Source organism: Anolis sagrei, chromosome 2 (genome assembly GCF_037176765.1).
Source record: "Anolis sagrei isolate rAnoSag1 chromosome 2, rAnoSag1.mat, whole genome shotgun sequence".
NCBI lineage: Eukaryota > Metazoa > Chordata > Lepidosauria > Squamata > Dactyloidae > Anolis > Anolis sagrei.
Window position 1 is genome coordinate 28,203,724 of NC_090022.1, and position 72,089 is coordinate 28,275,812.

Below are 72,089 nucleotides of genomic sequence, written 5' to 3' on the forward strand. Positions count from 1 at the left end.
ATATTCTGCAGTGCAGAGACAGCTTGGGCAGTTATATTTGGTCTAACTCAGGCCAATCCACTATCCAGACTGAACACCAGCACCAATATACCCTTTCTCTGCACATATCAGGACATGGAAAAGGGATGGATCATGGATCTCTCACAACCACTCCAAGCTGGCCATTGAGCTCTATGTGTACTCCTGGCTGTGATAGGCACCTCTATAGAATCAGGAGTGCCTGCATGACCAGCACAAAGGATGGGAGTTTGCTTAACCATGCAGGCATCTCTGTTGATCCACAAACAGGGCAACTACAAAACCACATTCTGTTATCAGCAGAAGTCCCTCTGACAGCCAAGAGCTCACATAGAGCTCTGTGACCAGCTAGGAGTGGTGGCAATGACATGAAGCTGATATGTGTGCTTCCCCAGTGGACCAGATACACTACACAACCATATGAACAACGGCCCTGGATTCAGCACAGACGTGGACATATTTACATTAGGCTAAACTCCCCAGTGCAGACATGTCTCAAGTCTCATAGACTGAGGTTAATATCAGGAGGTGTGATCCATAAATGCATACAGACACGAACATAGACCAGAATTCTGTAAGTGTAAGTATATTACACTTATATTATATAATTTTCGATCATTGCAGAGCTTATCATTCTTTTGTTGTCCCTGCTGCTCTGTGACAATCCCTTCCACGGCTGTTCCATTGCTGGTGGAAAGCAGAGGGAATCAGAGATGCATCTGCCTATGTCCCTGTAGTCAGACATGGACTAACGACAAAATTCCCAACAGGTCTCTTTGCACAATCTCCTTAATTATAAAAGGGATTTGCATGAAACTTCTGATCCCTGAAAGTAAGGATAGGCAGAGTTAATTTTAGAGTTTTCACTGCCCTTCGCATTGGTGACACACTTTTTAGATATGTAGCATTTCATGGCACAGTAATTCAGTTTTACTAGCAAACTGGGTTTAACCAGATCTTATAAGAGATACAAACACATGCATGAATTTTAATAACAAAATGTATGGTAACACAACATATCTTATTTGTATTTTTGAAAAGACTCAGAAGTTTCTTCTTACATTGGCACAACACACCTACACATTGCAGCCAGCACACAGATGTGTTGCGACACACAGTTTTGTAAACTCTGATCTATAGAATGACATTATGACTTGATGTCTCAATACTTACAAAATACATCCACAGGTGTTAATTACTTATGCAGCTAAGAGAAGAGAGGGTTGATGTTTTTCCAATACTGCATATTCTACCAATTACCCAAAAACTAGCTACAGAAACAGAGATATTCTCTGAGAAAAATGACAACAAGATTAGATCTCACTGCCTTGAAGGAAATCACACAAGGACAGACTTTATCAAGGTTTACATCCCCAGCAGATCTCCACATGAACACTCCAGGCTGGATGGGGAGATTTGAAGCCCTCTGCACAAGGACCCTCTCTTCAGCTCTGCTCCAGAAAACAAAACAAACCATATCAAAAGAAATTACTTTCTAGTGTGCAACATCCAGGAAATGTAGAATTGAACAAAACTCTGTGTTGTCTCCTAAGAACACAAAGAAACCTGCATGTGGCAAAGGTTTCAGTGACAAAAAATAAAATAAATTCACTCTAGTTGAGCTAATTGCTTGTTACTACTTGAAACAGACTCTCAGACTGCATGTAGTACTATTTGCTGAGAAGAGCATGTGCAGATTGTGGTGTAATGAAAATCTGCATAATTCACGTTTTAACCAATCCCCATACTGTCTTGCTAGAGAAAAGCTATGCCACACAGATGATCAGTAAAGAATAAGGTGTTTACTCTTTATTATGCAGAACAACAGAGTCATGTGAAAAGTTGCACTGACTCACACAATGTCCTTTGAGAGAGATTCAAATAGTCCATGGGTGTCCATGTGAAGGATCTTCTTCCAGCAGTCCAGAAGCAGAAAATACAAAACTGTATTGGTAAGCTCCCTGCACAAAAAACCTAAACATGTAACTGTTGCCAGAACTCCCAGGCTCAGCTAGCTTCTCGGATGTAGCCCAACCAATCAGCTTCGTGCTTTGCATTTTACAGTTAACACACTCACCAACTGATTGTTACATGCTCCAACACAGATGCCCTCAGCCACATCTTTTCAGAACACGGATTTAGGTGTTTCCAGGTGACAAGCTGAGATTGGGGTCTCACCTATTTATGAGACTGCCGCTGTCCAATAGGGCAATAACCTCTATGTGTGCATTTACACTGTAGAATGAATGCAGTTTATACCACTTTAACTGCCATGGCTCAATGCTATGGAGGACTGGGAGTTGTAGTCTTATATGTTGCTTAGCCTTCTCTGCCAAAGAGTGAGAGTGCCTCACCGAACTACAGCTCCCAGGATCCCATAGCATTGAGCCATGGCCATTAAAGTGACATCTAACTGTATTAATTCTACAGGGTAGGTGCATTCCTAGTCTCTTTCTATGCATTTTTGCTGTGTTTGTGTAGCATGCTTGTGCAAGAGAGTGAGAAGGGGAAAAAGCGATAGAAGGAGATGCTTCCAAGATTTCATGACTAGCTACTTCTCTCACTGTAGCCAACATTTCCAAAAACAACAATTCTTAACTTGCCCATGGGCCCAAAGGGGTCATCGTCCACTGCATCAACTTGTCCAACAGGGTTGTTATGACAGTGAATGAAATAAAGATAGTAAAGCTCTTTGCAGGTTAAACATGCTCTGTAAACAATAATTTGTAGTTACAGTGAGCCTACAGTAGAAGGAGATAAGGCTGAGTGGGGGCCAGTTGCTAAGCAGATGGCTTCAAACTGGCCCAACAGAATGTTTTGCCTCTCGGTAATGTCTCTTCTTGTTGCTGTTGTTGTTGCTGCTGCTGCTACTGTTGTTTTGAAGATTCTGCCTCAGTGAAAACCAACAGCTATGTTTAAATTTGTACTCCTTCAAACCACAAACATAAATGATAAAAGAGTTGGCATGAGTGCAATGGAGAGAGAAGAGTGGCTTGGTTACACATTTGTCATAAGGCAGGAATCGGTGGTGTGATTCAGATGTACCAACTGTCCAGATCTGGCAGGAATAGTCCTGATTAATCCCCTCTTCTCCCACTTTTTCAACTGCTTTTCAAATGTTTGTTACATTTGAAACAAACATTTGTCCTTAACTTCAATCGTTGGAAATTGAGTTCAAAGCACAAAATTCAATTAACTCAGTGTTTCTCAACCTTAGAATCATAGAATCATAGAGTTGGAAGAGACCTCATAGGCCATCCAGTCCAACCCCCTGCCAAGAAGCAGGAAAATTGTGTTAAAAGAACCCCCAACAGATGGCCATCCAGCCTCTCTTTAAAAGCCTCCGAAAAGGGATATGCCACCACACTCCGAGGCAGAGAGTTCCACTGCTAAACAGCTCTCACAGTCAGGAAGTTCTTCCTAATGTTCAGCTGAAATCTCCTTTCTTGTAGTTTGAAGCCATTGTTCCGTATCCTAGTCTCCAGGGCAGCAGAAAACAAGCTTGCTCCCTCCTCCCTATGAATTCCTCTCACATATTTTTACATGGCTATCATGTCTCCTCCCGAGACCTGGGGTTCCAGGTTCAGCGAGAAATCCAAGATAACTGCAAAGCTGTGTCTTCAGGGAGATGTAACCCCATCCAAAACAAGCTGTGACCCTATACCCTGTTTGGCCTTTCAACTGACCAGGAGGACCTCTGTCTTGTCTGAATTCAATTTCACTTTGTTCGCCCCGATTCAGATCATCACAGCTGCCAAGCACTGGTTCAGGACCCGAATAGCTTCCTTAGCAGCAGGTGGGAAGGAGTGATAGAGGTGGACATCAGTGTAGACCAGGATTTGAATCCTTGCTTGGCCATGGAAACCCACTGAGTGACCTTAAGGAAGTCACACTCTCTCAGCCTCAGAGGAAGATAAGAACAAATCCCCTCCAAACATATTTCCCAAGTAATAAATTACAGGGATGCCTTAGGGTCACCATAAGTCAGAAATTACTTGAAGGTGCATAACAACAACATGGACTCCCCTCTGAAATTTCATTGGAGAGAAAGCTGCCCACAAAAGGAAAGAGACTGCTCATTCCCATGCAAAAGTCAAGGATCCATCAAGATCAGCTCAGGACCACCTTATCAATTTTACACATAGTCCTATACAACAGTGTCAGAGGCCTAAGAAAACATTAATGGGGCTCTGCATCAGAAATCACACCAACTTCTACGCTCACGATGGTCAAAAACCTGCCCAGCAGATCCAAAAAGGTCTACTCCTTGCAGATAGGTTGCTCCTGGCAAGGTTACGGAGGGCATGACATCTTGGGTGCCAGCCAAGGAGCTCTTTGCGGGAAGTCAGGTGGGGGCTTGTCAGTCCTGGCCCAAGGGACCTGTTACGTGCTGTACCTCTCTGCCGCATAGCCAGGGAAATACTGTCCCCGGCGTAGGGGTAGAAGGCATCTGCCTGTGAAGCTCCCTCCCCAGCATAAAAGTGGCTGTATGTTCACCGGAGCCATTGCAAGACGTTTGGGCCATGCAACGGCAACCACCCAGCTGGCTAAGAACCCCCCAGCGGTGTTTTCCTTTGGTGTGACACAAAGAGGGAGACGAAGGTCCTGCATTCCCAGCCAAATACCATTGTTTATCTCAGCCTCAGATAAGGGCCAGGCAGCCTTGTGGATTTGCGTTTGTTGTGAGTGACTCACCCTGCATGAAGTAAGCCCTGTGCCAGGATGGAGCCCCCTGCTTATAAATAGTTGACCTTTCCTCTTCTTCAGTCCCAACTGGGCCAAAATCCAGGAAGGAGTGTGCCTCGCACAGCAAAGCCTCGGCTGTTGTTAGGACTCCCATCAGGCGTAGAGGTTAATTTGGACCATAGGTTCATAAAGGTTTGCCCCTGGCACCCTGGCATTCTATGTAGTAGGACGCTTGGATGTATGGTGATTGTTTCACACGTCTGTGATATGAAGCAGCACCTGATTGGGGAATATTAGAGTACCTTTATGAATTGTGCATTTAGATTTGTTCACCACTGAGTTGTGGAGCTGGTCTAAAACTGGATTATTTGAGTCTACACTGCCATATAATCCAGTTTCTGAATATAGATGATCTGCTTTGAATTGGATTATATGAGTCTACACTGATATATATAATCCAGTTCCTGAATCTGGATTAACTGGTTTGAACTGGATCAGATGAGTCTACACTGCCATATAATCCAGTTTCTTAATCCAGATTACCTGCTTTGAATTGGATTATATGAGTCTACCCTGCCATATCATCCAGTTTCTGAAACTAGATAATCTGCTTTGAAGAGGAGTCCCGGAGGCACAATGGGTTAAACCCTTGTGCCAGCAGGACTGAAGACAGACAGGTCATAGGTTCAAATCCGGGGAGAGCGCAGATGAACTTCCTCTGTCAGCTCCAGCTCCCCATGCAGGGATATGAGAGAAACCTCCCACAAGGATGGTAAAACATCAAAACATCCAGGCAAAGTCCTTGCAGATGGCCAATTCTCTCACACCACAAGCAAGGAAGCCTTTACCTTTACTTATGTGTTAGGTTCTTGCCTCGTTATTTCTTAGCTGCCTTTCTACAACCAGCAATGTCCAGAGTGCAGAGACATTTTTCTAACATAAATAATATAGGCAGTCCCTGAGTTACAAACATCCAACTTACAAATGATTCATAGTTAAGAACGGGGGTGAGATAACAGGAAGTTAGAGAAATCAGTCCCTTGGAAGGGAAATCCACTCCTGGAAGAGTTATCATGAGGAAAAGGTGTCTCCATTGAAGTTTTATCACCAATCCTTTTTTCAAAAACAAGCCAAATTTTTCACAGCAAGAGAAAGTAAGCTAAAATCTTCTGAACAACAAAAATAAACAACAAAATGAACACCACAAAGGTATTAATCCTTCCCTATGTTATCCAAAGTATATATATAAATGTTGTTGTGGCCAAGTCTGGTGATCTGGAAAATAAAGTAATGAGAAAGTGTTGGTTTCTAAAATATGTAATTTCTTTATGCTTGTGGATAAACAGTTTTGCTTGCTGTTTCCTTGCCAGTGTTGATGTGGAGATTGTTTGGTTTGCCTACTCTGGAACATGCAACATAAAATTGCCCTTCTTTAGGGCTCCCTTTCAAATCTATGATACTATATGTGTGTGTGTATGAATAATTTATACCTATCTATATCTATGACTGGATGGCTGTTTGTCAGGAGGGCTTTGATTATGTTTTCTTGCCCTGGTGAAGGGAGTTGGACTGGATGGCCTTAAGGCAGCATTTCTCAACCTGTGGATCAGGACCCCTGGGGGGGGGTCGTGAGGGGGTGTAAGAAGAGTTGCCAAAGACCACCAGAAAACAGTATATTTTCTCAGTTCTTGTGGGTTTTTTCGGGCTAAATGGCCATGTTCTAGAGGCATTTCTCCTGACGTTTCACCTGCATCTATGGCAGGCTTCCTCAGAGGTCCACCTCTGAGGAAGCCTGCCATAGATGCAGGCGAAACGTCAGGAGAAATGCCTCTAGAATATGGCCATATAGCCCGAAAAAACCCACAAGAACTGAGTGATTCCGGCCATGAAAGCCTTCGACAGTATATTTTGTTGGTCATGGGGGTTTTGTGTGAGAAGTTTGGCCCAATTCTGTCGTTGGTGGGGTTCAGAATGCTCTTTGATTGTAGGTGAACTATAAATCCCAGTAACTACAACTCCCAAATGTCAAGGTCTATTTCCCCCAAAATGTATTTATTTGGACATATGGAGTATTCGTGGTCCAGATCCATCATTATTTGAGTCCACAGTGCTCTCTGGATGTAGGTGAACTATAACTCCCAAACTCAAGTCAATGCCCACCAAACCCTTCCAGTGTTTTCTGTTGGTCATGGGAATCCTGTGTGCTAAGTTTGGCCCAATTCCATCATTGGTGGGGTTTAGAATGCTCTTTGCTTGTAGGTGAACTATAAATCCCAGCAGCTACAACTCCCAAATGACAAAATCAATTTTTTGAGTGATGGTCACTCCTTGTGGCCAAATTTGGCGGCAATTCGTCAGATGGATTTTTGAGTTATGTTAATCCTGCAAAGGAACATTACATTTTTATTTATATATGTAGATATCTGTCACCTGTAAAATATATGGCTGGAGTTACACCTTAAAATGTACCTGTTCTGACTTATATACAAATTCAACTTAAGAATAAACCTACAGAATTGATCTTGTTCATAACTTGGGGGACTGCCTGTAAAGACATAAACAATAATTGCTGTTTCAGACAGATTTCAAAATAGAGGAACTTCACTCTGACTCTGAAGAACAGCATCTATGCTTTCAGGTGGAAAATTCCAGACTTCATCTCTAGCACTTCTTGTTTACAAATTGCAGGTGACAGATAAAGGGAAATAGCTTTTCCTAACATGCTGGAAAACTGCTGCATGACAAATTATACAACACTAGAATAAATGGGTCAATGATTTACTATATACTGATAGCTCTGTCTTAAATAGAAATAGTAATTTATATTTGTAGTAACGTGCCAAACAGTATCATATTTTCAGTATTTATGCCAGCCTGATAAAGAAAAGATTCTCAGCATCAGGAAAAGCATGACAGGAATCACAGAAACAACAGTACTGTACAAGTAATTAAAGCTGTCTTTAATTAGATAGAGTGCGACCTTGTTGCTAGTGTTACATGCCTTCAAGTTAACTGCAACTTACGGCAATTCCAAAGTAGAGTTTTCTTGGCAAGGTTTATTCAGAGGGAGATCTGCCACTGTTGCTTTCTTAGGACTTTATCACACTGGGCTGCTTGGCTTATCAAATCATGGCTTATCTCTCCTGTTTGCACTGCTTTTTCATTATTAATGTGATCGCTTTTTCTATTGATGGGGGGAACCCAGCAATGGCTTTAACTGGGTTTTAGCACAGCTGGTTAATCACCAGCAGCAATAGATTACACCAATCGAAAGGTTGGCAGTTCGAAGCCTGGGTCAGGGTGAGCACCCAGTCTTCAGAGAAACCTAAGCAGTTCAAAAACAGCTGTGATCCAAGAGTAAAGAAATTAGGCCCTGCTTAAGCGGGCAGGTATTTTACGGCACCATAAAAAGGAAATGCCAGAAAATGCCTGTGATCAAAAAAAGGAGGAAGTCTGTGATCAAGGGCTCTCTGTCATAGAGGATGGAGCGACAGCACCCCCCTGTGGCCAGAATTGAGCACAACCTCCAGGACACCGAAGTTGAGAAAAATGCAGACATATACCTCTGTCTGTTGTCTGTCCTATGTGTTCTGTGATCCACCCTGAGTCCCCTTCGGGGTGAGAAGGACGAAATATAAATCTTGTAAATCAATCAATCAATAGGAGCTCCCAATATTGCTGCTGTTCCAATACTGCCGCTAGTGCAACATGTTACTTCCATTCCATTTGCAATATTCCAACAGTTACATGGCATGATTGGATGTGATTTTCCTCCATTCCCCCTCACTCCCTCACTACAGTTGACAAACTACATTCACAAACTGACTTTTTTGGATTTTGAGTATTCACAAATTTGATTAAAATGTTATCTCTAGATATGTCTAAGTCCTTCAATACAAATCCATTGTCAAGTTCTGCTGAACATTGATTGCAGAGTCATGCTATAGTATCTAGAGATTTCTAGAAAGGTAAATCTCTAAGTTAGAGATTTCCAAACTTTTCATGTTGGCAACACACTTTTTAGACATGCCTCATTTTGCGGCAGGGTAATTCAGGTTTACTAGCAAACTGGAGGTTACACCAACTCCTTATAAAGTAGATGCTCCTAAGGGGTGTTCTCTCAGGTTAAAATAAAAAGCAATTTTATTATTTGTGTTTCCCCCAGACGTCCTCAGAGATTGTGAAAGTAGAGAAAGAAACCAGAAGGAATAAAAAGTAATTGGGACATTTTAAAAGCAGCTAAACTTTTGGGAAAGCAAAGGGTTAATTGGCACGATCTCTATGAAGTGGGGACAGTTGGAGTATATGCACAGTTAGATTTGCATAGGGCATTTCTTAGACAGAATGCAGACTCTGTGGCACTATCTCTATCAAATTTGGGCCATCCAACCCAAAGATGGCCAAATTGCAGGTGCCACTGCATCAGTAACCCTTGTTCTCGGCTACAGCTGGACGCTCCAGAGCTTGGCCTGTAAAGCACACGCAGCGGCAGGAATGTTTCCAGGCAGATTCTTTCCAATCTGGAGTGCAGAAAAGCAGCTGTCAGCACAGCAGTGTCTGCTCAATGTGTAAACATTGGCAGACTCATCTTTTCCATCAAGTGGCCAGCTACCTGCGCACAACTGCATCGAGGCTATTTATAGCATGCTCTTTCCAGCAGTCAGGATCAAGATGAAAGTACCACTGGCACTGTCCACCCCCCCCCTCCCTTCCCCATTAATTTCCAACCGTGTCAAGCCTGACTCGCCCGGTTTCATCTGAGGCCACCCTCCTGCAATCTTTCTTTTGAAGGAGTGAAGTTGCTTGTTCTAAGGAAGACTTCCACTGAACCCACCATGTTATTTTATGTGGACTTCCAGATGCTCACCTATGACTCCTGTATTCCTCATCATTAGATATCATGACTACAGCTGATGGGAGTTGTGATACAATGACCTCTGGAAGACATCTGGAGTTGTGATACAGTGACATATATTTAGTTAAAAAAGAGGGGTTGATTTTAGACGCAAGGCTTGTGGATAATGAGGTCTGACTTTAAAATATCCTTTAACCTTTCTCCCATCTCAGAGGTCAAGGGCTGTTGGATTGCAATTTGCATTATCCCCATGATGGATAATCAAAAGTGATGAGAATTTGTATTATCGAAGGCTTTCATAGCTGGAATCACTGGGTTGTAGGTTTTTTTGGGCTGTATGGCCATGTTCTAGAAGCATTCTCTCCTGACGTTTCACCTGCATCTGTGGCAAGCATCCTCAGAGGTTGTGAGGATGTTTGCCACAGACACAGGCAAAACGTCAGGGGAGAATGCTTCTAGAACATGGCCATACAGCCCAAAAAAAACCTACAACAACCCAGTGATGAGAATTGTCGTTCTAAAACATCTGGGGTCCCAAACTAGGTAAAAAAATAAAGCGCACTGACCACTACATTATAGATAGATAGATAGATAGATAGATAGAGATATATCTGGCTATGTCCATGGATTTTCTGTGCATGGATTCAACAATCCTTTGAAGGCAACCATAAGGTTGATGTGGCCCTCACTGAAAATGAGTTTGGCACTCTTGCATTAGCTTAATGATTTCACAGATGGCAATCCTCATTATCCCTGACCTCCATGCTGGCTGGGGATGATGGGAGATGTGCTCTTATTCACCTCGGGGGTGCCAGGTTGGGGGAAACTCTTTTAGCTGGACCATATTGGTTCCCATATAGTTCCCTTTCCAAATAGCCATATAACCCAAAATGTCAAGGCAGATAATCTACAATATCGGTTTTAAACTGGATTATCTGAGTCTACACTGACATATAATCCAGTTCAATGTGGTTTTTATACAGCTGTGTGGAAGGGGCCATAGCCATTCTTTCCATGGGGTCACCAAGGTGTGATGCTATAGACAGCTTTATGGCATGCCTCATCTTTTACATACTACAGGCAGATCCTAAGTTATGAACAAGATATTATTTTTATATAAGTCGGAAAAGGTAAATTTTGTTGGAGGATGTAAATGTAAAATAAACAGAAGCTTTACCACAGTTTCTGAACCAAAATATACCCTGCAATATAATAATGTGTCACTCAGATTTGTGTTAAGAGTAACAGTAACTTTACTTCAGTTCAAAAGGTCAAACAAAGCAATAATATATACAGCAGTCTCTCTGAATTCTTACAGAGGTCAGAGAAAATAAACGGTCCTTTTAAACAGACTTTAAAATATGCTTCATGCCTTAGAAATGATCAGGCTACAGAAAGTTAGCAGCCATTTCCTTCCTGGCTGTTTCCAGTCAGCGCTCTCTTCACTCTCCATGTAGAGAGCACTGACTGGAAAGTGAAAGTGGTAGTTAAAACTGTGTGTCTCCGCAGCAAGCCAGACACAGCAGCCAATCAGAACTCTGGCCCCTGGCATGCTCGGCTAACATATGCCTTTCCAGTCAACCCATCACACCACAATGCCTTTTTACAAATCCTCACACATTTTAAATGAAACTCTAGTCAAACATATGGAAAAAGAGAAAGAGTGCTTTGGATAGCATAGGGAAGGGTTAACAGCCCTATAGTGTTCATTTTGTTGTTTGTGCCCTCGTTCATAGAATCATAGACTCATAGAATCAAAGAGTTGGAAGAGACCTCATGGGCCATCCAGTCCAACCCCCTGCCAAGAAGCAGGAATATTCATTCAAATCACCCCTGACAGATGGCCATCCAGCCTCTTTTTAAAAGCTTCCAAGGAAGGAGCCTCCACCACGCTTTGGGGCAGAGAGTTCCACTGCTGAATGGCTCTCACAGTCAGGAAGTTCTTCCTCATGTTCAGATGGAATCTCCTCTCTTGTGACCTCACAACCTCTGAGGATGCCTGCCATAGATGCAGGTGAAACCTCAAGAGAGAATGCTTCTAGAACATGGCCATATAGCCCGAAAAACCTACAACAACCCAGCTTCAGTAGAGACTTTCCCCCTCATAACTCTTTCAGGAATTACTTTCTCTTTCTAGGAGTAGATTTCTCTCACTTTCTGTTGTCTTGCCCCTGTTCTTAACTAGGGACCTCTTCACAAGGACCATTTTTGCTCTGTTTTGCCACTCTTAATCGTGACAAGGACGGGGTCTGCCATGCAATATCGCACAATGCAAGGCAGGCCCCGGCCACATTCCTCCCAAAGGCTCTATCTCCTCCACTACGGAGAGGAAAGTATTGTTTGGGTAGCTTCAACAGAGCTACCTGCACTTTCTTCCCTTTTTTTGCCATGTCATGGCATAAAAAGCAGCAGCCATCTGATGAGATATCCCTCCATGTGATATGGGGAGGAGGGAGGGTGCACGGTAACACCCCCTTAGTGTTACCACAGCTTTTTAATGCTCTTTCCATGAAATATGATTGAGCAGAGAGTTCGATCTAAGTCTGAAGAAGGAAATATTCCAATGCAGCTCAAGTGCCCTTTGGACTTGAGTGTCTTATATGGCATTTTAATGAACCATGGCCAGGCTCCAGGGAAAGAAAAACGAAGTGTAGCCTGGAGAAAGAAGCCACGCCGAGGGCTTCCAATCATTCCATGAAGTGGCAACATGTCAGCACTCTGAGATAAAAACCAGGATGAGTTTTCTTCCAACGAATAGCACCAGTAAACTTCCCTCTCTTCCTAAGAAACATTATTTCCACTGCTGCATATTTTTCCCGGGCAGCTTGCCCGATGGGCATTTTAGGCAAGCGTCCCTGTATTATTATCTTCCGATCTATCATAACGTCAGCTTGCTGAACTGTAAGAAATCCCAACCTTCTCAATATGCATGCTTTGAGCCTTGCCCACATTGCACAGAGTAGTTTTTGCCTTATTGGCTCATCACGAAAGACATGAAAGAAAGTTAATCTACATTACTGTAAAAGTAATGTAGATTAACTCCCATGGCTCAATGCTATGCAAACCTGGGAATCAAACTACATACCCTAGGATTCTCAAGGTAGTTGTCATGGCAATTGAAGTGGCATCATAATGCTTTAACTTTGTAGTGTGCAAGAGCCTGAGGTTGCCCAACTCAGCAGTAAGGCCCAGTTCTCAGTTTGCAAGAACAGCAGCTAAGAAGGCAAGTAAGGACAACCAGTTACCAAAGCAACTGGGGGAACGACCCACTGTTTCCACTATCTCCCAATTCTTCCTTTACCCACCACCTGACATTTACCTATGTGGCCTGCTTGGCACACTGCTTCAGGGCCTCCTGTACTGAGCCGCTGTGATTGCCATTAGGACAGAACGTACCGAACACATGCAAATTGGGCACACGAGCTCAAATGTTACCCATAATTTACTTTAGAGATATAGCTAACATCCTTTATCCAGAATTGCAAAATTGTCCACCTAGGTGGCTGAGAGAGTGACCCCTGTGTTTTCAAACAGTTCAATGTACACAAGCTTTCTTTCATGCAGCAAAACTATTTTTAAAATATTGTACAAAACTGCTTTTTGGAGGAAAGAATATTAGAGGCAAAGTTGAAGTACTTTGGCCACATAATGAGAAGATAGGAAAGCTTAGAGAAGACAATGATGCTGGGGAAAAAGGAAGGAAAAGGGAAGAGGGGCCGATCAAGTGCAAGATGGATGGATGGTATCCTTGAAGTGACTGGCTTGACCTTGAAGGAGCTGGGGGTGGTGATGGCCGACAGGGAGCTCTGGCATGGGCTGGTCCATGAGGTCACGAAGAGTCGGAAGCGACTGAATGAATAAACAACAACAACAACAACAACATTACATTCAGGTTATGCATACAGTGTATATATGGGAAAGGAAGGATGACTTGAGACCATTACTAGAATGGTACAGATGTTACTGAACACTATTAGGTACAGTTTCATTGGGTCAAAGAATCGAGGAAGGTCTTATCAGGCAGAAACCAACACTCTTGGGTACTTATACGTCAGGGCATTTGGAATATCCCAAAATGATAATATCCTCACAGGGCTGCTGAATCTCCAACATCTTGCCTATAAAGACCAGGAGATATGTGATCAAGAGTATATCTACACTGCAGAATTAATGCAGTTTGACATCACTTTAACTCAATCCTATGGAACCATGGGAGCTGTAGAGAGATTTACAAGGTCTTTATCCTTCTCTGGCAAGAGAATGCTGGTGCCTCACAAACTCCAACTCCCAGGAGTTAGCATTTCACAGGAGTTAGCATTTCCATTGCTACCCTCCTGTATGACAACTCCCATCTCCAAATGACCTGTCGTACAGTCCACAAAATACTGTCAAGATTCGTGAGAGAAATCTCTGACATGGCAATTGTGCTGCAGCAAATGAAGAGAGAGGCCATTGATGGCGGGGGGGGGGGGGCGCCATTGACTGGTCTGCACTGCAGCGGAGAGTTCCGCAGTTCCTGATTGTCAAACCAGCCAGGCTTTCCGCTTCTTTTTTGGCAGCGCTCGCTCCGTTTGGATCCAGCAGCCAGGGACTCGCTGCGGCCACTCGCAGGAGTCCTGGAAAGGCGGCCAGGCATGGACCCTGGCCCCTGATCAGGGAGATGTAGTTTCCCAAAGGACATTGCCCCACCACTTGCAGTTTGGAAATTCTCTTCGGACTCCTTTTTTGCCCTCACTTATTGACTTTCTGTCTTATTACCTTGGACTGTTTCCCTGCCACACTTTTGGACACGGACCTCAGACCGGGCTTGCCTGGAAGGACAAGCAGCCTCAGCCTACATGCGCCTTCACCAAGAAGACTATGATTCCGACAGAATGAAATGCATTTATTATTGTTGTTGTTTTTAATAAACTTTGCTGGGATGGGGATGGGAAGTCACTCATGAAATGTATGGAGTATGTGAAGCATATAAGATGTATATAGTGGAATATCATATAAAATGTACCCTGACTCCCCTCCCCACCTTTTTCCCTCTGAACTTTGCCCCAAAAAGGAATGTGACCTGAGGTTACTGTTAAGAGGAAATCCTATTTCCTCCAAGAAACCAGTCCATATTTGCATCTGCATGGGTCCGTGCTTGATCCTGTCTCGAGGCTCGTTTTCAGAGCAGACAATGGGCTGAGAGATAGGTCAACAGAAACCCCGGTAAAAGACTGATTAACTCAACTTATGGTGTTTGTGAAGCTCCTTTGTCTACAGGGCCCCCTTGTTTACAGAGTTTTGAGATCCAAATACCATCAACAGCCCCTTTTCATACTTCCTCCAAATCTCATCAACAGACCAGGAAGTTCTTTGTTTCTCCTGTCTGCCACCCCGTTGACAAACACAAAGGCTCGGCAATCAGCTGGTGGACGCCTCCTGGGCATCCCGCCTCCCCTAAGCTGTCAAGCTGAGTCCCGCCTTCTGGCTGCTGATTGGACCGTCTTCGGAGGCGCTAGGAAGGCTCCGATTGGCCCCCTGGAAGCGGCAGCGCTCGCCGATTGGAGGGGAGGAGGGACGTGCGGCCAAGCCTCCTCCCAGCTGTTCCAGGGCCAGCCAATCAGGGCGAAGACAGCTGACGGAAGGCGGGCGGGAGTTTCAAACTGTTTTTCCTTTGTTCTGACAATATAAAAATGCCTGTAACTTCTGTGAATGTATGCTTGTATGTGAACTATCACTGCAATCGCATCCTTTTCAGCTGAATCGCAGAAATAAACGCTTCGGTCACTGGATACCTCTTCAGCCTCTGGTGAGATTAATTCTTAATATTTTGCGCTTTGGATTGGCTTTCGCTGGCTGCTCACCGAGGTCAAAAGACCCCTTTAGCGTTCTTCAGGGATCTTTCCCGCTGGGAGAGCCCCACAAAAGAGCTCGATATCACCCTTTCCTTCGCCCTCCTTCAAACCAGGTCCCAGTCTCTTCTCCAGGTCCATGTTAATAGTCACTAATCCCCAACATGAAAGGTAAGAAACAGGGTCTATTTCTGGCATTGCTACTGATATGTTGTGTGACTTTAGAAAGATTCCCCCAGGCACTGCCAAGCCATCAAATGCTAATTAAGGTGGTCAATTGAAACATTCACACCTAGCTCCAGACAATAGTCCTTTGTCTCACCCTGGTCATTCACAGATATATAAACCCATTTTACTACTTCCAACAGACCTCACTACCTCTGAGGATGCTTGCCATAGATGCAGGTGAAATGTCAGGAGAAAATGCCTCTAGAACATGGCCATATAACCCGGAAAAACCTACAACAACCAAAACAATCGCTATCTTTTCCTATCTAGGTCTTCTTTTTACATTTTGTGACATTTGTTCTGTTTGTTTGTAAGGGACCCTATGACAGTTTACTGTGACATTAAATTAGTCAATAGAGTTGATGACCTTACAGAGTCAACAGTTGCTAAACAACTCTGGAAAAACCTATTTTGGGTGTTTTAGGCATTTTAGGCATTTTAAGAACTATTTTAGTGCTTTTTCACACTTGCAGTGTTATCCTTCCACAGCTTTTATTTATTTATTTATTATTTATTTATTTATTTGGAGTGCTTTTACCCCACCCTCCTCAACCCCCTAGGGGGGACTCAGGGCGGCTTACAAAAGGCACAATTCGATGCCTAACAATTACAACATACAATACACTATACAATACACAAATTTACCACATAATATCATAGTTATAACTAATTAAAACCATCGGACAATATACTAGCAGCAATAAAACATCTTGTGGTCAGTGTTCACCAAATCCAAGTCCGTAAACCTTTTAGCATCGTCATTGTCCTTTCCTACTCTGGTCATTATTGGTTGTCTTTGTCCATCTGCCAGCTACCCAAACGCTTGGTCCCACATCCAGGTTTTTAGCTTCTTCCTGAAGGAGAGGAGGGATGTTGATGTCCTAATTTCCCTGGGGAGAGAATTCCACAGGCGAGGGGCCACCACCGAGAAGACCCTGTCCCTCGTCCCCACCAGTCTCGCTTGTGATAAATTTGTTTTTGGTTTTTTTACTGTTTTTAAAATTGATTTCCTATTTAATTATGTTATTTTTGATCCTAATTTTTAAAATACACTTTATACTATCCAAAGAAGTTTCATTAGTGGACATGGGGTTTTCTAGTAAAGCTGAATGACTGTGTCGTGAAATGATGCATGTCTAAAAAGTGGGTCACCAACAACATGAAATGTTTGGAAAGCTCTGTTATCGGTCCTCTAATGTGCTTCTCTGTTCAGCTTACAACAGAAGTTGGCCATAGAGTTGTGCTGGAAGACTTTGAAATTCCCAGGAAGGTGTTCTCTCGGGTAAAAAAATAAGGTGGGTTGCTGTAAGTTTTCCGGGCTGTATGGCGCAACATGGGGGTTGCATGCTTCTACACTGTAGAATTAATGCAGTTTTAAACCACTTTAACTGCCATGTCTCCATGCTATCCAATTACGGAAGCTGTAGGCATAGAAGGTCTTGAACTTTCTCTGCCAGAGAGTCCTGGTGTCTCATCAAACTATGAATGCCAGGATTCCATGGTATTGAGTTAAAAGTGGTATCAAACTGGATTATTTCTACAGTGTAGATGCACCTACTTATTTATCCTTTTGTACTCCTCTGAAGGAGCTGGGGAGGTGATGGCCGACAGGGAGCTCTGACGTGGGCTGGTCCATGAGGTCACGAAGAGTCGGAAATGACTGAACGAATGAACAACTCCGGAGGAAACACCTTCAGTGCAAAAGTTGGCACTGCAGCATAAATAACAGGAGCCTTAAGCACGATCTACACAGCCCTTTGCCCCAGGAACTGATACCAGATTACCTGCTTTGAACCGGATTATATGAGTCTCCATCCAGGATCAGATCCTGGGATATAGGGCAGTGTAGAAGGAGTCTACACCTCTATATAATCCAGTCCAAAGCAGATAATCTGGATTTTATATGGCAGTGTAGAAGGGGCTTAGGTCTGGGCTGTTTCCCAAGGTCGCCCTTAGGATAAAACACAAGAAGAGCCACATATGCAACACTGCTTTGGACACCTTGAAGGTAAGAGAGGATATACAATCAATGTTCTGCAAGTCATTCAGTTTACTGGGTTACATGTCAGGGAATCTGCCAAGTCACCTCTTAAAACACCTTCAGGGAAAATGCAAATATTCCCAAATAATGGTAAAACACATCTGTAAGAAACATAATAGGTCACAAGTAAAGGGAATGAATAGTTTGCTCAAGTCCACAGGATGGTCAGATTGAGAACCCTTTGCTGGTGCCATGTGGCAAAGAGTTGCTCTGACTCTTCCTGAGTAAACAGGGTCTTCGGTTTTGCTTAACCTGGCGGACATAACATCAGTGGGCTGTTTTTGCCATGCTAATGATTAACCACATTATATTAACAGCGTGATGCAGCCAAAGGCACACTCTGACGACCACATTGCATATTGATTGTTAGCCTCATGATGGATAAAAGTAGTTACGAATTAAATATGGACAAACCAGCCCACAGATCTATGGTGAGAGAAAGCAAAACAAGGCAAGAGATCCAAAGTGAAACAAATGCTGCTCTTAACATTGGAGTAATACTGACACGGCACCCAGAACTGGACCTCACGACATTGGAGAGCTGTCCTTGAGATGGAACACGGAGTGCTTGATCGTCCTGCTTTCAGAAATGCAAAGTTAAACAGGACTGTTATGTTGAAACGTGTTTTCGAGATAATGAAAAGACAGCGTGTGAGGCCCCTTCTACACTGTCAAATAAAGCAGATAATCTGGATCCACTTCTACACTGTCAAATAATCCAGATTTTTAAAGCGGATAATCTGGATTTTATATGGCAGTGTAGATGGGGCTTTTTTCTGTCTTGACCTGGCTTGGGCCAACTTGGGCCCTCCTGGTGTTTTGGACTCCAACTCCCACAATTCCTAACAGCCTCAGGCTTCTTCTTAAGCGGCTGAGGGGGAAAAAGAAGAAGCCTGAGGCTGTTAGGAATTGTGGGAGTTGGAGTCCAAAACACCTGGAAGGCCCAAGTTGGCCCATGTCTGGTCTTGACTCATATATGTGCAAAAGTTGGCACTGTAGCATAAATAACAGGAGCCTTAAGCACGATCTACACAGCCCTTTGCCCCAGGAACTGATACCAGATTACCTGCTTTGAACTGGATTATATGAGTCTCCACAGCCAGATAATATGAGATAAGAAGATAATCCGGGATCAGATCCTGGGATATAGGGCAGTATAGAAGAAGCCAACGGCTCTATATAATCCAGTCCAAAGCAGATAATCTGGATTTTATATGGCAGTGTAGAAGGGGCCTCGGTCTGGGCTGTTTCCCAAGGTCGTCCTTAGGATAAAACACAAGAAGAGCCACATATACAACACTGCTTTGGGCACCTTTAAGGTAAGAGAGGATATACAATCAATGTTCTGCAAGCCATTCAGTTTACTGGGTTACATGTCAGGGAATCTGCCAAGTCACCTCTTAAAACTGTCCCAAGAGTTTACATTAAATTAACTATGTGGAAGTGAGAAGTAAAGGAGGAGTTAACTTGCTGAACTTCTCAGCAAGTTCAGGTAAAAGCAAACCACTACAGCACTGACTGGCTTGCCAGTTCTGACTCATTATCATAGAATCATAACGTTGGAAGAGACCTCATGGGCCATCCAGTCCAACCCCCTGCCAAGAAGCAGGAAAATTGCATCCAAAGCATCCCTGACAGATGGCCATCCAGCCTCTGTTGAAAAGCCTCCAAAGAAGGAGCCCCCATCACACTCCAGGGAAGAGAGTTCCACTGCTGAACAGCTCTCACAGTCAGGAAGTTCTTCCTCATGTTCAGGTTGAATCTCCTATTTTCCTGTAGTTTGAAGCCATTGTTCCGCGTCCTAGTCTCCAGGGCAGCAGAAAACAAGCTTGCTCCCTCCTCCCTATGACTTCCTCTCACGTATTTATACATATCATGTCTCCTCCCAGCCTTCTTTTCTTCAGGCTAAACATGCCCAGCTTTTAAGCCACTCCTCATAGGGCTTGTATTCCAGACCGTTGATCATTTTAGCCGCCCTCCTCTGGACACATTCCAGCTTGTCAATATCTCTCTTGAATTGTGGTGCCCAGAATTGGACACAATATTCCAGGTATGGTCTAACCAAGGCAGAATAGAGGGGTATCATTACTTCCCTGGATCTAGACACTGGACTCCTATTGATGCAGGTCAAAATCCCATTGGCTTTTTAAGCTTCTGCATCACATTGTTGGCTCATGTTTAACTTGAGCCAACTCCAAGATCTTTGGGACTCCAAGATCTTTTTCACACGTATGCCTGTGTTTTCATCTCTGACTTGTTTCAGCATATATTTATGTTGTCTTTAGTACAGTGGTTCTCAACCTTCCTAATGCCGCGACCCCTTAATACAGTTCCTCATGTTGTGGTGACCCCCCAACCATAACATTATTTTCGTTGCTACTTCATAACTGTAATTTTGCTACTGTTATGAATCATAATGTAGATATTTGATATGCAGGATACATTTTCATTCACTGGACCAAATTTGGCACAAATACCTGATACGTTCAAATTTGAATACTAGTGGGGTTGGGCAAGGGATTGATTTTGTCATTTAGGAGTTGTAGTTGCTGGGATTTATAGTTCACCTACAATCAAAGAGCATTCTGAACTCCACCAACGATGGAATTGAACCAAACTTGGCACACCAAACTCCCATGACTAACAGAAAATACTGGAAGGGTTTGGTGGGCATTGACCTTGAGTTCTGGAGTTGTAGTTCACCTACATCCAGGGAGCACTGTGGACACAAACAGTGATAGATCTGGACCAAACTTGGCGCAAATACTCAATATGCCCAAATGCGAACAATGGTGGAGTTTGGGGAAAATAGACTTGACATTTGGGAGTTGTAGTTGCCGACAATCAAAGAGCATTCTGAACCCCACCAATGATAGAATTGGGTAAAACTTCCCACTCAGAACCTGCGACCAACAGAAAATATTGTGATTTCTGATGGTCTTTGGCAACCCTTCTGACACCCCCCTCATTACCCGCCCAGGGGTTCCGACCCCCAGGTTGAGAAACACTGATTTAGTAGATTATTATTATTATCATTGTTATTATTATTATTTGGCTGTTGTAGGTTTTTTCGGGCTATATGGCCATATTCTAGAGGCATTTTCTCCTGACGTTTCACCTGCATCTATGGCAAGCATCCTCAGAGGTAGTCAGGAGAAAATGCCTCTAGAACATGGCCATATAGCCCGAAAAAACCCACAACAACCCAGTGATTCCGGCCATGAAAGCCTTTGACAATACATTATTATTATTATTATTATTATTATTATTATTACTCTTGAGATAAGGTCATTCCTCCATTTTACATGAATCCACAGATGGAACAAGTGAGCTCTTGTTCTTCGCCAGGGTTTGAAACCTCACAGATTCCCAATTCCATGGATGCACAAGTCCTATTATATACAATGGCATGATAAAACTGTATCTCTTATATGCTAATGGAAAAATCGAGATTTTCGAATATTTAGTGGGGGTGGGGAGAGTTATTTTCAAGCCCTGAAGGACTGAATGCTTGGATACACACAGAAGTCCCATGGCATTCCCTTCAAAAGCACCCAGATCCCACTATCCTCGGTTTGAGAATATATTTTTAGAAATTCCAGAAAGCAAACTTTTTGGGCTATATGGCCATGTTCTACAGGCATTCCCTCCTGACGTTTCGCCTGCATCTATGGCAAGTATCCTCAGAGGTAGTGAGATCTGTTGGAAGTAGGAAAATGGGTTTATATATCTGTGGAATGACCAGGGTGGGACAAAGGACTTTTGTCTGTTGGAGCTGGGTGTGAATGTTTCAACTGACCACCTTGAATAGCATTTCATGGCTTGGAAGTGCCTGGGGGAATCTTTTGTTGAGAGGTGATTTGATGTGCCTGATTGTTTACTCTCTGTTGTTTTGCTGTTGTAATTTTTGAGTTTTTTAGTACTATATGCCTGAGAATGCCATATAGCCCGGAGAAACCTACAACAACCCAGTGATTCCGGCCATGAAAGCCTTGGATAATACAAAGTAGAGTAAGTCAAAGGGAAAGTATCAGAGGAGCGGCACTGAGCCCCGCCCGCCTGGAGTGGGCGTGGCTTGCGTTCGGGGGCGTGGCCACCTCACTTTTTCCACCCCCTGAAGAGCAGAAAACTATTAAAGAGAAGGAAAGCGGGCGGCGAATGGGCGGAACCGCAGGAGCAGAACGCCCCGCCCCCTGTCGGAAAGTAAACAGTACCAGAGGGGCGTGGCTTAGGGGAGAGGCGTGGCCTCCCATTCTAAGCCACTCTGAGAAGTAGGAGAAAGGGAAAAGTGGGCGGTGCCAGGAGAATCGAAGCCCCGCCCAATTGGGTGTTGAGTGGCATCCACCCAGAGAGGAAGGAAAAGGCTTGTGTATGGCTTTCATGGCCGGGATCACTCAGTTCTTGTGGGTTTTTTCGGGCTATATGGCCATGTTCTAGAGGCATTTCTCCTGACGTTTCGCCTGCATCTATGGCAAGCTTCCTCAGAGGGTGAGGAACCTCACCCTCTGAGGAAGCTTGCCATAGATGCAGGCGAAACGTCAGGAGAAATGCCTCTAGAACATGGCCATATAGCCCGAAAAAACCCACAAGAACTGAGAAAAGGCTTGTCTTGAGTGGGCGTGGCTTGGCCGCAGTGTTCCAACCCTCGTGAGAGGCAGAACGCCAAGAGAGAGGGAGAAAGTGGGCGTGGCTTAGCAGCCCGCTCGACTCGGGGGTAGGCGTGGCTTAGCAGCGGTGGGCGTGTCCTAACACAGTGAGGGGCGGTGCTAGATGAGCCGAGGCCCCGCCTAAGTGGGCGTGGCTTGTGTCACTTTCCCAACCCCGTGAGTGACAGAAACTCAGAGCGGGAGGAAAAGGCTTCCCGGGGACGCAGGTTTGCCGGCTCTCCGAGTCCGTTTCGCGCTGCTCCTTCGGGTGTTTCCGTCGCTCGGGCCCGATGTCTTCGGTGCAGGTGCTTTACCCGCCGAAGCTCCACCACGGCGTCCTGAGCCCGGCCTTCCCTAAGGCTGACATGACTCCGGGTAAGGATAGCAGAGCAGCACCTCATCCCTAATCAGATTGGGGTCCATCTACACTGTGGAATTAGCGCAGATTAGTATCGCTTTAAGTATATCGACTCAGTACTGTGTCATCTCGGAGAGGTGTAATTTAACAACACTTTTAGCTTCTCCAGACTACACTTTCCACTGATTCCATAACATTGCGCCATGGGAGTTCAAGCGGTACCAAACTGCGTTAATTCTACAGTGTAGATGCACCTGTGGGTCTCCTTTTTGCTTCAAGGCATGCTGGCTACCTTTGCAAAGTGTTTATTTACTGACCCACAGGGAGGAGGGGAGGAATTTCTCTCTCTTGACAAAGTTTAGGAGATTTCCATTGCCTTGCCTGTTGCCAACCTATGGAAAGAGCCGCAGACTTGCCAGCGCAAGTGCTGCCACCCACCGGCAGCCGGTGGTATTGCGCCTCATTCCTCACTCATGCCTTTCAACTTTATAAAGGCAAGAGCGAGGACTGAGGCGCAATGCCGCCTTTAAAGGGACAGAGACCTAGCGTCTGGCCCTTTAAGATTTAAAGGGACAGACTCCAAAGGCCAACCAATCTGTAGAGCAGGCATGGGCAAACTTGGGCCCTCCAGGTGTTTTGGACTCCAACTCCCACAATTCCTAACATCCGGTAGGCTGTTAGGAATTGTGGGAGTTGGAGTCCAAAACACCTGGAGGGCCCAAGTTTGCCCATGCCTGATCTACACTCTAGAATGAATGTAGATTGATACCTGGGTTTTTTTAGTTTCATGAGGCCCCAGTACTCTTTGGTAGAAATGGTTGGAGACCCTGTAAAACTACAATTCCCATTATTCCAGTGGTGTCAAACTGCATTGATTATACAATATATAGATGTACCTTTATTTAGGAAATTATTTTAACTGATTGGTAAGTTTAATTCTAGTGTGTCCCAAAAAGTTTTTGTATATAGGAAAAAAACACATCCTATATATGTGTTGTTGTTATTATTATTATTATTATTATACTTGCAGGTGTACAACACACAGGGAATATTTTGCAATTATATTATTATTATTATTATTATTATTATTTATTTATTTATTTGATACACTTGTATACCGCTAATATCTCAGCCTGTGAGGCGACTCATTGCGGTTTACAACTTGTTAAAATACAATAGTCAATTTAAAAATATAAAATACGATATCAAAATACAAAACATAAACATACATAATATGAACATACTTAGTATCGGGCCACCAATACAAATCGAAAACATCTCATAGTTAAAATCGTAATTCAGTTCGTTATCCTTGGTTGCAAGTCCATGGTCAAAATAACCTTACAACGGAAATTAGTTAAAAACTTGCTCGAACATCCAAGTTTTTAGTTTTTTCCGAAATGCCATTAGCGAGGTGACTGATCTTAGTTCAATAGGGAGGGCATTCCAAAGCCGGGGGGCCACCACAGAAAAGGCCCTATCTCTCGTTCCCGCGAGCCGCACCTGTGAAGCAGGCGGAATGGAGAGAAGGGCTCCTCCTGAAGATCTTAGGGTCCTGGTGGGCTGATAGGCCGAGATACGTTCGGATAGGTATGTAGGGCCAGAACCGTTTAGGGCTTTAAAGGTCAAAACCAGCACTTTGAATTGGGCTCGGTAGCTGATCGGTAGCCAGTGGAGCTGGTACAGCAGAGGAGTTGTGTGCTCCCTGCGCCCTGCTCCTGTTAATACCATGGCTGCCGCCCGTTGGACTAGTTGAAGCTTCCGGGCCGTCTTCAAAGGCAACCCCACGTAGAGAGCGTTGCAGTAATCAAGGCGGGATGTAACCAGAGCGTGGATTACCGTGGCCAAGTCAGACTTCCCAAGGTACGGTCGCAGTTGGCGCACGAGTCTTAACTTGTTATACTTGCAGATGTACAACGCACAGGGAATAATTTGCAAATATATTATTATTATTATTATTATTATTATTCTTGCAGATATTCAATACACAGGGAATATTTTACAATTATATTATTATTATTATACTTGCAGATATACAACACACAGGGAATATTTTGCAATTATATTATTATTATTATTATACTTGCAGATGTACAACGCACAGGGAATATTTTGCAAATATTATATTATTATTATTATTATTATTATTATTATACTTGCAGATGTACAACACACAGGGAATATTTTGCAATTATATTATTATTATTATACTTGCAGATGTACAACGCACAGGGAATATTTTGCAAATATTATATTATTATTATTATTATTATACTTGCAGATGTACAACGCACAGGGAATATTTTGCAATTATATTATTATTATTATACTTGCAGATATACAACACACAAGAAATATTTTGCAAAGTTTTGTAATTAATATTTTGTAAATAAGGCTACCATTTCTCATTTTCGACTTTTGAGATACTTGTATTTTCACTTTATATGTTGCTGTTTTTATATTGCATTTTAAAATATTGTCTCAACTAAGAGAGAAAAGCAAAGTGCAGTTATTGTTGTTGTTGTTTGTATATACATTTTGCACATATTGAGATGAAGAGGGCAGGGGAAAAAGGAGGAAATGGCATATCTTAGGTTCTTTGTAGCTCCAGGGGTTTGGAATGAGGACCCCAGGGATACCAATATACTTGAATGGTCAAGTCCTGTTATATTTGTGTTTGTGTCTCATTGTATGTCATTGTAATGAGTCATTCAATATTTGCATGTGTCTGCTTATATACTGTAATCCTCTCTGAGTCCCCTTGGGGAGAAGGGCAGAATATAAATATATTATTATTATTATTATTATTATTGACACAAAAGTACAGTATGTCACAGCAAACAAGATCTATATGCTGGATTTCGTATCACAAAATCACAAGTCAAACACTTCCCAAGCGTCTAGGACTGTGTTGTTGTTGTTGTTGTTGTTGTTGTTGTTGTTGTTATTATTATTATTAGTGGTGTAGGTCAAATGATTTCCTTTATATAAAATGGCAAAATTAAAGTTTACTTTTACTTTTTGAATTTTTTAAATATTTTCAAGCCATGGATGGTTGAATCCATGGATACAGAAAGCTGGCTGTATTGTATTCCCTCAGCAGGTCCCCTGTTTCCCCATAGGCCCTATGGATTGTTTTGTGGTTGAGAAAACAGAAAGTTTACCAGGGGGGTAGCTAGACTTGTACCTGCTAACCACTATTGTCACATAACTTCACCATACCATAATTTGACTGGCACTTGGCATAATAATTTTAGTAATTGTAACAACAGCCCTGCAAGGTAGGCCAGTGATACTGTCCTAAGGTTGAAGGATGATGAGGTAGAGATCCGAAAGAAAGGGAGAAATGGATCTGAGAGAGTTACTTATATGTTTGAATGGTTTTAAACTGTGAATCTTAATACTCTTTATGTTTGTTATATATGCTGTTTGATTTGTACTCTTTTAGTAGGTTGTGAGCTGATTTAGGTCCCATTTAGGGAGAAAAGCAGGATATAAATAAAGATTTATTGAGCTCCCAGTGGCGCAGTGGGTTAAAGCACTGAGCTGCTGAACTTGTTGACTGAAAGGTCGCAGGTTTGAATCCAGGGAGCAGTATGAGCTCCTGCTGTCAGCCCCAGCTTTTGCCAACCTAGCAGTTCGAAAACATGCAAATGCGAGTAGATCAATAGGTACTGCTCTGGCGGGAAGGTAACTGTGCTCCATGCAGTCATGCCGACCACATGACCGTGGAGGTGTCTACAGACTTAGAAATGGAGATGAGCACCAACCCCCAGAGTCAGACATGACTGGACCTAATGTCAGGAGAAAACTTTTACTATTATCATCATCATCATTATTTAATTCTTTTCTAATGTTTGTATGTTTTGATATTTCAAATTGTGTGCTAATGCTTTTATGTTAAGCTGTTTTGAGTCCCCTTCGGGAGAGATAAAGCAGAGTATTTATTATTATTATTATTATTATTATACCGCCCTGAGTCGCCTGTGAGCTGAGAGGGGCAGTATATAAATATAGTAAATAAATAAATAATTGCCAGAAGACAGAAGTACAGATTCCGAAGTTTAAAGAAGGAGTATTAATAATAATAATAATAATAATAATAATAATAATAATAGCCAAGGCAGGACTACTGATTCTGAGGTTTAAAGGAGGATTTGCTTTCAGCTAGAGAACAGCTCAGCCTTTTAGTCGCTTTAGTAAATGTGCATCACTCCATAGTATATATTTTTATCCCCTTTAGCACAATAAACAAATATCTCAGAATCGGGTAGAGTCTCCTTCCCTGGAGGTTTTTAAGCAGAGGCTGAATGGCCATCTGTCAGGAGTGCTTTGATTGTGTTTTCCTGCATGGCAGAATAGGGTTAGACTGGGGCCCCTTCCACACAGCTGAATAAAATCTCACATTATCTGCTTTGAACTGGAATATATGGCAGTGTGAGCTCAGATAACCCAGTTCAATGAAGATATTGTGGGATTTTCTGCCTTGATATTCAGGGTTATATGGTTGTGTGGAAGGGCCTTGGATGACCCTTGGGGTCTCTTCCAACTTCATGATCCTATAATCTTTATGCAAGAACATAACATATCTTGCCAAAGGTTCTACAATAGGAATGCTTTTGCAAAGGCAGGGCATGTTGCTTGGTGGTGATAGCTTTTTTTGAAATGACCCTTTAGAAAGTACTCTAGATCACCGTGACAGAGCAGAGCTGGCCAGTACTTTGACCTGGTCATGTCATCTTACATGAAAGTGTGATTACATCTGACTCTGAGAAAAGTTACACTGGGAAAAGGAGATAACAGCTCTCAGAATCCCACATGCATTTGGAGGGATGGATAAAGCATATCTCGTTCCCTAAGAGCTTTGGAAATTGTTTGGAAAGACTTTGGGTGCATCTACACTTTGGAATTAATGTAGTTTGACACCACTTTAACTGTCACAACTCTATGGAATCTTTGGAACTGTAGTATGGTAGAGGAGGTTAAATAATGTGGTGGTGGTGGTGATGATGATGATGATGATGATGATGATGATTTTATTTCTTTCCCACCTCTCCTCATGGCTTGGGGTGAGTTACAACATAGCTAAAATCACATAATAATTATATAAAATACACATATTAAAGACCTTGTAAAACTACAATTCCCACAATTCCACAGCATTGATCCATGGCAGTTAACATGGTGTCAAACTGTGTTAGATTTACAGTATAGATGCACCTTTTGTTGTTGGTTTGTGCCTTCAATTCAACTCCGACTGGTGGGAGACCTTTCATAGGATTTTATATAAAGGGGATTTGCCATTGCCATCTTCTTAAGCTGAAAGTGTGACTTGCCCAAAGTGAACCAATGAGTTTTCACGACTGAGCAAAGATTTGGACTCTGTTCTCTCAGATCTCTTGACCAATAATGGAACTCCTGCACCATGCTGGCTCCAAAAGTAGGATTTCCTTGGCAAGATTTCTGCAACAGATGGAGTGGAACCAACATAAAGTGCTTTGACCATTGGACTATAACTTAGGAAACTCAAATTTGAATCTCTTCTCAATTATGGAAACCCACTGAGTGGCCTTGGGCAAGGCACACGCTCTCAGCCTCCCTGGTAGGCAAAAGCAAACCTGTTTTGAACAAAACTTACCAAGAAAACCTCACAATAGAATCACCTTGGAGTCACCATAAGTCAGAAATGAATTAAAGGAAGCCATACGTCAGCATTGCTCAAAGTCATCCAGTGGATCTTGATGGGATTCAAATTTTGGTCTCCTGGACTTCTAATCCAACACCCAAACCACTGCAACATGCTGGCTCTTTGTTGTCGTTTCTGACTTCTTTCAACCTTAAGACAACTCTAATAGAACAGGGTTTTCTTGACAAGATATATTCCATTGCTTCCCCCCCCCCCCCCCAAATGCCTGATTGTTTTCCATGTCTAAGTAGGCAGTGGTGTCACTTGTGGTTACAAGTTGCACCAGACGACACTAATAGGATTTAATGTATTGTCGAAGGTTTTCATGGCCGGAATCACTGGGTTGTTGTAGGTTTTTTCTGGACCACTCTAACAACCACCATGCCAGACTACACAGAGAAGCCATTAAAATCCCCAGGCATGTGGACAATTTCAACAGAAAGGAGGAAACCATGAAAATGAACAAAATCTGGCTAGCAGTATTTAAAAAAACCTCTAAAATTACAACAGCAAAACAACAGAGAGGAAACAATCGGGGACAGCTAATCACCTCTCAACAAAAGATTGCCCCAGGCACTAACAAGCCACACCAAACAACTGCCAGGCCATCAAATGCTAATCAAGGTGGTCATTTGAAACATTCACATGTAGCTCCAACAGACAAGAGTTCTTTGTCCCACCCTGGACATTCCACAGATATATAAACCCATTTTCCTAGTTCCAACAGACCTCACAACCTCTGAGGATGCTTGCCATAGATGCAGGCGAAATGTCAGGAGAGAATGCCTCTAGAACATGGCCATATAGCCCGAAAAAACCTACAACAACCCACCAATAGGATTGCCTATTAAATAAATTGTGCAGTATTTCAGTCGAAATTCATTTATTTTATTTCAAAAGCCATGTAGTTAGATATAACACGAAAACATTTTCTGTAAATGTTCCACAAGGCTATGCCAATTAACTTTTTGAATCTCCTAATGCACTGTATTCAGATAGGTCATGATTCCCCAAATACTGCAATACTTCCAATCGTGTGGTTTTGTCTACATGCACTGCAAGCATGTACTGTTGTTTTAGGCCCCTTCCACACAGCTGAATAAAATCCCACATTATCTGCTTTGAACTGGAATATATGGCAGAGTGGTCTCAGATAACCCAGCTCAAAGCAGATATTGTGGGATTTTCTGCCTTGATATTCTGGGTTATATGGCCCTTTGTTGCTCCTGGGGTTATTTTCTTTATAGTAATTGATTTTTCCAAATTTTCTGGTAATTTTTATGATATTTTGGTCTGCTCTGAGAGAAGGTCCATGGAGGTGACACTTACCTTAGAACCATACAGTTTGAAAAGACCCCAAGGACCACTCAGTCCAACCCCATTCTGCCATGCAGAAATACACAGTCAGAGCACTCCCGACAGATGGCCTTGCAGACTCTATTTAAAAACCTCCAGAGAAGGAGACTCCACCACACTTTGAGAGGCATCACATTCCTCTGCCGAAGAGCTCTTACCATCAGGACGTTCTTCCTAATCTTTAGATGTGAGAAAGGCTTCCATCCCATCCAACCAATCCGCTGCCTCTTTCCCTCCTCAGTTTTCACTTGCCAATGGCTTAGCAGTAGGCAGACCCTTATCGGAGCACATTTTTCACATTCCAGGGCTGCTTGTCAAAGAGATCAGGGTGAAACGCTTATCCCGTATTTCGAGAGAAGATTTGGAATTGCCAGGAAAGAGAGACTTGTTGGTTAACAGACCCCTGTCAAGGCAACGAGGGAGAGATGATTTGAGGTGCATCATTCTATACTGTCAAATTGATGCAGTTTGACACCGTTTAAACTGTTATGGAATCCTGAGAGTTGTAGTTTGGTGAGGCACCAGTAGGCTTTGTCAGAGAAAATGTAAAATTACAGCTCCTGTAGCATTTATTGTATTTGTCTATTACAGGACTTTGGGAATCCTAGGCCTCTTCTACACTACCCTATAAAATCCAGATTGTCTGCTTTGAACTGGTTCATATGTCTCATATAATCCAGTTTGAAGCAGATGATGTGGATTATCTGTTTTGATAATATGGATTATATGACTGTGTAGAAGGGGCCTAAGATGTACCTCTCCCCATATGAACACCTCTAAAAATGAAATGAGTCTCATCTTAGAACCCTTCCAGACAGGCCCTATATTCCAGGATCTGATCCCAGGTTTTCTTTTTATCCCAGATTATCTGGCAGTGCAGACTCATATAGTCCAGTTTAAAGCAGAAAACCTGGGATCAGATCCTCGAATATAGGGCTTGTCTGGAAGGGCCCTTATAGTCTTGGGGTAGATAGATAGAGATTTCCCCTGGCGTTAAATCTATTGTGTCTGACTCTGGCGGGTGGTGCTCATCTCCATTTCTAAGACGAAGAGCCGGCATTGTTCATAGACACCTTCAAGGTCATGTGGCCAGCATGACTGCATGGAGCGCCGTTACCTTCCCACCGGAACGGTACCAATTGATCTAGTCACATTTGCATGTTTTCAAACTGCTATAAATATGTGAGAGGAAGCCACAGGGAGGAGGGAGCAAGCTTGTTTTCTGCTTCCCTGGAGACTAGAACGCAAAACAATGGCTTCAAACTACAAGAAAGGAGATTCCATCTGAACATGAGGAAGAACTTCCTGACTGTGAGAGCCATTCAGCAGTGGAACTCTCTGCCCTGGAGTGTGGTGGAGGCTCCTTCTTTGGAAGCTTTTAAACAGAGGCTGGATGGCCATCTGTCAGGGGTGATTTGAATGCAATATTCCTGCTTCTTGGCAGGGGGTTGGACTGGATGGCCCATGAGATCTCTTCCAACTCTTTGATTCTATGATTCTATGCTAGGTTGGCAGAAGCTGGGGCTGATAACAGAAGCTCACACCGCTTCCCAGATTCGAACTTGCAACCTTTCAGTTTACAAGTTTAGCAGCTCAGCTAACCCACTGCACCACTGGGGCTCCTATCGATCAATCTATCTATCTCCCATTAATCTTATTGAAATTAGTGTGGATTTACACTTGACGGTGTCAGGGGCCCCTTCTACATTGCCATATAAAATCCAGATTATCTGCTTTGAAGTGAGCCCCCTTCTACACTACCATGTAAAATCCAAAGTATCAGCTTTGAACTGGATTATATGGCAGTATAGACTCAGATAATCCAGTTCAACCCAGATAATCTGGATTATCAGGTTTAATAATTTGGATTATATGGCAAAGGGCCGTAGGGTGGCATAAATATGGTAAATTGTAAGATGCCTTGAGCCTCAATTCCATGAGGAAGATGAGATCAAAATAAATATCATAGTTTGTAATTCCTTATCTGTCTCTTTACCTTATATCCTGCCTTTCTCAGATGTGTGGAAGTATTTGTAAGGTCAGCTAAGGTGGCTGCTAGATCTAGTAGGAAGGCGTGTTATATAATCAGGCTGAGGATGGAAGGCAATCAGAGGGAGCCTCTGGTCAGCATGTTTGCCTGAGGCTTTGGAGCAAATGTCTCTCCATAAATCAGCCCTTCCTTCACAGCTGCCAGTGGTTTGCAATTTAGCAACTTTCTGTGCATCCACACTGTGGAATTAATGCAGTTTGATACCACTTCAGTGCTATGGAATCCTTAGATCTGTACTTTAATGATGCCTTTAGATTTCTCTGCCAAAGAGGGCTGGTGCCTTCCAGGATCCCATAGCATTGAGCCATGATGGTTAAAGTGGTATGAAACTGCATCAGTGCCACAGTGTAGAGATGCATCCTACTCTAATGGATAACACGTGGATGGAGCAGCCAGCAAATGGGGAGGAAGGAAAATAGAATTTTCGCGCGCCTCGCTGCGATTGGCTGCCGCTGACCGCCGCTTCGCTTTTGATTCGTCCAAACCTCCTGCAGATTGATAAAGTCAGCCTCGCCTCTCGAGCTGTTTAAATCCCAGGCAGTTTAGCCCCGCCTGTCGGCGAGAAATTGAGCCGGCGAACTCCTTTTCGATTGGGCAAGAGGTTTTGTCTCGGCTTCTCATTGGCTAGGTAGAAGCATTCCAAAGCATTCCAATAGGCGGGGCTGGGGCACGCGGTAGGTTTAAAAGCCAGTGATGCTCGGCAGGGCTGCTTCCTGTTGCCGCTGGCCATGCTTCTGGCTACATCTCCCATCCGCCAGCAAAGTCCCGAAGCAACGCCGCTGGCTTCCAATGCAGACCCCACCGGAGGAGAGGCTTGCTACTTGGGTAGGGTCTGCGCCCATGTAGGCACAGTAGGGCACTCTCTGTACATTATTGTATTCTTAAATACGAAAAACATCAGCTTATATAGTTTTTCCTGTTTGCATCTTATACCTTTTCTATCTGCATGTGTTTATTTGTAATACTTAGTCATAAATATGTTATATTATATATTATACTTTATATATTTATAGTTATGTTATATATATATATATGTTATATTATAGATTTATATTATACATTTATTGCATCTTATATATATTATTTGTAAAAGTCTTATATAATATATAATGTATGCTTTATATTATATTACATTTTATATATTTATATTTATTATATATTTATTATATTATATAATATAATATGTATAACTAGCTTTCCTCTGCCACATGTTGCTGTGGCTCAGTCTGTGTTTATGTGTTTTGTGTGTGTATATATATTATGTGTATGTGTGTGTTTGCATATATATGTGTGGTTTTGCACTTGTGTTGTAATTTAATTTTTGTTTTTTGGCTTTTTAAGTCTCTTCTGCTGTGTTTTTCAGTGCTTTTTATGAGTGATGGTCACTTGTTGGCCTGATAGGTGTATTGTGTCCAAATTTGGTGTCAATTTGTGTAGTGGTTATGCTAATCCCACAAACGAACATTATTTTTATTTATCTAGATGTGTAAAACTATACATATCTCTATGTGTGTGTGTACATTTATATCTTATAAATATTAATTTGTAAGTCTTATATTATTTATAATATAATTTATAATTAATATTTTAATTAAAATTTTTATAGTTATATATTTATTATTTAATTTTTTATCCTTATATTATACTAGCCGTCCCCTGCCACGCGTTGCTGTGGCCCACATGGGGGTTCTGTGTGGGAGGTTTGGACCAATTCTATTGTTGATGGGGTTCAGAATGCTCTGTGATTGTAGCGGAACTATAAATCACAACAACTACAACTCCCAAATGTCAAGATTCCATTTTCCCCAAACTCCACCAGTGTTCACATTTGGGCATATTGAGTATTCGTGTAGAGTTTGGTCCAGATCCATCATTGTTTGAGTCCACAGTGCTCTCTGGATGTAGGTGAACTACAACTCCCAAACCAAAGGACACTGCCCACCAAACCCTTCCAGTATTTTCTGTTGGTCATGGGAGAAATGTGTGCCAAGTTTGGTTCAATTCTATCATTGGTGGGGTTCAGGATGCTCTTTGATTGTAGGTGAACTATAAATACCAGCAACTACAACTCCCAAATGACAAAAGCAATTTTTTTTGAGTGAAGGACATACATTGGGTTGTTAGGCGTCTTGTGTCCAAATTTGGTGTCAATTCGTCGAGTGGCTTTTGAGTTCTGTTAATCCCACAAACGAACATTACATATATATATATATATATATATATATATATATATATATATAAATAACTTTGGAACACATACTAGCACAGCACAATACATACAAATGCATTAAATCCCATGAATCTCCCAACCCCACAAAATACAAATTAAGCTTTTTTCAGCTTGAAGTCTTAGCCTCTACACTAAAAAGAAAAAAATGCAAATACATGTCTATGTTGTTTTATGAGAAATATTACTCTTCTGCCTTCCTTTTGCAGAAGATTGAGCACTCCAAACCTCCAAGTTTAATCTCTATCTGTGCATCTGCACTGTAGAATTAATACAGTTTGGGACCACTTTAATTGCTGTGGCTCAGTGCTGTGCAGTCCTGGGACTTGTAGTTTGGCGGGTCACCAGCACTCTTTGGCAGAGAAGGCTAAATTTTGTAAGATTACATCTCCCAGGATTCCTTAACATTGAGCCACAGCAGATAAAGTGGTGATAAAATGCATTAATATCTGTGTGTGTGTGTATATATATATTATTTATTTACAACATCTATATGCCACCCTTCTCACCCTGAAGGGGACTCAGAGCGGCTTACAAGATATATATACATACAATATATTATATTATTAGCATACTACAATATCAGTATTAAATATTACTGTATTATATTATACCATTATATTGCAATATTATTAGTAATATTATGTGTAGTATAAATATATAATTATACTATATTAGTACTATATTGCATTACATTATAATATAAATATATGTATATACAATGTATTATATTAAATGGATGCAATGACTCAGCAAAAGCTGTAGTTGTGCCTGTGGCTTAGTAACATCTCAGTCTGAGAGAGTTCTCTGTGTGAGAGAACACTTCAGTGGTAGTAAGCCTCACTGTGGAAGATTGCATGCCATTATTTTTGCTTGTTTTATTGTATTGTGCTGTGTGCATTTGATGGTGCTATATAAATAAATGATAATAATACTGTATTTCCCATCATTCTAAGGACAAATTTATAGTGCAGCACAGTTGGTATACTCATATAACACAGTTTGAAATTGCATTATAAGGTCACTGTAAAATCATATAAAGCAGGTTAACTGTGCTTAATTGCATTACATTGGTCTACACCAGGCATGGACAAACGTTGGCCCTCCAGGTGTTTTGAACTCCAACTCCCACAATTCCTAACAGCCGGTAGTTTCAAACAGAGCTTTTTCTTTTCTTTGTTGGTGGTACCAAAATTAGTGTGCATCTTAAAATCGATTGTCTTTTCCAAATGATAAAATATGGTATATGGAAGAACACTATATGATGGAATAATATTATAATATACTATCATGGATTCCTGGCAAGAGGCAGGAAGAACAGAAGGATTTCCCGGTCATGCAAATACTCATCCCCGCTTGACTTTCCACTTTCAGGGAAGGCGACCTTGGAGACGCGCTACCGCCTGGGAGCCTTGATTGGGAGCGGCGGTTTTGGCACTGTCTATGCCGGCACACGGCTCTGCGATTCTCTCCCGGTGAGTGGAACAGCATGCCCTTGTCAGAGTAAATAAGTTGCAATGGCAGATAGGATGTTTGTTTATATTTGCAGGTGCAAAACCACCTCTGAGGGTGTATCTGCACTGTCTGATGAATGCAGTTTGGCACCACATTAAGTGTCTCAATACTGTCAAATCTTGGGAGTTGTAGTTTTATAAGTTCTTCACACTTCTCTGTCAAAGAGTATTGTTCCTTCACCTAATTATGATTTCTCTGGTTTCATACAGCCTTGGTAGTTAAAGTGGTGTCAAACCGCAATACATTCAACAGTGTAGGTATACCCCAAGTAGTCCTTGATGAGTACGTTGATGGGTAACTTGAAGGCATGCAAACTTTGCACACATCTACTCAAAGTGGGTGCACTAAGAAAGTAACTAGCAAAACTTCAACAGAAAGGAAGATACCATGAAAACGAACAAAATCTGGCTTAAAAACTCTAAAATCATAACAGTAAATAAAGAACAATGCTTAAAAAATAGGGGAATTCCAGACAAGAAACAATCAGGACCAGCTAACACCTCCCGACAAAAGATTTCCCCAGCCTTAGCTTCCCATACATGCAAGGATAAGAGAGAAGCCTTCCACAGAATGGTAACACATCCAGGTGACCCTGCAGATGGCTGATTCTCTCACACCAGAAGCGACTTGCAGTTTCTCAAGTTGCTTCTGACACAATTAAAAGTTGTCTCCAGCTTAAGGCAATCCCAAAAAGTTATTTACTTGGCAATATTTATTTAGAGGTTTGCCACTGTCTTCCACTAAAACAGAGAGAATACCAAGTGGCTTTCCATAATTGATCAGGGGTTCAAACTCCAGTCTTATAATTTATTTATTTATTTATTTACAATATTTATATACCGCCTTTCTCACCCCTGGGGGACTCAAAGTGGTATTTATCCTTAGTCCCAGTCCAACACTCAAATCCATATACAGCATCTGTCAGGAGTGCTTTGATTGTGTGTCCCAGAGAGTTGGACTGGATGGCCTTTGTGGTCTCTTCCAGTCCTTTGATTCTTTCTTCCTCTTCTTTCAGGTGGCCATTAAATATGTCGCGAAGGAGCGGGTTTTGCAGTTCCAGCATATGGTGAGTTTATCCTTCTCTGCTGACTACACTATGTAACAAAATTTGAGGGGAAAAATCTGTTCCTGGTTTGAAAGTGTTATTTCCTCTTTAATTGTGCGGCACTTTCTTTGAAAGTAGTTGTTATCCTCCAGAAACTTCATTTTTGTGACTGTCACAAACTAAGTTGAATTGGTTGAGACTCAGTGAGATATTCATTGAAAAACAATAGCAGCATGTGCTGCAGGATCTCCCACAAAAACAAAGCTTTTGCAGTTTAATAAACCTATTCCGTGTTTTTATGATCAAACCCATTAGGAAATGGCCTTTATAACCCAGGAACAAATTGTGTTGCATAGAGCCATCCTTCCAATTTGAGGTATTGTTGATGTCATTCCATTCTTGGCCAACGCTGAACTCTTTGCCCTCGTTCTCTTCCTCCTCCAGAATGGAAGCCTTGTTCCACTGGAAGTCGTGCTGATGAAGAAAGTGTCCTCCCCGGGTTGCCGAGGCATTATCCGCCTCCTGGATTGGTTCGAACAGCCTGACTCATACTTCATTGTGATGGAGCGCCCTTTGGTGTCTCAGGACCTGTTTGACGTCATCACAGACCGGGGCCCGCTCCCAGAGAGTGTGGCCGCCAGCTATTTCCGTCAGGTGGTGGAGGCGGTGCACCATTGCCACCTGTGTGGGGTATTGCATCGGGACGTAAAGGATGAGAACATCCTGGTGGACCTTCTACACGGCGACCTGAAGCTTATAGACTTTGGCTCGGGGGCATTGCTTCGGGATTCCCCATACACTGATTTTGATGGTACGTATGCTGTGCCTTGGGGGAGAGGGCAGGTGGCTTTTCCAGCAAGGGTTGACAGCCTTGTGTCATCCAGATCATAGAGTCCAGTCCAAACTGATTCTGCCATGCCAGAGAAGCACAATTATTATTATTATTATTATTATCATTATTTGTACCCCGCTAGCATCTCCCGAAGGACTCTATGCGGCTTACAAAGGCCAAGGCCTCATAACATAACATAACAATACACAACTTAAAGCAAATCAAAACAATTAAAGCAATATTAAAAACAACAAAGCAATAAACAGTACACCAAGACACAATAAAACTGGGCCGAGCCAGAGTAATGGGTACAGATTAAAAGTGCTGATGTGACAGGTGGTATATGGGATTTTAGGGTAGGTGCAGTGTGCCAGCAATCTTAATTCTACTAAAGTGCTTCTGGGACTTGTTATTGGAGTTTCCTATTCTGGAAAGGCACATCGGAACAGCCAGGTCTTCAAGTTCTTCCTAAAGACAATCAAAGCACTCCCAACAGATGGCCATCCAGTCTTTGTTTAAAAGACTCCAAAGAGGGAGCGAGATCCACTCTTATATTATCACTATAATATATTGGGCCAGCACAGCTGTAATTTCAAACAGTTCTTGAGCATTAGACGTTTAGAAATTGCAAGTCGCTTCTGGTGTGTGAGAATTGGCTGTCTGCAAGGACGTTGCCTGGATGTTTTACTATTCTGTGGGAGGCTTCTCTTGTGTCCCTGAATGAGAAGCTGGAGCTGACAGATGGGGGCTCACCTCACGCCCAGATGCAAGCTGCCAACCCTTGGGTCAGAACAAGGTTTTAATCCAATGTTTCTCAACCTCGGGGTCAGGACCCCTGGGTGGCATCGCAGGAACACATAATCAAAGCACTTCTGACCCCTGCTTTAAAAACCTCCAGAGAAGGAGACTCCCAACAGACTCTGAGGCAGCGTATTTCACTATTGTGGAGCTCTAACCATCAGGAGGTATATATATATATATATATATATATATATATATATATATATATACACACACACACACACACACACACACACACACACACACACATATACATATACATATATATATATATATACACACATACACACACACACAAGCCATCCCCTGCCACGTGTTGCTGTGGCCCAGTCTGGTGATCTGGAAAATAAAGTAATTGGAAAGTGTTGGTTACTAATATATGTAATTTCCTTATACTTGTGGGTAAACAGTATGTCTTGTTGTTTCTTTATCAGTGTTGATGGAGAGATTGTGTGGTTTGCCTACTCTGGAACATGCAACATATAATTGTCCTTCTTAGGGGCCCCTTTCAAATTTATGATTCTATATCAGTCATATACATAAATATATGTGTGTATGTGTGAATCATATTTATCTATATCTATGGCTGGATGGCTCTTTGTCAGGAGGGCTTTGATTATGTTTCCTTGCCCTGGTGAAGGGAGTTGGACTGGGTGGCTTTAAGGCAGCATTTCTCAACCTGGAGGTCAGGACCTCGGGGGGGAGGTCGCAGTGGGGGTGTCAAAAGGTCTGTCAAAGACCACCAGAAAACACAGTATTTTCTATTGGTCATGGGGGTTCTGGGTGGGAAGCTGGTGGGGTTCAGAATGCTCTTTGATTGTAGGTGAACTATAAATCCCAGTAACTACAACTCCCAAATGTCAAGGTCTATTTCACCAAACTCCATCTGTATTAATATTTGGGCATATGGAGTATTCGTGTGAAGTTTGGTCTAGAGCCTTCATTGTTTGTGTCCACAGTGCTCTCTGGATGTAAGTGAACTACAACTCCAAAACTCAAGGTCAATGTCAACCAAACCCTTCCAGTATTTTCTGTTGGTCATGGGAATTCTGTGTGCCAAGTTTGGTTCAATTCCATCTTTGGTGGAGTTCAGAATGCTCTTTGATGGTAGGTGAACTATAAATCCCAGCAACTACAACTCCCAAATAACAAAACCAACCCCACCAGTATTCAAATTTGGGCATATCGGATATTTGTGCCAAATTTGGTCCAGTGAATGAAAATACATCCTTCATATCAGATATTTACAATACGATTAATAACAGTAGCAAAATTATAGTTATGAAGTAGCAACAAAAATGTCATGGTTGGGGGTTATCTCAACATGAAGAACTGTATTAAGGGGTCACGGCATTAGGAAGGTTGAGAACCACTATAAATCCCAGCAACTACAACTTCCAAATGACAAAATCATTTTTAAGTGATGGTCACTCCTTGGTTTAGTAGGTGTCTTGTGGCCAAATCTGGTGGCAATTCATCCAGCAGATTTTGAGTTATGATGTCACTCAAAACAAAGGGAGCATATATATATACACACACAGAGAGAGATATAGATAGATATACATACATATATGCATACATACATACATACATACATATACAAACTCTTGATGTAATTTTGAAGAAAAAATAGGAAAGGCATATATTTGACTTAACAATGATTGTTTTACATGTTTGCACTCATTTGGGGAGCTCTTTGAGTGCAAATTTGAAATGATTTTTCACCCTAAAGTATTGGAGCAGTTCAGGAAGCTTTGGAGACTTAGTTGAGGATTTTTAGGACCAAAAATGGGGCCGGGTTCTGCATGTGGTCCCATTTTTCCCCACCAGCCAACTAAACCTGTTCCGTATTTTAGTATAAAAACAAGCCAATCTCCCCCAAAAAACTGGTTCTCCAAAAACAGCAACACACCTTTAATTGTGCATGTAGATAAGTTCCCAAGACCTGCTTCTGGTATTCTGGAAATGCTTGTAAATGAGTTGTAAATGAAGAAAAGAGCAATTAGTCCACATTCTCACAACTGAACATTCCAGAGCAAGGAAGAAGTAGTTCTCAAGGCATCAGAAGGCTTTGCAAGTGATTTAAACATTTCTAAAAGGAAAATAGGAAGCGCTCAACTCCAAATGGAGACGTGGGTATGAAAAAGAAAATGGAGTGCTGTGGCCAAAGATGCAGAAATTGAAATCAGAGCACTTAAAGTACTTGGCAGACATAAGCAGGGAGAAAGACTTTGGTTAGGGCAGCACCATGCCCTATGGTCAGCTCTTTTTACACTCAGCAACCATTCTCTAACTCAATTTGGATCTTGTGTCTAGTTTCTAAAAGATAAAGGTTTCCCCTTGATATTTAGTCTTATCGATCCCAGCTCTGGGGGTTGGTGCTTATGTAAGCAAAAGAGCCAGCGTTGTCCATAGCCGCCTCCAAGGTCATGTGGCCTGCATGACTGAATGGAGCACTGTTACCTTCCTGCTGAAGCAGTACCTCTTGATCTACTCACATTTGCATGTTTTTGAACTGCTAGGTTGGTGGTTTTCACCCTACAGATATGTAAGGATAAAGGTGCAAAATATGAGCTTTTGCTAATAGTATTTAAATTGAGATGGGAGTCTCTCTGAGCAAGTTGTCACCTGTTTCTTTCTGTTTTTGCAGGCACGCGAGTATACAGCCCCCCTGAATGGATAAAATACCACCGGTATCACGGCTTACCTGCCACCGTATGGTCACTGGGCGTCCTCCTGTATGATATGGTGTGTGGGGACATCCCTTTTGAGCGGGACGAGGAGATCCTCCTTGGAAAACTCCACTATCACTGCAGGCTATCCTCAGGTGAGAGTGCTACTGCTTACCATGGAGAAGCTGAGCCCAAGGAAACATGCCAAACAATTGTGATCAAAATTGTCCTGAGTGACTTTGGACTCCATAGCATGTTCCCTTTCTTTTCTCTCACTTCTGTACCACGTTTTTTGTTCCTGGGTTATAAACGTAATTTTCTAATTAGTTGTGTCATAAAAACATGGGAAAGGTTTTTTAAACTGCAAAAGCTTCATTTTTGCGGGGCATCCTCCTGCACATTTTGCTATCGTTTTTCTATTAATTATCTCATTGAATCTCAACCAATTCAATATAGTTTGTGGCAGCCACAAAAACAAAGTTTCTGGAGTATAACTACTTTCAAAGTAAGTACTGCCCAATTTAACAGGAATAATACTTTCAAACCAGGAACAGAATGTTTTTTCAACTTTTCTTACATACTGTTATACAAAATACAATTGTGCACATACGGATAGTCCTGCATTGGTGAAAGATATAGTCACCAGCGATTTGCACAACCTCATATTTTAATGCTGGCAATGGGTTAAACCCTTGTGCCAGCAGGACTGCTGACTGAAAGGTTGGCGGCTCAGATCCGTGAGATGGGGTGAGCCCCTGTCTGTCAGCTCCAGCTTCCCATCCGGGGACATGAGAAGAGCCTCCCACAGGATGGTAAAACATCTGGGCAACTTCTGGTCCTTGCAGGTGGCCAATTCTTTCACAACAGAAGCGTTTACAGTTTCTCAAGTCACTCCTGACACACACATAAAAAGAAATCTTGATAAAGGCTCTTGCTTGAACCTCTGCCATCCATCAGTATAGCTTCTAGAGAAGATGAAGTGGAAATACATTACTGGAAAAACTGCAAATGCCATCAGGCCCATAGTCAGTGACTGAGAGCTGGAGTCCAGAAGCATCTAGAAAACCACAATTGGTTATAGACAAGCAGTTCCTGATCTTCTGTCCCTAGATCATCATTGGAAATAAATAAATCATATTAAGGAATTCTGGAATTTACAGTCCCAACATCTGTATTTATTTATTTATTTACAGTATTTATGTAACGTTTTTCTCACCCCAAGGGGGACTCAGTGGTTGGGCACAGGTGGTGGAGACAGTACTTTTTCACATGTTTTCATTTTCACAAGTGTCTTGTACTCATAACCCCAGGAAATGTGGAGGTCTGACTGTATCTGTATCTCTGTTTGTCCCTTTCCTAGACTGTCGTCACTTGATTGAGTGGTGCCTCTCACTCGCCCCAGAGAAGCGGCCTTCCTTGGAGCAAATCCTGGCCCATCCCTGGCTCCTTGCCTACCTGGAGCAGAGTGGACGCAAAGGGCCTCAGCAGCCCACGGGGCCCAAAGTGGGCACCAGCCTGTGACTATGGTGGCCTTTGGACAGCGTGGGGAGAGGGAGCTGCCCCAGAGCAGATGGGAACACCTCGACTTCTCCTGCCACAAAAGACTGATGCAATTGCTGTCTCTTATTCCTGCTGATGAACTGAGCGGCTGCCCCTGGCCTCACTCCCGGGGGTGGCTTGTCGAACCCACATGACCGTTGACAACCTCATTAGACCATGGGGCTGGCCTTCCAGTCCCTAGCCAAGACAGTAGAGACCAATGGGTGCCTTTCTGTTCACACAAGGACTTTTTTGCGTGCCCGCCTCCTCCTCTCCCTTCTGTATTGCTAAGGAGCGGATGATTAACACAGCGCAAGCCGTGTTCCAAGTCTCCTGGCGCCAGCTTCCTCTTGTACGCCTTGATCAGTATTGGAGCTGCCTCAGGACCTCCAGAGGCAGGAGGATTAGATTTACGTTTTAATGCAGTGTGGATATGGCGCTGTCTCTGCCGGTGCCAGCTTGTTATTTATTTAGGGGGGAACGAACTTAACGGGAGCCCTTGCTGCTTCATGTCATGTTACTTCACAGTATATGCCTGCCGTAATTTTTGATAGTTAGGAATGTTTTCTCCAGTCCAGCCAGAAAGTAAACACTGTAATACAGAGTTAGCGAAGCTTTCGTATATCAGATCTTGATGAACTACTAGTCCCACCATGTCCTCACCTTTGACGGGGCAGATGGGAATGGAAGCTTAACCACATCTAGAGAACCACAATCTTTTTTTAGCCCAATGGTAACATATTCTGAACATCTCCCCTCCTCACCCTACATTTCCCTTCCTGTTCAGCCATTCCAAGCCTGAACCCAGCTTTCAGTACTTTCCCTGGTGGGGTCTTTCTTCATTCTTGGGTTTCATATGTTGGAAGGAAATGAAAAGCAAAACAAAGAGGCTCTAATCTCATTAAAGAGAGAACTCGTTAAAGAAATGCATTGCTTTTTTAATAGAATGTTGTGGGATGGAGGTAGAATATTCCTAGGTTTCTGGCCTCTTTAGTTCAGAAATTGACCTCAGTTTTATATGTAAGCTCTGGCTTGTGTTGGAGCATTGGTTCTCAACCTGCAGGTCCACAGATGTTTTTGGCCTTCATCTCCCAGAAATCCTAACAACTGTTAAACTGGCTGGGAGTTTTAGGCCAAAACACTAGGGGACCTACAGGTAGAGGACCACTGTGTTGGAGGAAGAGAAGATTGTGGGAAGTGTGTGCCCTACCGGATATTGAACTCCCATAAGTGTCAGAGCCAGGTCTTCCCAAGAAGCCCAACGTAGGAGGAGTGCCAAAGGTTTCCCAATCCTACCTTAACAGTGGTTCTCAACCTGTAAGTCCCCAGATATTTTGGCCTTCAACTCCCAGAAATCCTACTGTAGCAGTTGGCAAACTGGCTGGGATTTCTGAGAGTTGTAGGCCAAAGCACCTGGGGACCCACAGGTTGAGAACCACTGCCCTAAGACTTACAGGTAGAGGACCACTGTGTTGGAGGAAGGAGATATTGTGGGAAGTGTGTTCCCTACCGGATATTCAACTCCATATTCAACAAGTGTCAGCCAGGTCTTCCCAAGAAGCCCAACGTGGGAGGAGTGCCAAAGGTTTTCCATTCCTACCTTAACAGTGGTTCTCAACCTGTAGGTCCCCAGATGTTTTGGCCTTCAACTCCCAGAACTCCTACTGTAACAGTTGGTGAACTGGCTGGGATTTCTGAGAGTTGTAGGCCAAAACACTTGGGGACCCACAGGTTGAGAACCGCTGCCTTAAACCATCTGAAATAACGAAGAGTATTCTCGACAAGGAGCCGAGCTCCATGATTGACTCTAGAAAAGGGTTCAGATTCTGTACTTATTATCATTTTTGAGGGCTTCTCTTAACTTTCAAGTTTAGGGGTGGAAAGAACATCCCTTCTCCGAGTCAGTGTACCCCTTCCAACTATCAGAGAAAATCATGGGGAGCTATTTCAAACTTGGCCAACTGAAGGAGAAACTCATTGTGTTCTTGACACAGGATTGACATGTCACCAGTACAGTACTCTGGTCTGCAAACTGGTGAGCTAGGGTAGCGAACCAGAATACGTGCTTGCCAGGAGCCTGCCAGCCGTGGAGTAGAAGTACCTCTTTCATATCATAATATATGGGTCTCCAGAGGTTTTGGCCTACAACTCTCAGAAATCCCAGCCAGTTCACCGGCTGTTAGGATTTCTGGGAGTTGAAGGCCAAAACATCTGGGGACCCACTGGTATAGTGAGAGTACATAGGAATAGGGATTATCTTGCTCTCCTCCACAGATCCTTGTTGGGCTGGGAAAATGAATTATTATTTATGTCTCAATGTGACATCCACAAGGATCTTTACACTTCTTTAGGTTTGGTTTTCCTTGACGTTACCCTGGCTAGGTTTTGCCAAGAAGGTGATCTAGTGAGCACATTTGTGTTTGATTGCAGCTTTCATAATTCCCTGTTCCAATGGACGATTCTGGGCATTGTAGTAAACATTGGGGGGGAAAAACAAGTCCTATCTTGTACTTCCACCAAGCTAAGACCCTAGTGCATTCAATCCATCTTAAAATTCCTGACCGTTTAATATTGGCTTCCTGGCACTGACTCTTAAGACACAAACAGAACGCTAGCCAAGAGAAACTGGGGCAAGAGAGGTGAAGGAGGGCAGAAGAATTCAAATCCATTAGAGCATCGGATGATAAGCGTGCTGCCTCTGGCAATGTAACAGAGGAGTGCTACTATGCCAATTCTGGTTGGATCTTGTATTTGTGGATTTGAGTGTGTGTTTATGTTTAGTATTGTATCCCATGCACATTAGTGCAACCACATAACGCAGTGCCTCGCCCACTTGGGCTCCAGCATCTACAACAACCCTTTCTGGGATTAAATAAACTTTTATAAGAAAAAAAAACCGACTTCGTATTTTTCATATCTGCTCGCAGAGCCAAGTTTTCTAATGAAATGTCTACATCTTGTGTAGTGGCAACGTAGCTTACATTTACCGTACATACTTGACTATATGCCGAGTTTTTCAGCCCTTTTTTAAAGCTGAAAAAGCCCCCCTTGGCTTACACTTGAGCCAAGGTTATTTATTATTTTACTCTGTTGTTGTTGTTGTTGTTGTTATTACTTTTACATTATTTTACCCTATTTTATTACATTTATTATTTTACTCTATTATATTTATATTGTTTTACTCTATTATCTTTTTATTACATTTATTATTTTAGTAAAGGTAAAGGTTTTCCCCTGACATTAAGTCCAGGTGTGTCTGACTCTGGTTCTAATCTCAATTTCTAAGCTGAAGAGCCGGCATTGTCCATAGACACCTCCAAGGTCATGTGGCCGGCAAGACTGCATGGAGCGTCATTACCTTCCTGCCAGAGCGGTACCTATTGATCTACTCACATTTGCATGTTTCCGAACTGCTAGGCTGGCAGAAGCTGGGGCTAGAAGCGGGAGCTCACACCGCTTCCCAGATTTGAACCTGCGACCTTTCGGTTACCAATTCTATTATTACATTTACATTATTATACTCTTATTATTGTTTTTATTACATTTATTATTTTATCACTTTGACCAGGGACCACTTATTTTTATTATTACATTTATTATTTTACTCTTATTTATTATTACATTGTTTTACTCTATTATTACTGTTATTACATTTCCATTATTTTACTCTATTATTGGAATGATACATAAGCACATTTACATTAAAGAAGGTTAGAACAATGGTTTAATGGACAGTTGTATCTTAAATTATAGTTTCTTGTAAATATTCAAAAACATTTAACCTACTGATGCCTCAATTAATGTAATTTTATTTTGACACCAGTAGCTGCTGCATCTCCCACCCTCGGCTTATACTCGAGTCAATAAGTTTTCCCAGATTTTTTATGGTAAAATTAGGTGCCTTTGCTTATATTCAGGTTGGCTTATACTCAAGTACATACGGTATTTATTAATGTTCTATATTTTTACCCCGCTTTTCCCACCCCGAAGGGCACTCGGAGTGGCTTCCAAGGGGGCAATATTCAATGCCATACATGGAAATTGGGAACCATACATGCATCTGTGCTACAAAACATAGGATGTTTGATACCGTTTGTCTCCATCCATTACCATCCTGGCTGTTTTAGTTGTGCTGAGGTACTTTGAATTCTCTGCTATAGAGCTTGAGTTCAGGAAAATGAGCTAAAACACCAGCAGAAAATACAAATTATCTCAGCCAGGATTCCTTCCAGTGGAAATGGAGTAATGCATCTGTTTCCTAGGGTGTGTAATTACTTAGGTGTGTTGCAGCAACTTGGGTAAAGCAGCTGAGCTACAAAGTTGTGTGTCTGCTTCAACCTGTAATTCTGCACCTGCATGTGGCTTATGAACACGAGGGAGTTGCCAAGAATCTAGCCCACTGTAGTAAAGGGTGAGAAGTCATCATTTTTTTAAGGGATGGGCAGAACCTATGTTGAGAGTCACCCTCGTTGGATGAAAAGGACCTCCGTTTCCAAAGATGTGGGTGTATGTTCTGTTGCGTGAGGCTGATAAACCCTGAAGTTCTCCATTCAGGTCCTGACAAGATCAAAGCCAGCCCCATTTCCTATTAAAAGGGGCGTGTTTTTTACACAGGAGTATAAACACTTGTGTTGGAGCTGTTGCCTTCACAGACAAGCTGTGGAACTCCATCTTCTAAGGTAAGCAATGCTTAATTGAATGGGCTTCAGGGGATTTGGGGGAAGGAGGTTTCACAGAGTTCCTTTCTCATCAGAAGCTTGTGCTCATTTAGTATCACTGAAAGAGGTTGATCGTAACAAGGTGGTTTAGCTCTGTCAGGTTTTCAAGCCAAATGGATGTGTTCCATGGTAAAGGAACCCAAGATTACATCCGAATGTATCAAAATGGTCTTAAGAAATAGTTTGCCCTGGCATTCCAGTGGTTGGGGTACAAATTGTAATGGCAACTGGTTGAATCTTTGGTCAGTTTTGTATCCATCTGATAGGGCAGAAGAGCTGAGAAGACCTTTCCTTGTTTTGAGAAGATGCTTTGGGATTTGGAGCAGAGGCTTCCAATTTATAGATCAGTGGTTCCCAACCTTTTTTTGACTAGGGACCACTTTGACCAGGCACCACTTTGACCAGGGATCACTTTGACCAGGGACGACTTGACCAGGGATGACTTGGACCAGAGATCACTTTGACCAGGGAACACTTTGACCAGGGACCACTTTGACCACAGACCACTTTGACCAGGGACCACTTTGACCAGGGACCATTTTGACCAGGGACCACTTTGACCACAGACCACTTTGACCAGGGACCACTTGACCAGGGAGCACTATGACCACGGACCAATTTGACCAGGCATCACTTTGACCAGGGACCACTTTGACCAGGGACCACTTGATCAGGGAACACTTTGACCACAGACCACTTTGACCAGGGACCACTTTGACCAGAGACCACTTTGACCAAAGTCCACTTGACCAGGGACCACTTTGACCAGGGACCACTTTGATCAGGGACCACTTTGATCAGGCATCACTTTGACTAGGGATCACTTGATCAGGGACCACTTTGATCAGGGACCACTTTGACCAGGGAACACTTTGACCAGGAACCGCTTTGACCAGGGACCACTTTGACCAGGGACCACTTTGACCAGGCATCACTTTGACCAGGGACCACTTTGACCAGGGGACACTTTGACCAGGGACCACTTTGAACAGGGACCACTTTGATCAGGGACCACTTTGACCAGGCATCACTTTGACCAGGCATCACTTTGACCAGGGGACACTTTGACCAGGGACCACTTTGACCAGGGACCACTTTGACCAGGGGACACTTTGACCAGGGACCACTTTGACCAGGGACCACTTTGACCAGGCATCACTTTGACCAGGGACCACTTTGACCAGGGGACACTTTGACCAGGGACCACTTTGACCAGAGACCACTTTGATCAGGGACCACTTTGACCAGGCATCACTTTGACCAGGGGACACTTTGACCAGGGACCACTTTGACCAGGGGACACTTTGACCAGGGACCATTTTGACCAGGGACCACTTTGACCAGGGACTACTTTGACCAGGGGACACTTTGACCAGGGACGACTTTGACCAGGGATGACTTTGACCAGGGGACACTTTGACCAGGGATCACTTTGACCAGGGACCACCTTGACCAGGGACCACCTTGACCAGGGACCACTTTGACCAGGGACCACTTTGACCAGGGACCACTTTGATCAGGGACCACTTTGACCAGGGAACACTTTGACCAGGGAACACTTTTACCAGGGGCCTCTTTGACCAAGGATCACGTTGACCAGGGACCACTTTGACCAGGGACCACTTTGACCAGGGACCACTTTGACCAGGGACCACTCTCCAACATTAATACCAAAAGGGTTACAAATCAATTTTGTCACCTTTAGATTTGGTTTGGTTATTTGGGGTGCTGATACAGAAAATTGCATTGGATAGACCACATCAACTCCAGTTTCTGATGCAGAACATATGCCATCCATTAGTCGCCATCTGCTCACCCACAGAAAACCATATTTAATCATCTAGAGCCGCAGACCTTATTTTTGGTTGGGAACCACAGGTATAGATTAACTGAATAATTACACACACAACAATCTTGGTGCCTTAGTTTTTAGTCCTGTTCCTGAGGTTATTTGGGACTCTGGATCAGAAAATTATATTGGATAGTCACATCGCCTTTAGTTTCTTAGATATCGTTAGCATGGTTTTTTATGGGTGAGCAGATGACTTGTAGATGACACATGTTTTGTATCTCAAAAACTAGACCTGATTTGGGGGGGGGGGGGGGGAGTAGTGCTATTTTTTGAATTGACAGGTTAAATAAACCCAAAACAGGGCAAACATTTGCGTGTTGGCCAGTGTTATGGATGAGTACCATCATCATGGATGAACTTTGCCTTCCTATTTATAGTCCTGACATATTTCACAGCATTTCGGATATTTGGCCAGCACATGTTTCATAAGAAAGAGAAAAAGTAATAGAGAGATGCTAGGTAGGCCTAAGGATCAAGAAGTTGAAACAAGGAAAATCTTTATCTCCTGTCCCAGGTGTTTCTGTTCAGGAGTCCAGCCTATCATGGATGCTCTGGACATTGATGTTTAAGCACACCTTGCTCTGTTTCATTCCAATCCTGTAGCCTCTCACCACCTGAATTCCCTATGGCAGTGGTTCTCAACCTGTGTTTCCCCAGATGTTTTGACCTTCAACTCCCAGAAATCCTAACAGCTGGTAAACTGGCTGGGATTTCTGGGAGCTGTAGGCCAAAACACTTGGGGACCCCCAGGTTGAGAACCACTGTTCTATGAGAAGAGCAACCTTTTTGCTTTGTCAACCTAGCAACCAAACCGGTCTCTTGAGCAGAGAATGATTAAAAATGCTGATATCTGCACACTTTGTGCTCAGTCTTGCAAAGAAATGCACCAATCCATATGTACTTTATCATCATATTTTGTATGTGTGTGTGTGTGTGTGTGTACACACACAAGCACACTATGTGTGTGTATGTGTGTGTGTCTATAATGGGATGGATAAATTCCCCCTGAAGACACAGGCGGAAGTTCTGGATTCATCACTGAGCCTGGAACTCCAGGTCTTGGAAGTGGCCAGGGGAGGTTTTGCATAAATAAAACTTGTGTGCCAGTTGTACTCGTACCGTCAGAAACAAGACTTGGCCATGGTGGTCCATACTATTGTTACATCCCGAATAGATGACTGCAATGTACTCTACGTGGGGTTGCCTTTGAAGACTAATCAGAAGCTTCAAGTGGTCCAACAAGTGGCAGCCAGATTCCTCATTGGAGCAGCGTGCAGGGTGAACACAGCCCCCCTGTTACACCTGCTCCATTGGCTGCCAGTATGCTACCGAGCACAATTCAAAGTGCTGGCTTTAGCCTATAAAGCCCTAAATGGTTCCGGCCCAACTTACCTGTCTGAATGTATCTCCCTCTATGATTCACCACAGAGGTTAAGATCTTCTGGAGAGGCCCTGCTCTTGGTCCCACCTCCTTTGTAGGTCCGGTTGGTGGGGATGAGAGACAGGACCTTCTCAATGGTAGCCCCTCGGCTATGGAACTCCCTCCCTAGAGAGATTAGAGCAGCCACCTCCCTCCTGACCTTCAGGAAGAAAGTAAAAACGTAGCTATGGGACCAAGCCTTTGGATAGCAAGTTTTAGTGAAATAAGAAAATATGGAATAGTGAAATGACTAATGGATCATGATTTTGGATGGCGTGATTTTAATAACTGGTTGTAATATTGATATGTTTTAATTTCTGTTTTTCATGTATTTGTTTATTTTACTGCATGTATGTTTTTGGAATCGAATTACTGTCTTTCTGTAAGGCCAATCCAAGTCCCCTTCGGGATGACAAGGGTGGGATATAAATGTAGTAAATAAATTGGAAAAGTCTACTGCTGATTTTTACATTTTATACATACCAGAAAACCAATGGAAGTGGTTAAAAGCATGTGAGAATCTGGCCTGTTGTGAATTGCCAAGTCAACTTCAAGATACTTAAGTTAAGTTAGGTGACCCCTCGTTGGCCGAGTAGGATAGTCTTCCAGGATCAGAATTCTTGTGAGTCTGTAGGTGGCTGTGGAGCCCTATTCTTGATCTGCATCTTCTTCCGCAGTGGGGACATTGGTTTCCAGGTGGAAGGCGGTCTCGGTCAGGGTTGGCTTGACACACCTTCCTCTTGGCATGTTTCTCTCTTTCACCTTCCATTCGTTCCTCTTCAAATTCTGCAGCACTGCTGATCACAGCTGACCTCCAGCTGGAGCGCTCAAGGGCCAGGGCTTCCCAGTTCTCAGTGTCTATGCCAGAGTTGTTAAGGTTGGTTTTGAGCCCATCTTTAAATCTCTTTTCCTGTCCACCAACATTCCGTTTTCCATTCTTGAGTTCGGAGTAGAGCAACTGCTTTGGGAGATGGTGGTCGGGCAAAAATATCAAAGACCTAAAATGAAAAATAATGGAAGTTAAGGGAGAAAGTACAAAAGTGGAATAATAGATAAACACAAATGATAATCATAGACACTTTACTTTGAAATGGCCAATGAAAATATTGAAAGAGTTAAAGATCGTCATCAACAAAAACATTAGATTCTAGTCAAGAAATCAGAAAATTAAGACTTGGAATGACAGATCAGAAGGAACTGGATTTGGTTCAATTCCATCATTGGTGGAGTTCAGAATGCTCTTTGTAGGTGAACTATACATCCCAGTAACTACAACTCGCGTATGTCAAGGTCTATTTTCCTCCAAGAGCGCCTCAAGAGCGTCCCTGGGCAAAATCAACTATACTGCAAATGCTTACCTTGCGTAATGGGTTGAGCCGCCCCTGTCTATGGACCACTAGTGGTCCACAAGAACGAAAATATGGTCCGCAGCCTCACTATTAGTACACTGTTGCCTCAAAAGCATGCAGCAACAAGAGCGATTGGTCCCACAAAACCCTCCTATAGTGCTGAGGCAACGGGGATGTCAGGAGGGGAGAGGCGGACTACCCTTGAAATATTACTACTACCACATCAGCTCTAGATTATCAAATATGGTTTTCTGTGGGCGAGCAGATGGCAACTACTGGATGGCATATGTTCTGTTTCAGGAACTTGAGCTGATGTGGTCTATCCAATGCAATGTTCTGAATCAGCACTCCAAATAACCAAACCAAATCTAAAGTTGACCAAAAACAGATTCGTAAGCCTTTTGGTACTAATGTTGAGAGTGGTCCCTGGTCAAAGTGGTCCCTGGACAAAAAAGGTTGGGAACCACTGCTCTATCTAAAGGTAAGCTTCATGTTTTCCTGCAGTCTTCTTCAACCTTACCAAGTATTATTGTCCCTTCTAGTGAGTCATGTCTTGTCATGATATGCCCAAAGTACAACAGTCTCAGCTTAGCCATCTTGGCTTCTAGTGAGAGCTCAGGATTGATTTAGTCTAGGAACCATTCATTTGTCTTTTTAGCTGCCCATGGTATTTGTGGAACTCTTCTCCAGAACCAAATTTCTTATCTGTTTTCTTTACTTTCCAGCTTTCACAAACATACACAGGAATAGAAAATACGACAGCATGGGAAATCCTAACATTAGTATTAAATTATACATCTTCACTCTTCAGGATCTTGTCTAGATCCTTGAGTCACCCAAGTTCTTCATTGATCCCTAGTTCCGTTTCTGAATAGTAGGTAATTATAAGTTAAAAAAGGAGCGCCTGGTGACCTAATGAGTTAATCCCTTGCCAGCAGAACTGCTGACTGACAGGTCAGTGGTTCGAATCCAGGGAGAGCGGGTTGAGCTCCCTCTGTCAGCTCCAGCTCCCCATGTAGGGACACAAGAGAAGCCTCTCACAAGAATGGTAAAACATCAAACATTCTGGAGTCCCCTAAGCAAGTCCTTGCAGGCGGCCAATTCTCTCACACCAGAAGCGACTTGAGTTTCTCAAGTTGCTCCTGACATGAAAAAAAAGTAGAAAAAAGCATTAGATATAATGTACTAGAGATGATAAAAGGGAGAGGCGGAGAGGTAGAGTGGATTATCAAGTGGTGAAGTTAGTTATACAGGTTGATAAAACCTTAATTTAAATCTGCCTTTATGCTTTTGTCAATTCTCTTCTAAGCCTTCCAATGTTGTAATAATAATGTAGGATAGCAACACAATGCAAAATAGTAATATAAGGATTGGAAACTCCTAGTTGATATTATAATCTTTCCTGCTTCTGGTTTTGTTTCAAGTGCCAAAATAATCTGGCTTGCTTTGTGAACAATGATGCTTGAGCAAGCTTGGTAATGGTACTAACTGTTGCCCGACTTCAGACAGAAAGCTAGCTTGGGTTGGCTCTGGATAGAGATTTACCAACATGAGTAAAAAGTTAAGCTGGTCTTTGATCCCTTGCAAACTAGGGTGGAGTTGGGTGCTTCCCAGCTTTTCCTTTGGCCCTGAGGAAGTTGGCTTACAAGTCAGTGACATAGCTTCAGAAATTCCTGCTTCAATCCAAGCATTGCAACACAGGACAAATGGGTTTACATCTGTCATGAGGATTAGATCGTCTTCCCCCACTTGTGATGTATATTAGGTTACAGGGGCAGCTACAGGATTACACTGGAGGAAATCCTATTAGGAGACAGGAGGAGGTCATCATTGCAGTTGAGAGTGCATTGCAGTTTGCACTTTTTAAACTTGAAATTATCATAAAAGAGAAAGTTATGAGCCACCTATTATTCCATTTATATTATATTATATTATATTGGTGGATGGTACAGCACCAAGAGAAAATCCTAGAGTGAACACAGGTTCATGAGCATACGTGCAATTTCAGGAATAATTACTATAATTAAAATAGTAATAAGGTGCACTGCTCCATATTGGGGATCCTATGATGAGGGAAACTTCTGAGAAGAGGGCTTGGAGGACTGCTGGTTAAAGGATTGTATAGAATTATTCTTTCTTTCCACCATCATGGATTTTTTTGCAGTAACAAGAGTCAGAAAAAGCAGTGCGGAAAAGGAAATATAGTCAGGAATTATGAACACAAGACACTCTGGATCTCTCCTCAAAGCAGTGAGGAAAGTGTTTTGGCAGGTTCTATTGGACACAAAATATGAATCTGGCTGAAAAATATACATTAGCATTTGGAAAGCTAATAGCGGATTGTATTGAAAATTTCAGGGAAGGGGCTTAGGAAGCATTGGAGATAGTTCAAAGGAATGTATATGTAGCCGGCATTTTTTGGGATGCAAGGCATGTTCTGGGAGACACTGTTTGGTAGGTATCAGTTCAATATAGGGTTTTTTGGGGGGGTCAGGAGAGACTTGAGAAACTGCAAGTCAGTTCTAGTGTGAGAGAATTGCCCAGGGGACATCCTTATGGAAGGCCTCTCTCATGTCCCTGCGTGTGAAGCTGGAGCTGACAGATAGGAGCTCACCCCGCTCCCCAGATTCGAACCACCAACCTTTTGGTCAGCAGCTCAGCTGGCACAAGGGTTTAATCCATTGCACCACTGGGGCCTTCAGTTCAATATAGTGAGAGAAATAGACAAGTGATTTGGTTATTGAACAAGGCACCATGAATCATGGTCAAATAGCAAATAGGAATTCCTTCAAATTCATACTAGCAAGGCTGAGTATGAAAAAAGCGCAAAATATGCCTTGTGCTTGATTCTTCATACAGTGTGGGTTTCTTTTATGGCATTTGGACATGTGCTTAAAATAAAAAAAGAATGGATTCTGTAGATGAAACTAATTCAACGCCTTATCTCTAAGCATCCCAAAGATTCTGTGATCGTGTGGTTCTATCTACTGCTAATTGCTGTTGGACGCCTTAAGGCCCTTTCGTATCTCAGCTCCATCAGAAAAAATGTGAATGTTTTTCAGACTTCTTTTGCCTTCAGATGGCCCAAAGTGTTTAAAATACAGTGGGGGTTTTTTTCTCCTAAGCTTGCAAAATCTCCCAAACTTTCCCAAAACTCAAAAAGGAGAGAGAAGTTGGTCTAAAACCTTACAAAATCATACTTAGAACTCATTGCTGTGGCCCGCTGGACAGGAGAAGGGAACAAAAATGGACCCCATGCCTTCTGCAGTTGCACATTCCTAATTTAGAAATTTACAGGATGTTGGATCTTATTGCTTCTGCCATCATATTTATTTATTTACTGCATTTTCTACCGCATTTCTGGGTGGACTCAAAGCGGTTTCCAACATAATAATGGAAAAATTCAATGCCGAACATACATATGAAAAACCAAAGCATAATATCTAAACAATAACATATCACTATAAATTAAAAACCATTAACCACATTAAAACATAGGACATAAATAAGCATTTAAACATTAAGACATAGAATTAAAACTTAGTATAAACATTAAAATCACATAATCCAAGATCGTAATCCGAAGCCATTCTGAGAACTGGATTTGAGACCATAGTCATAATTCTCCACTAGCAATCGATATCACTGCATCACTGCATTGCAACATCCCCTTCGTTGTTAAATATGCACTTCTGGAAGATTGGAAATTTTTATGATAAAAGTCACTCAACTTTTCTGTGAATGCCATTACCACAGTAAAAACATTGATTTGTATAGTTGGCTTTATGATCTCCTTTTAAGACAGCAAGAACTATTTGGGTCCAGTCTTTCTGATATTTGGCTTTTAAAGGTGGATTGAAGTAAAATGCTTGATGCTTGAAACATAATCCTTGTGAATGGTGCAAAGAGCCGAAATGCTATCATGGCACCGTGCAGTCTCTAATCTTACCACTCAACAACACGAGACACAACAAAGGAGGAAAGGGGGACAAAGGTAACAAAGGATGAACCATGAGCTTTTGTCAGATGAACGTGAATACTGAAGGATTAAGCAAGAAACTGACAACCTGCAACCTTTTGCTTAATTTCAAGGCCCACTTGTAAGCGACTTTTGCTGTGTCTGTCCCTGTTCTTTGACTGTCTAAAATGTATTCTGTATTTATGTTTCTACAATGCGAGAAATTTGGGGGATATTTCTTTAGGGGCAGAATTTCTATTGGAGCAGCAAAGATCTCATTTCCCCCTCTCTGCACCTATACCTTTAAGTCAGTGTTTCTCAACCTTCCTAATGCTGCGACCCCTTAATACAGTTCCTCATGTTGTGGTGACCCCGCAACTATAACATTATTTTCGTTGCTACTTCATAGCTGTAATTTTGCTACTGTTATGAATCGTAATGTAGATATTGGATATGCAGGATGTATTTTCATTCACTGGATCAAATTTGGCACAAATACCCCATACGCCCAAATCTGAATACTAGTGGGGTTGGAGGAGGGGATTGAGCTTGTCATTTGGGAGTTGTAGTTGCTGGGATTTATAGTTCACCTACAATTAAAGAGCACCAATGAAGCAATTGAACCAAACTTGGCACACAGAATTCCCATAACCAACAGGAAATATTGGAAGGGTTTGGTAGGCATTGGCATGAGTTTTGAAGTTGTAGTTCACCTACATCCAGAGAGCACTGTGGACTCAAACAATGATGGATCTGCACCAAACTTGGCAAAAATACTCAATATGCCCAAAGGTGAACACTGGTGGAGTTCTATTTGCTGAGATTTATAGTTCACCTACAATTAAATAGCATTCTGAACCCCACCAACAATAGAATTGGGCCAAACTTCCCACACAGAGACCCCCATGCTGTAAAGGGACTCACTGTCATAAACCTCCCTCTAGCCTCACACGCTCTCCCTTGCCCACACATGCACGCCACGCTGCCATGCACCAAACATGCCTGCTCTTCCCTCTTCACTTGGGGTCTCAGAAAGAGCCCTCCCCTTGGCTGAGAGGCCGGCCAATGACAGCAGAGGAGGGCTTTTGTTGGGAGGATTCACTGTCTGTTTCCAAAAAGCAAGAGAAGGACAGATGGAGAGATCCTCAGCCTTCTCTGCCAGAGGGGTTCCTAAGAACATCGGAAATATGTGTTTTCTGATGGTCTTTCATGGCCCCTCTGAAACCATCTCACAACCCCCACCCCAAGGGGTCCCAACTCCCAGTTTGAGAAACACTGCTTTAGGGAGAGTCAACATCATTGCAATTTCCCAGTCCATATATACTCAGTAGTAGCCCACCCTTGAAGAAGATGCTAGGACCTCATCATATGTGTGTAGGGCTCTGATGTTTTGCTTGCTTGCTTGCTTGCATGCTTCAAGTTGCTTCTGGTTGGTTCTGAGGCGAGAGAATCAGCTGTCTATGAAGACGTTGCCCAGGGGACGCCCGGATGTCTTGCAATCCTGCGAGGAGGCTTCTCTCATATCTCATGTCATGTGGGTTTTTTTGGGTTTTTTAAAAATCTGATTGTTTGTTTTGTTCTGTTAGAAATGTAATCCATTGGTAAGGTTGCTGATGACACGATAAATAAATAGGGCTCTGTTTCCATACACTGCAGAAACAGATCCCCATGGGAGTCCCAAGGAGGTCATCACATGACGTAAGGGCGCTTCTGGTGGGACTCTGTGGGACTCAGTTTCCGCAGCACATAGAAACAGAGCCCTACATCCTTCTTCAAACAGCTTGAAGATGGAGATAGCAGGAGAAAGACGGTCATCAACATAGTAAGGACGTGGCTGGCCATCCCACAAGACAGAGAAAGACAGGAGGGAACTGGGTAAAACGGTTCCCTCTGTTTCCCCCCATTTTTCTCGACTCCACCTGATAAAGTCCTAAGATTCTACTCTCTATGTGGAAACTTTGTAATACAGCCAAGAAATTAACTATATTTTATCATTTCTCTCTATCAGTTTAGGCCTGAGACAATTTTGGATTCCAACTTTCCCTGGAAGAAGCTGCTAGAGAAGCACAGCCATGTCCTCACCAACGTCCTGCGTGAACAAGATCATTGTATATGACAAGGCCAACTTTGATGGGCTTAGCAAAGAGTTCACCAGCGACATCCCTGACCTGCATGCGTTGGATTTTGGGGATTGCATCTCCTCTCTGAGGGTGATTGGGCAGCCTTGGGTGGCCTACAAATCCGCCAAGTTCGAAGGAGATGGTTTTGCTTTTGAAGAAGGGAATTACAGCGAGATTGACATGAACAACAAAATCTCATCCCTCCGGCTGGTTCACCATGATCTCTCTGAGCCCCTGATCACCCTGTACGAGTGTCCCAACTATGAGGGCCAAAGAAAGGTGGTGCAGGAGGAGACCAACCTTGCTTATGGCTACTTCAACGATTGCGTCTCCTCCCATGTGGTACAAAGAGGAGTGTGGCTCTTGTACAAAAACGCCAACCGGGGTGGATGGTATCACGTTGCCTGGCCTGGGGAGCGTATTCGTGACTACAAAACAGAGCTCAACTTTGATGATAGTGTCTCTCACCTGAGGCCCTTACAGCCTGGGTGCCCTATCATCACCACAAAGCTATTTTGGGACAAGAAAAAGGTAGAGGATGAAAGAGATGTCCTGATCGATGAGATTGTGGGAACCAACTGTACCGAATATGAGCAAGCATTCACTGCCACCACCTGCAGGGAATACACAGCTACCGTTTTCCAGAGCTTCCACTTCAGCAATACCACGACCCTAAAACTTGGCCTCTCGTTTCAGGTCACATTGGGAGGTTCCAATGTCTTTAAGGTAAAGAAGGGGAAGCAGGAGTCCATCACCACCAATGAGAAGGTCGAGGTTCTGCTCCCTGCTAAGATCCCGCCACACACTCAGCTCACTATCCACGTGATCAAGAAAGAGACCACAACTTCAGTCCCAGTGGAGCTCACTATTTCCCAGAATGGGAAAGAAAGGAAAGAAGAAGCAGAATATCGGTGTATTTCAGGGCGTACTATCAGCACCCGGTATACCATGATGCCCACCTCGGCAGCAGAGGAAAAATCTAAAACTAAAGCTGCAGATGCAAAAGAAGGGGAGCACTGCCCTACACAGCCCTCAGAGGCGGATTTAAAGAAGCTAGCCCTATCTCAGTCTGGACCAGTAACATCAGAGGAGACATCTTAAGACATGGAGAAGACTTGAGTTATGGCTGTTTCCAGACTATATTAAATAATGAGGGAAAGGAACACAATATATTGGGTTAGGAATGGTGATACTTTCAGGGTTTCAAGACTAGGAATTAGACCAGGGATGGGTGACTTGTAGCCATCCAGATGTTTTACAACTGCAATCTCCATCACCCTTTTTAGTGTCATTAATAATAATAAGGGATGCCGTCCAACAACATCTGGAGGGCCATACATTGCTCATCCCTGATTTGGGGATAGTATCTCAAGGAAGTAAGTTATGACAATAGTTAAGATGATAGTTTCATAGAATCACAGAGTTGGAAGAGACCATGTGGGCCATCCAGTCCAACCCCCTACCAATAAGCAGGAAAATTGCATTCAAAGCACCCCGGCAGATGGACATCCAGCCTTTATTTAAAAGCCTCCAAAGAAGGAGTCTTCACCACACTGTGGGGCAGAGAGTTCCACTACTGAACAGCTCTCACAGTCAGGAAGTTCTTCCTTATGTTCAGGTGGAATCTCCTTTCCTGTAGATTGAAATTGTTCCGCATCCTAGTCTCCAGGGCAGCAGAAAACAAACTTGCTCCCTCCTCCCTATGACTTCCCCTCACATATTTATACATGGCCCTCCTCATGTCTCCTCTCAGCCTTCTGTTCTGCAGGTTAAACATGCCCACCCCTAAATTAATCTGGCAGGAATTGGAAGGTAAATGTTGGCAAAGAGATTATGGGGAAATGTTTTTCATGTCAAAAAACAGGCAAAGTAATTAAGGGGCGTAAAAATAACCTGGCTAAAGATGTTATGGAGACATGGGTTAAGTTAAAAAAACAAAAACAAGATATTTCCAGGAGTTCCCCCCTAACCCCAATAGTTTTACTGGAAAAGTTTCCAGAAGACCTGAGAATTAAACTTAAGTATAAAAAATAGTGGAGGTGGAAACTGCTCTTTCTTGGAAGAAATGGATGCAAAATTCGATGGGCAAGTTTAATAAGTTAGAAGAACAAGGTGTCCTGAATTGGTTTGAGAGGCAACAGCTATACAGTTGGGAAAAGGACTGCTTAGGTAAAAATCCCAAATGTAGAGAGTTGTATGAAGAATGGCTAAGGACACTTAAAAAGCAAGAAAGGGTTAATTGAGAAAACATACAATGGATTAATAGGTGAAAAAATAGGGCTGAAGCTGTTAGAAAAGGTTTGGGAAGGAGACCTTGGGCCTCTGATGGACTTTGATTGGAAAAGGGTTCTAATGTGGAGAGTGGTTAAGAGTCTGTCGATAAGTTTAAAAGAAAATGTGTACGAAGTCATATGAAGATGGAATACCACTCTGGTTAAACTAAAGCTGATGGATAGTAAGCAAAGCATATCTGCTGGAGATATTGCATGTACAAAGGGACATATTTTCATTTATGGTGGGAATGCCCCAGTTGAAGAGTTTTTGGAACAGCATATTTATTGAAATAGATAACATTATAGGACTAAACATAACTCTGGATGCGAGGTTAGCATTACTAATGGACGTCACAAAGTTGAATTTAGAAATAAAAAAGAAAGAATTGGTTATTATTTTACTCACAGTGGCAAGACTTGTAATCACAAGGAATTGGAAAATAGTAATTATTCTCATGGAAAGCATGGTATGGAACGTAGCATTAAAAGATAAACTATCAATGGAAATGAGGGTGTTCAGGAGAGAAACTAACAGATCAGATTTTGATTCATACTGGTCGGTTTTTATTAAAAAAAATTTTTTTTTTGTCGTGTCAGGAGCGACTTGAGAAACTGCAAGTTGCTTCTCGTGTGAGAGAATTGGCCGTCTGCAATGACGTTGCCCAGGGGACGCCCGGATGATTTTGATATTTTTATCATCCTTGTGGGAGGCTTCTCTCATGTCCCCGCATGAGGAGCTGGAGCTGATAGAGGGAGCTCATCCGCCTCTCCCCGGATTCGAACCTGCGACCCGTCGGTCTTCAGTCCTACCGGCACAGGGGTTTAACCCACTGCGCCACCGGGGGCTCCATTAAATATGTTTTAGAGAGTGAAAAAAAGAAAACAATACGACTTTGTTGATCAGGAATTTTGGATTTGACATTTGGTTAATGGTTGACTCATACATGTATGGCAAAGGAAAGGATACTTGTTCAGGCCTTGGTGGTGGGGTTATGTATTTGTAAAATGTTTATTGTTTTGTGTTCTGTTTACACTGTAAGTTGTTAATGCATGTAAATAAAAATTTATTTTAAAAAATAAACCATTAATGCTTTAAAAAAAATTCCCCTCCAACTCCCCCCCCCCCCCCCAAAACATGCCTGGCCCTTTAATCAGCTCCTCATAGGAATTGTTCTCCAGACCCTTGATAATTTTAGTCACCTTCCTCTGGACACATTCCAGCTTGTCAACATCTCCCTTCAATTGTGATGCCCAGAACTGGACACAATAATCCAGGTGTGGTCTAACCAAGGCAGAATAGAGGGGGAGCATGACTTCCCTGGATCTAGGCACTAGACTCCTATTTTATGCAGGCCAAAATCCCATTGGCTTAATTTTGCCACTGCATGACATTGTTGGATCATGCTTAACTTGTTGTCCACAAGGACTCTAATATCTTTTTCACACATACTGCTGTGAGAGTTCTTTGACTCACCTTTGAAAAATGTGAGGCTTCTCAAGAATGAAGGGATCTCTACAAAAACAATTATAAACATAATCACCTTTGTCCTGAATAATTCCTGTTGTCTTATGATATGGTCAATAAATGCTCCATATGGGTACAAGATTAGTTCAGGCCTTCCAAGCTTTATGGTACCTATCATAGCTATCCAGGTCAAATATCCCAGTGAAGGGAGGTGGTCAGAGGTCCAGAGAATGTCAATAAATTAGTTTCTTTAGTTAGTAAACAAACCCAAACCTGGAGTCCTGGTTTAGTCTGGTTGTTCCCCATTAAAGATCCCCCTGTCATCTCCGATGCTGATATTTTGATTTATTGTGCAATGAAGGTTTCTGCTTTTGTTTCTTAACAACTCTAGTTTTCATAGTATGGGAATATTGGACTTCTTTAGCCCTTGTGATACATTGATTTCAACAGTAGAAAAGTGCACCTTGGTCTCCATTTCTGCCTAGCGAGTTGCTACTCCATTGTGGCAATCCTGCCACCGCCCCCAAATTATAACTTTGCTGATTGTGAAAATGACAAGCAAATTGAGTTAAAATCCACATGTCATCTAGGCTTGAGTAACTGAATGAATGACACAGGAATTGGGAAAGAAATGGGATATAGGATGACAGGTAAGGATTGCTAAAAAGGTAGGGAGTGTCTCAGCTTGTTGGTATTTGTTTTTCGAAGAGTTTTTAACCTTCGTGATTGCAATGAGAAGCACAAACCCACAATATATTAGTGACTTCTTAGTCATATCCTCTTAACATGTGTGTGTCACTTTGTAGTCAAGTTGTGTTCAAAACCTTGCAGAGAAGGCTACCCTTTTTTTCCCCACGATTTTTTTGTCGTGGCAGGAGCGACTTGAGAAACTGCAAGTTGCTTCTGGTGTGAGAGAATTGGCCATCTGCAAGGACGTTGCCCAGGGGATGCCCGGATGACTTGACGTTTTTATCATCCTTGTGGGAGGCTTCTCTCATGTCCCCGCATGAGGAGCTGGAGCTGATAGAGGGAGCTCATCCGCCTCTCCACGGATTCGAACCTATGACCTAGAATCATAGAATCATAGAATCATAGAATCAAAGAGTTGGAAGAGACCTCATGGGCCATCCAGTCCAACCCCCTGCCAAGAAGCAGGAATATTGCATTCAAATCACCCCTGACAGATGGCCATCCAGCCTCTGCTTAAAAGCTTCCAAAGAAGGAGCCTCCACCACACTCCGGGGCAGAGAGTTCCACTGCTGAACGGCTCTCACAGTCAGGAAGTTCTTCCTAATGTTCAGATGGAATCTCCTCTCTTGTAGTTTGAAGCCATTGTTCCGCGTCCTAGTCTCCAAGGAAGCAGAAAACAAGCTTGCTCCCTCCTCCCTGTGGCTTCCTCTCACATATTTATACATGGCTATCATATCTCCTCTCAGCCTTCTCTTCTTCAGGCTAAACATGCCCAGTTCCCTAAGCCGCTCCTCATAGGGCTTGTTCTCCAGACCCTTGATCATTTTAGTCGCCCTCCTCTGGACACATTCCAGCTTGTCAATATCTCTCTTGAATTGTGGTGCCCAGAATTGGACACAATATTCCAGATGTGGTCTAACCAAAGCAGAATAGAGAGGTAGCATTACTTCCTTAGATCTAGACACTATGCTCCTATTGATGCAGGCCAAAATCCCATTGGCTTTTTTTGCCGCCACATCACATTGTTGGCTCATGTTTAACTTGTTGTCCACGAGGACTCCAAGATCTTTTTCACACGTACTGCTCTCGAGCCAGGCGTCACCCATTCTGTATCTTTGCATTTCATTTTTTCTGCCAAAGTGGAGTATCTTGCATTTGTCACTGTTGAACTTCATTTTGTTAGTTTTGGCCCATCTCTCTAATCTGTCAAGATCGTTTTGAATTCTGCTCCTGTCCTCTGGACTATTGGCTATCCCTCCCAATTTGGTGTCGTCTGCAAACTTGATGATCATGCCTTCTAGCCCTTCATCTAAGTCATTAATAAAGATGTTGAACAGGACCGGGCCCAGGACGGAACCCTGCGGCACTCCACTCGTCACTTCTTTCCAAGATGAAGAGGAAGCATTAGTGAGCACTCTCTGTGTTCGTCCACTTAACCAATTACAGATCCACCTCACCGTAGTTTTGCCTAGCCCACATTGGACTAGTTTCCTTGCCAGAAGGTCATGGGGGACCTTGTCGAAGGCCTTACTGAAATCCAGGTACGCTACATCCACGGCATTCCCCGCATCTACCCAGCTTGTAACTCTATCGAAGAAAGAGATCAGATTAGTCTGGCATGACTTGTTTTTGATAAATCCATGTTGACTATTAGCGATGACTGCATTTGTTTCTAAGTGTTTGCAGACCGCTTCCTTAACAATCTTTTCCAGAATCTTGCCCGGTATCGACGTGAGGCTGACCGGACGGTAGTTGTTTGGGTCGTCTTTTTTTCCCTTCTTGAAGATTGGGACCACATTGGCCCTCCTCCAATCTGCTGGAACGTCTCCCGTTCTCCAAGAACTCTCAAAGATGGTTGCCAATGGTTCCGAAATGACTTCCGCTAGTTCCTTCAATACTCTGGGGTGTAGTTGATCTGGCCCTGGGGACTTGAACTCATTGAGAGCGGCCAGGTATTCCTGGACGACTTCTTTCCCAATTTGGGGTTGGATGTCCTCCAATCCCTCATCCACTCCATCTTGCTGAGGTTGAAGACTCTCTTTTTGTGAGAAGACCGAGGCAAAGAAGGCATTAAGTAGTTCTGCCTTTTCCCTATCCCCTGTCAGCATTGCCCCATCTTCTCCGCGAAGAGGTCCTATCGCCTCCTTGTTTTTCCTTTTTCTACTGACATAAGAATAGAAGCCCTTTTTATTGTTTTTAATGTCCCTGGCAAGCCTGAGCTCATTTTGTGCTTTAGCCTTGCGGACCTTTTCCCTACAGGTGTTGGCTATTTGTTTGAATTCTTCTTTGGTGATTTCTCCCTTTTTCCACTTCTTGTGCATGTCTCTTTTGTGTCTTAGCACAGTTAGAAGTTCTTTGGACATCCATTCTGGCTTCTTTGCACTTGTCCTATTTTTTCTCTTTGTTGGCACGGTTTGCAATTGCGCCTTGAGTATTTCACTCTTGAGAAATTCCCATCCATCCGTAACTCCCTTGTCTTTTAGTATCTGTGTCCACGGAATGCTGCTCAGCGTTTCCTTCATTTTTTGGAAATCAGCTCTCCTAAAGTCCAAAATGCGGGTTTGACTTGTCTTAGTTTCGGCCTTCCTTTGTACCTCAAATTGCAGGAGCACATGGTCACTTGCCCCTAAGGATCCTACCACTTCGACCGCATCGATCAGGTCCTCCGCATTTGTTAGGATGAGATCAAGAGTAGCCAATCCCCTTGTTGCCTCTTCTACCTTCTGGACCATGAAATTGTCTGCAAGGCAAGCGAGGAATTTGTTGGACCTTGTACTCTTGGCCGAGTTTGTTTTCCAGCAAATATCGGGATAGTTGAAATCGCCCATGACTACTACATCTCTTCTCTGTGCCTGTTTGGTCAACTGTTGGCAGAAGACTTCATCAAGTTCTTCCTCCTGGCTTGGGGGTCTGTAGTAGACGCCTACAACGACATCTTTTTGAGTCCCAGTTCCCTTGATTCTTATCCAGATGATTTCAAGCTGGTTTCCCAGATTGCTGTCCTGTCGGTCTTCAGTCCTGCTGGCACAGGGGTTTAACCCACTGTGTCATCGAGGGCTCCCCACGATTAGATCTGATTTAGGGCCTTCTAAACCACTTCACTGCTTAACTCCATACTCAAAGGCTACTAATTTAGCTGCACATGGGCAGAAATTCAGGAAAGGCAGCTTTCCTCAGCACTCACAGGGAAAGCTGTGTTTAGTATTCACAGAGTCAGAAGCTATGTGGTGGAAAAGGAAGTTCACCTGAAGGCAATTCAACAATTCATTGTCTAGAATGAGGTATATACACATATGCCATCTGGAAGAGCCATTCCATTGTATTTGAAAAGTATATGCATGTGTTTAGCCAATATGGAAATGTAGTACTCATCATCGTCATCATAATCATCGGCTATCACCCGTGGCAGAGTATCATTGCATTCCAAGCACTCCACAAGCATTAATATGATAATGCAACTAAAACACGTAGAATGGCTGACATCATGAGCAATTGCATAAGCAATCACGTGTAAAATCGCTCTGTGATTTTTACCATGTTATGTCACCAGCTGTTTCAGGAGTATCAGGTCATCCTTAAGAATGGACCAAGCAAGAGAGATGCTGAACATGTAACAGAACACATTGATTTAAAACCTGTCTGTTTTGACATGTATCAAAAAATAATTAACCAGTGAGAAAAGTTTTGACATATTTAAATAGAAACCAAAATTATGTGAGTAGTATGCCTCAGGGTTGACTTGTTGACTTTATGGCAAATCCACGGATTTCATAGAGTTTTCATAGGCAAGGGAGAGTCAGAGGTGGTATTGCCAGTTCCTTCCTCTAAAATATAGCGTCCAACATTCATTGGCGTTTTCTCCCATCCTGCATAGCTTCCAAGATTGCGGTATTTAGGCTTCAGATTGGAATTACCATATAATATATTGGCCACTGTTTTACATCTAACACCAAGCTGTGGTTGGGCATTACATCTGGTGGTCCAAACTCCATGGGATGTGAGACATATAGCTTCATAGTTCTCAGTGGCACCATTTCCATACCAAGTAAAGCCAAAGATTTGTGTACCTTAATACACATAGTGGCCAAGTGGTAAAAGCACACAGCATGGGAGAAGGCAGTTATAAATGAAGGCAGCAGGAGTCCAGGCAAGTAGAAGAGGAAGAGGAGCAGAAAGAAGAAGCATCTATGTCATATCCCCCCCCCCCCAAAAATAAGGTCTCAAAGCAGCTTCCAAATATTAAAACAGATATAAAGTAAATGAGACATACAAAAACCAATTATCAAGAAATAAAACATAGAATTAACAATGTAAACCAATCAACTGAGAAACTGTAACAAGAACATTACAAGCATGGCTGTATTTACCTATATGCAGAAAATCAAGGAGAGAGCCAGTCTTGCCTCCCTAGCAGGGAACAGCCACTAAGAAGGATTTCTCCATTTCCAACAAAGATGCTTGTGAACATGGCATGACCAAGGAAAATGCCTGCCATCGTGAAGGCTGCATCTACACTGTAGAATTAATGCAGTTTGACCTCAATTTAACTGTCATGACACCCTTCTGTGGTATCATGGATGTTATAGTTTGATTAGGCATCACTGATTTGGCAGAGAAGACTAAAGACCTTGCACAACTACAACTCCCAGGACTCCACAGCATTGAGTCATGGCAATTAAAGTGTCAATCAGTGTAGATTCACCCTAGGTCTATGAGGCTTCATAGTGGTCAATTAAATTCATCATAAAACCCAGGCTCCAGCTGTGGAAAAACATGTGGATCAAGAATAGGGCTCCACAGTCACCAACATACCCACTGCCAAGATACTACACTTGGAAGGCCATCATACTTGGAGAACGAGGGATCGCCTAAGTAAGTAAGCAAGCTGTATATCAGCCCTGGTGAATCCTGTTGGGATATATTGTCCTTCACTTAGTACAATAAAAAGATAGGACAGTAGACAATAATAAAAGTAGTTTTTTGAGAATGCTGAGTCCAGGATCTGAGATCTATAAGAGAACAGCATCAAGAGCATTTCCCCATGTGGTGGGACAGTGGACTTGGATGTCTGTTGGAGTGTCCAAGCCATATGTCTCTGTCTATGCTCTTGTTTGAGAATAAACACATTAAAAAAAACACCACAGTAATCCTCCAATGATCACCTTCAAGTGAATTGAATCTGGGTCAGCATAAAGCTCTTGGGAGTTCTAATCATTCACAAAAAAATGTTGAAGTTTAATAATCCAAAGTCAAAAGTGTATGGTCCTGTAGATGTTACTTGACTGCAACTCTCAGTATAACTTCGCTATTGGTTATACTGGCACAGGTGTTCTGATTCAACAACATTTGAAGGGCTACACAATCCGAGCTCAAAGCCTGGTTGAAAGTCAAATTAGAGTCGACCAATTGAATCTATGGGACTTACAGAAGTATCAGTTTACTACTGAGTGTGGGTCTACTCTATTTGGCACTAGCAATTATGAGGATTATCCAGAAAGTAAGGTCACAAGGCATGTGGCTCTCACAGTGAATTTTCGTGGGGAAAGTTGGTATCATTGCCATGTAGCAGGAATCCAGCGGAAGCGAATGAGCAGTGCCAGTCATCAGTAGCTCATCGACTGGCGTTGTGGTGAAGGTTAGAGATGAGCGTCCTCCTTCCATTTCCCTCCAAGTCCAAAGTTTGCGCTGTAATACGCTACCTAAATGCTAAGGGCATAAACACTACTGCGATTCATTGTGAAATTGTTTCAGTTTATGGAGAGTATGTAATGTGAAGACATCATGTGACAAAATGGGTATGGAATATATATAAGAAACTTCACAGAGTCATCCAAAACAAACATTGTGGGATGCTGACGGCAAGAATTTGTCTCCTTCATGACAATGCGCATCCGCATACCACTCACGCAACACAAGAATTGTTGACTTCATTTGGCTGGGATGTTTTAAGCCACTCCTCTCACAGTCCTGATCTCGCACCCAGTGACTAAATTGAAGGGACACCTGGGTGGAAAACACTTTTCCGACGACAACGAGGTGAAAATCGAAGTGACGAACTGGCTGAAAAAGGCAGAGGGAAACTTCTATGACAGAGGCATCAAAAACTCGTCCCATGACTGACAAAACGTATTGAACTGAATGGTGTTTATGTGGAAAAATAATGTAATACCTTTGCTATAATCCATGCAAGTTTTATTAAAATATATTCATTCTTTGGTTTTTTTAATAAAAAAAACTTGTACCCTTACTTTCTGGATAACCCTCATAGATTTCACCCTGTAATATGTACATTTGACCTCCATATCATGAGGAACACCAATTTGCTCTACTTCCAATGGCTTGCTTGGTTTCTTCTGGCTTTACGTTGTATTTCTGTGTGAGAGATCAGGTAATAATGCAAAAAAAGGACAAATGATAGACTGAAAATGAAACACAACACTATTCACTGTTAAAAAACGCTTTGTGTATGGTAATTCAAACTAATTATTACACACATTTATTTCTACAGATTTGTCAAGAACTGAAAATGCAGATTTAGGGCTTTCTTTTTTAAAAAGGGGTTTCCCCTCCCCTTGGTTTAATTTTTAATTTAAGTAAGTGATTTAAATCACCTTGATCTAAATTGGTGTACTAAATAAGCCCAAGCACCTCTTGACCTTCTCTTCCATTTCTGAATATTTATTAATAGACTTCGTGATGCAGACTATGGGCCGAGATTAGCTTCATGTTACTTAACCTTAAGTAACATTATAGTCAGCACAAGGAGTACTCTTTGTGCTGACCCATGCTGGTGATCAGTAACTTCGCATTTTGATTGTTGTCCTATGCTATTAAATGGTATGATGAAAGGGAGATTTTTCTCGTACTTTGTTTCTTTATCTTTGTTTTCTGAAGTTTCCTGTCTACCACTTTTCTTGTAATCTATCTGGCCTCATGTTTACCAGGTATTATCTCTCTCTCCTAGCTATTTAAGCACATTTGTTGTGATAAACCAGGCATGGGCAAACTTCAGCCCTCCAGGTGTTTTGGACTTCAACTCCCACGGTTCCTAACAGCCATCGAGAATTGTGGGAGTTGAAGTCCAAAACACCTGGAGGGCCCAAGTTTGCCCATGCCTGTGACAAACCAATCACTAGTATCTCCCATTAGTACAAATCTTGGATAGAACTAATCTTCAAGACTGCATCATAACATTAAGAACACTGTGGGTTGTTATAGGTTTCTTCGGGCTATTCGACAATACATTAAGAACACCATTTAAGAAAGTTCTTTGGACAGGTGCAATTTTGGAGGGCTGTCCCTGGCACTGGCAGAAGGTCCAGCATGTGGGTTAAATGCTGGTTTAGGACTCTGGGAGACAAGAATGTTAATCCACACACAGCTATAGAAACCCAGTGGGTGATCTTGGATTATAAGTCTTGTGCCTGCAGTAGAAAGCAATGGCAACCCGCTCTCAACAAATCTTGCCAGGAACCCTAACCCTAACTTTCTGCTTTGGGGCTCAGCAGGGTTAGGGTTAGGGTAAGCTTGGGTGTTGTAGTTATACAACAACTTTAGCCTTCTATGACAAACAGTGCTTGTGCCTCACCAAACTATCGCAGATATGGGCAAACTTTGGCTCTCCAGGTGTTTTGGACGTCAACTCCCACAATTCCTAACAGCCTACTGGCTGTTAGGAATTGTGGGAGTTGAAGTCCAAAACACCTGGAGGGCCGAAGTTGCCCATGCCTGTTCTACAGCATTGAGCCATAGCAGCTAAAGTAGTGTCAAACTGCATTAATTCTACATGTAGATGTACTAGAGGTAGGGCCTCCAACAGCCTGATGCTACTCCCATCCCACAGTATCTGACTCACCTCTCTACATATATGGTAAATCTCAATGTATCCCCACCTGAGTAATCTCTAACCATCTACCATTAAACTATGACCTTCTGAGATTGGATCACGGGAGACACAGAATTGCAGGCTCACTAAAAAAACACAAAGAAGGGGGAAGGTTCCTACTGTTCATTTTTAGGTATAAGGGGATGTCCCCTTCTTGTTCTATGGGTTTTGGGTCATCCATTAAACAAACTTGAGGGGAAGGGGACAGGATGTGGTTGACCGAACAGAAGGTTGGCACCTTTCTGCTCTTTGGAACAGGTCAGGTCCTGGCTCGGTGATTCATTCCGGTCAATCATTGACTCCAGTGACCTGGCAGCCTTGTAACCTTTCCCTTACTCAGGTTGGCAACCTTTCACCTAGTTAAAGGTGAGGGAAGGGGAGAGCCTGCAGGACCCAACTGCGCATAATATCCTTGGTAATTCAATGGAAAAATGGGGTCCCCAAAGAACAAATGTTTACTTCTCGACAGGGAAGGAGGATTACTGGTGTTTTCCACTCCATCTGTCTCCTGTGACAGTTTCTCAATCAATGTAAGTGGGACTAAACTGGAAATATGCAAGGAATAAGTAGGATTTTAAGTTGGTCAATGAACTTAATCCAAGGAGGGGTGCATCTCCACTGTCAATGCAGTTTGAAGCTAACTTAAACTGCCGTGGCTCAATGCTAAATTTGTTGAGCTACCTGCAGTTTTTTTGTTGTTGCAGAAATGGCTTGTAAAACTTCAGTTCCCTTTATTCCATAGCATTGAGCGATAGCAATTGAAAGTGGTGGCAAACTACACTAATTCTGCAGTGGAGATGCACCCAAAGGCTGGATCTCCACTGCCCTATATCCCAGGATATGATCCCAGACTATCTGCTTTGAACTGGATTATTCAAGGCTGGTTCTTCACTGCCCTGTATCCCAGGATATGATCCTAGACTATCTGCTTTGAACTGGATTATACAAGGCTGGATCTCCACTGCCCTGTATCCCAGGATATCATCCCAGACTATCTGCTTTGAACTGGATTATACAAGGCTGGATCTCCACTGCCCTATATCCCAGGATATGATCCCAGATTGTCTGGCATCGTAGACTCATATAATCCAGTTCAAAGCAGATAATCTGAGATCAGATCCTGGATTATAGCGCAGTGTGGATGCAGTCAAAGTCCTTTTTCAAGTTTGCTTCTAAAGACTGTTTTCAGAGGCATTTTGAGAGGATTCTTTCAGGATCTCTGCCATTGTCTTTTTAAGTACCCATATGCCTTTGGTTGTAAGATGCCATCAATTGTGAGACTTATCCTAATTTCAGTACCACCACCATGACCAAAAAATACATAAGACACACCTGCAGTTCTAAGATGCAGCCCATTTTAGTGATATTTCTATAGGGAGAAGTGAGCCTTAGAACTGAAGAAATACAATCTAGGAGCACGGTACTGCACCGCACAATGTTTTAAAAACCTAGTAACAACTAATGACAATTATGTTTTCACCTTTATGAGCTAGAGAACAAATGACTTTTAATAAGTAACTTCCAATGCTCCACCCGAATCTTTCTGTCCATTGATTAAAGCCATACATCTGTGTGAGACAGAGTGTAAACATTGGTTGTATGAATGTAAAGATGTTAACATAGATCTTACCTGCTACAAATCCCAAAAGTGTCTGGATAGCAGTTATTAGCATGTCTAGACAAGACTGGGCCCAGAGATGGTCTGGTTTTTTGAAAAAGATAATCCTTAAAAGCAACAGCTTCAAAGAGAACCGCAGTGGGTAAAATAGCTACATTATTCTTATTTTGGAGTAATCCTCATCTAGCATGGAAGAGCTTCTGCCTGAATAGATGTGGCTCAGATATTCTGTGAAACAGAGAACCAGTGCAAGGTAGTAATTTGAGAATTAGACTAGGGGTACATTTACACGATAGAATTAATCCAGTTTGATACCACTTTACCTGCCATGGCTCAATGCTATAGAACATTGGTT

At 42.7% G+C, this 72,089-nt stretch overlaps 2 protein-coding genes across 3 annotated transcripts; both read left to right on the forward strand.

The window, feature by feature from the left end:
* Positions 1-22,490: 22,490 nt before the first annotated feature.
* Positions 22,491-45,276, forward strand: LOC132769458 (serine/threonine-protein kinase pim-3-like). Of its 2 annotated transcripts, none has more exons than XM_060766494.2 (6): positions 22,491-22,680; positions 35,357-35,457; positions 36,513-36,563; positions 36,987-37,353; positions 40,826-41,002; positions 42,208-45,276. In XM_060766494.2, exons 1-6 carry the CDS (start codon positions 22,596-22,598, stop codon positions 42,366-42,368), a joined length of 942 nt encoding a protein of 313 aa, XP_060622477.1. In that variant the 5' UTR covers positions 22,491-22,595; the 3' UTR covers positions 42,369-45,276. The 2 variants fall into 2 exon arrangements, with proteins under 2 accessions (XP_060622477.1, XP_060622475.2); XM_060766492.2 differs by lacking the exon at positions 22,491-22,680 and adding an exon at positions 32,438-32,580.
* Positions 45,277-46,833: 1,557 nt separating this feature from the next.
* Positions 46,834-59,399, forward strand: LOC132766716 (epidermal differentiation-specific protein-like). Its single transcript, XM_060761024.2, has 2 exons — positions 46,834-47,065; positions 57,692-59,399. Exon 2 carries the CDS (start codon positions 57,756-57,758, stop codon positions 58,902-58,904), a length of 1,149 nt encoding a protein of 382 aa, XP_060617007.1. The 5' UTR covers positions 46,834-47,065; positions 57,692-57,755; the 3' UTR covers positions 58,905-59,399.
* The last annotated feature ends 12,690 nt before the right edge of the window (positions 59,400-72,089 follow it).

Coding starts and splice junctions, on each gene's coding strand:
- LOC132766716 (XM_060761024.2), top strand. CDS start 57,756: ATGTCCTCACCAACGTCCTGCGTGAACAAGATCATTGTATATGACAAG.
- LOC132769458 (XM_060766492.2), top strand. CDS start 32,484: ATGCTTCTGGCTACATCTCCCATCCGCCAGCAAAGTCCCGAAGCAACG. Junction 32,581..35,356: donor AGGAGAGGCTTGCTACTTGG/GTAGGGTCTGCG, acceptor TTCCACTTTCAG/GGAAGGCGACCTTGGAGACG. Junction 37,354..40,825: donor CCCATACACTGATTTTGATG/GTACGTATGCTG, acceptor CTGTTTTTGCAG/GCACGCGAGTATACAGCCCC.